This window comes from Lissotriton vulgaris, chromosome 8 (genome assembly GCF_964263255.1).
Source record: "Lissotriton vulgaris chromosome 8, aLisVul1.2, whole genome shotgun sequence".
NCBI lineage: Eukaryota > Metazoa > Chordata > Amphibia > Caudata > Salamandridae > Lissotriton > Lissotriton vulgaris.
Genome location: NC_141696.1, coordinates 22,088,019 through 22,160,107, shown reverse-complemented (window position 1 = coordinate 22,160,107; position 72,089 = coordinate 22,088,019). Strand labels below are relative to the sequence as shown.

Sequence of the window (72,089 nt, the reverse complement as noted above, 5' to 3'; positions counted from 1 at the left end):
CGGCAGGGTCGTGGACCAGGGTCGGCGGACTCGATAATTCTCACCTCAGTGCCTACTCTAACCAGGGATCACACTCGGCAACTCTGGGTATTTGCTTGCCTAATCTCTACAACGGCCCCATCAACGCAGGGGATGCCTAGTCTCACCTTGGAGATACCCAGTAGGGACCATCTCACAGGGAAAGCCAGGACGGGTTCCCCAGCGGTCTACAGCGCCACGATGCCTCAGGGCAGCAGTGCCCTTTACAAGACACATTACATTACATTACATTCTGAAAGGCTACTTTGAGCAAGAAAGTGACAAGTGATCTTTCAAAAAACGAGCCCGCTTTGCCCATAACCAGCTCACCCACAGAGCCTTCCTTCTTCCCCTCTCCTATTTATGCAGCTTTCTGGAGAGATTTGCCTTCGGTAATTGAAAGTGCAGTTAAAGGAAATGTAAATGTGTCGGGGAGAGGCTGTGGCCTTTCTTCCTAAGTTGTGCTAAGCAACCATGCAGTTAATTTTAAAATTGTTAAAAGGCACTGACCCACCTTTCTGTTAAAGGAAGATGGAAGCGAAGGTTTGTGCCACCCAGTGCTACTCAGGGATAGCATGGGAGACAGAATTTTAAATCCAAACTGTGTACATAAAGGCAAAATGAGCATGTGAAATTGGTTCACCATTGTGGCTTGACAGCCACCTGCCTTATAATGCCCTTCCTGTAAGCAACAAAGCAACCCTTTTGTGACTTTGCCTATATTTGAATGTACCTCTTTTCTGTGCCCTTACATAGAATGTGCCGCTTTTGAGGTTTTCTCTTGAGCTATGAATCAATTAGCTTTGTGCTCTGCTTACGTGTTATAAAGATCTTCTTTTGGGGTTGCCAGCATATTGTTTAGCACTCCTCTTAAGACCTGGCCAAATTTCACAACTAACCCCCAATTGTTATTTACATGGATATTGTGAGGTACTCCCTTTTGTGACGTGCCTCGATGCTACAATGCTCCTTTAGTGACTTGCTTATATATTGCACTACACCACTATTTTCTGACTTGCATGTTTATTATTATTTTTTTACAATAGGGATTCACTTCTCTGCTGTGCTTGTATGTTTGGCTTGTGTCTATACTCTGAAGCCAATATGGCTACCTGCTTAATATGGCCCTGAGGACGGCTCAAGGTACTGTAGAATGTACAGATGTCAACTGAAATGTACCCAAACTCTGCCTGCACATGTCATTAATGTTTACTAACCTCAGGTATTTATTCACGCGGGAAAAACAGGAAATGTTTATATTGAATTGTATTTATATGAGAGGCAGGTAATAAAAACAAAATACAAAGAATGTTGAAATACTGAGCCAACCAGTATTAACAAACACGTTAAACCATCCTTCTTGTAAAACGTAAATATGATTGATGAAATGTTGAGATAACCGTTACTAACTAAAACATGCTTTGCCTTCCTGGAAGATGTAGATGGACTGCTGAAATGTTGATCCCACAACGCATAACTAAAAGGACCGATCCATACTGCAAGACGAGCATAAGCAGCTGAAATGTTGAGCCAGTTTTAACCATTGAATTACGTTGCACCTCCCACAAGACGCACTAGTGCCTCAGCTGTCTTTGACTTGAGCCAGCAGCCCAAAGAAGTATCCTGGCCAGTGAGGCGATGGCTTTCTTAAATTATCTGAATAATTTAATGACCTGGTTACCTTCACATAAGGTTGCATTCCTCTGTGTAACTTGAGCCCCAGTTTCAGTAAATGCCCCAAGGGATTAACTGAACCGAAGCCATCGTGGTGAGTACGGTCCCTTTCCTAACACCAACACAAAGCCAGCAGCAGCGATTTCAAATTAATAATAATTTGAGAAATAACCTAAGAGATTAAATACTGCACAAAAACAAAAAAAGAGTAGTGAATACCATTGTTGCACCAACAAAGAAATAGAGTGGTTTTCATTTGTAACAGAGCCAGCAGTCGGGGGTTCAATTAAGTACGTTTCCTCAGATGTGAACGTTGAATACTTTTCTCCCAGCAGCGAATAGACCCCCTGGAGGGCTAAAGGCGCCTCTTATAAAAGAAACGGGGGCAGGAGAGGTGGAGAGTCAACTGCACAGCTAGAAGCACTCCAATTAAGTGACTAGATAGCAGAGCTGAATTGTGATCAAGGCGCCTGCTGAAGTTATCTGTGTGCATCCGTCCCGATTCGAGTTAGGCGAAAGCAGATTTTCTTTTGCCAAAGGTGACTAATCAGCGTAGGACGGGAGCAGGATGGTGGGTAGGAAAGCTACGGAAACTGGGAGGGGGTGGGAGCGTAGGACGGGAGCGAGATGGTGAGCAGGAAAGCTACGGACACTGGGAGGGGCGCGGGATGAGAGCAAGCATGGCCACGGGTAGCAGAAGGAGTAGGGAAGAGAGCAATGAACACCATTAACAGCGGGAGGAGGGTGAGATCATATATTGAAATTACCGATGCTAGCTTGGATGCTGTTTTGTACTGCTTTGGCTCCCCCGAGTGGCCAAGCAGTACAACAAATGTAAAAATCAGTGACACTCGGTTTAAACCAGGTCAGCTGATTTTGACTCGGTAGTGTACTTTCGGTCAGACTCAGTTTAAACGGAAATCCGGACAGCCTAAATATATTTCATTTGTGGAAACAAGGCTTATTACAAATTGCCCGATCATTGATGTGGGACATGCTATATTGGCTTGGTCTTTTCAAATATCTTTCATGTAGATAGAAGTACTAGAAGAATATATGACATAGGTAAACATTTAAGTCATAGAGAGAGAGTGTAGCTGAAATATTTGGTGACATTTTTGGAGCACTGATACCAATGGTGGGGATATCTTTTAATGCAAACAGAATTCGAAAGTAGTCAACGATATTAGATCGATTGTCAACAGATACCGCAGGAGGATTTTTAATGGTAGATACTGAATTAGTTGCTATGAGAGCAATGGTAATGAAGAATCGTTTTGCTCTTGATATAATTTTGGCAAAAGAGGGAGGAGTTTGTGGAACCTTACAAGTACAGCATTGTTGCATGTACATACCAGATAAAAGTCAAAACATTGAAAAGTATATCAAAAATGTTACAGAGTTGCATAAAGAAATTGAACCACTGGAAGTTGATAGTGTTCTTGGAAAAATAGGTAAAACTTTTATAGCAGTTAAACATTGGTTACATGAGGTAGGTAGTTCAATTATAGGTAAAATAATTTTCACAATGATAATAATAGCAGGAGTGATATTAGCATTAAGAATATGTTGCATGATTAGAAAAAGGAGACATAATAAGAGATCAATAAAGAAGATGAGAAAAGAAAGACAAGATAAAGAACAAGAAAATGAAGATGTTGAGATAGAAGCATTTCAATCAATGGCCTATAAAAGAAATAAAGAAATAGATTAAACAAATTTGTAGACTGATACTAACTGAAGAATTTGAAACATGTTTTATTAAACTTTGCAAAATTCTGGGGAAGATTTGGTGATAAAATCACCAAAGGCGGGAGTTGATGGAGCGAGGGTAGAACCCAAATGTTGTATACCACTCGTAAATTCTCTTTCCCATTACAGTAACAGGACCTAATTGAGTGGTTTGAAATACTAATCAACCCAGAGTAAAATTGCACCTACACAAGTACACGTGGGAAACTAAATTTGCTTATGTTGCAACCATAATTAACTAATAAAGTGATTTTGTCGTGTCTTAAACTAACAAGCAGCTTTAAATTAATTCAAAAGCGGCATGAATATGCTTTTTGTTTGTCCATTTGTGGCACGAAGATGGGTAAGAGAATCACTCATAATTGTGCTTTTATTTGCTAGGTAACCACTAACAGGGATACCTTAGTAAAGGGGGAGGTAAACAGAATGGGTTTTAGTTCAATAATTAATAGCTATTTGTGTTTGTTCCTATGATAGTTTCTGTATGGGCCTCTGCGGCCTGCTTAAAAATGGACGTCTGCATGAAATTGAGTTTGAGGCGTATTACGCATGCGCTGAGTCATGAATGAAAACTGCCGATGAAGCTTACAAAGCCCATAGCCGGATGAGATGGGTCAAGGACAACTCGCCTTGGAACCCTAAATGGCTGCCAATAAGAAGGAAGTCGGTAGTGAAATTATGAGAACCAAATGCAAAATTGCTAGTTGAGGACACGAATGACATGCACAATTACAAAGACAATGACCAAATTCAAAAGTGCTGAAATCGCGTAAATAGAGATGGGATTGAGCTCATCCACCCCTTGTATGAACCAATCAGAGACACTCGAGAGCCCAAATGTTTCATAAATTTAGATAGTTTAGTTAGGAAAAAGAGTATAAAAGAAGGCGTTCCGAGAAGGCAACAAATTTCTTTCCTGAATATATCCCGACGTGCAGCCGGAATGCTGATCGATTCCTGATGCGTAAGAACTTTGTTGTTTTTCTTGAGATTTTGAGCTTAGCCTGAATGGGGACAGAGTCCTTAGGTGAGGCTGACAGTTAGGGAAATAGAATGATGAACTTGGGAACTATCATGCTTTCTTTTCTAAATAACAGTGTCCTTTGAACGTAAATGAATGTCTATTTCTGAGCTAATATTTAATGAATTAAATGTTTGAGATTTATGATTAATAAATTGAATTCAGTATACTTTAATTTTTGCATTATTAAAATAAGTCGTGACAAAGAATCTTTGCTAAATAAAAATTAGATAAATGAAGAATTAAGTTGGTCTTGTTCATCCTTACTCTAATTTTTTACTAGCCAGATCCATCGAACTGATGGTGGTGTGTCTGAATAAGCTGAGTTAATACTAGAACCATGGTAAAAGAGTTTAAACTGCAGGTGTATATTATGTAAATATTTTAGTTGAATTTAGACACTCCGCTATGATCCAGCCGCCCTCCTTTGAATCACACCAATCCATGAAGTAGAGAGAAAGTGCTAAGAGTGAAATCAGTGTTATGGGCCCCACTGACGAGTAAATGTGGTAAATGTGACTTCAGGGAAAGGTGATGAGGATTTTAGAAATCATTTCCGGAGGGGAGCTGCATCAAGGGTAGGGGTCCGAGGGTGCATGAGAGTGGGTTGAGTTTACAATGGTTGTGATGTCTTGAATCCAGAGCTGTTTCCATACTGATAGCTAGTGGTGGTGGTTGAGGTTTGTTGGGGATCAAAGTTCCTGTGGATGTCAGAGAGCTTTTGATGAAATGGAGAAGAGCTCTTAGGCATGTTTAGTGCTTGCCTTGATGCGGCTGGAGAGGGCATCCTTCTTGGCCTCCCTGAGGTGGCGGTGGTGATTGTTGAGGACTGATCTAAAATAGCTTAGGTCAGAGGGGTTCTTGCTAGCTTGGGGGTACTCCAGCTAGTGTGATTTGCTGTTCCTATGCCTGTGGTGTCTTTCACTGGGGCAATGGTATCAACTGCTGTGGCGATCCACTTCAAGAAGTTCTCGGCTTTGAGTTTGAGGTTGTCAGATGGGTCAAGCCTGGTTGCTTTCAGAGCAGAGATCCAGAACGGTTCTGTGACTCCGTTCCATTTCCGGCAGGGTCGAGTGGATGGGCAGGTTGGAGATTCTGAAAGCTGGTGAGTATGAAGTGGATGATGCTGTGGTCAGGTCAGTTCTGTTCTGTGAGAGAACTTGATTCTGTTGTTGAGAAGAAGGTAGTGCCCAGTGTGTGCAATGTGATGTGTGTGGTGGCAGAGACCAGCTGTGAGAGACAGAGGTTGCTCAAGCTCTTCAGGAGAATGGTGGATTTGGTGTTGATGGGGTCTTCGAGGTAGACATTCAGGTCTCCAATTAAGATGTAGTATTTGGAGTCGATAGCCAGGGTGGGGAGATGAAGTCGAGAATCGTGTTGCGGAAGTTTGGACGGAGGCCCGATAGTCTGTAGGCAAGGGTTTTTCCGATTGCAGTCTTTGTGTCGAGTCTGATCCGAAAGTTGAGGTGTTCCATTATCAGCAAAGTGTTGTCTTCTGATGGGGTGCATTGATTGGTGACTTTGTGCATGAGGGCGATACCTCAGCCGTGTCTGCCAGTGCGGAGTAGCAGCTTGTAGCCGGAGGGCATCTGGGTGACGATGTCGGATGCCTATGCGGGGCTGAGTGAGGATTTAGTGATGAACATGACAGTGGGGGCGAGGATTGTTATGATATCCCAAACGTCCTTGGTGTGCTTGTCCAGGGAGTGCACATTGAGTAGCGTGCAGTGGAGCTTCAGGTCAGCAGGATAGGCATGACTGGAGCGTTGGTTTTGCACATAAAGCTGCAGTTCTGGCATGTGAAGGGGCCTTTTTTTGGTCCTGTGTGTTATGATGCAGCAGTTTGTGTCTCTCTTGGGGCTGAGGGACTGGAGTGGATTGGAGGTAAATTGGAGGGAGAATCAGGGGTCCTGTCGCTGGGTGCAGTTCAGGCATGGATGGGCACAGAAGGGTTTGCCTTTAGCGCGCTTGTGGTGCATCTGCTACTCGACCACATTGCAGCCTCCATTAAGTAGGTCCTGGGGTGGGAGGGGCACTGGGAGGCAGCAAATAAGGAAAGGAAAACAGTGTGAGAACCGGTGGTGAAAGGGGGCACACAAACTATGCAGGAACAACAAAGCTGACTTGCTAGGGGAAGCAGGGGGCAAACAAACTATAAAAAAAGGTCTGATTAGCAGGGAATGTGGATACACAACTTTACAAAAAGTGACTAACTAATGGGGCGATGGGGGTACACAAACTAAACAAAATAAGGTAGACTCGGGGGCACTGACACACATGCCAACATCACACAGATCAAGGCAGCAGGCAGAGAGCAACAGCGACGAGAGGGGTATCTGGCACAGTTGAAACAGAGCAAGTGATCCTCTGCAGAGGAGTTTCGGCTGTGGAATCTCTGTGTGTGGTTATCTTTGTTTTCATGTACAGGCAAAGCCATTCACGAATCCTCAGCAATCTTGGGGAGCACAGCCATGAAGGAGCAGCCTCCTCCTTCAGAGATGCTGATGGACTTCCCAGACCTGCCTCTGGGAAAGGGCTCAGGCCTCCTGCTTTCTGCAGACTCAATCTGTGCCCACCATTTGTGTCAGTAAGGAGAAAATAGTAAAATGCACCTTTCACAATTAAGTGGCAGAACATACTGACTTTGGTAGTTCACGCACTGTGATTGCTTGCCTAGTGAGTGTGTGCATGCCTTCGGTGCATGCAGCCCTGGCTACTGTGCCCAGAGAACCTTTATTGCCAGACACAAAAGAACAGATTTAGATTGAACATTGATTCTGATTCAGTGAGCAAATTACAACCACTTCTACAGGATTCATTCTTCTGCAACCCATTTAAAAAATCAAAACTCTAGAAAATGATATGTTTTAGTTTTCATTTTTCGAAATGAAATCTTTGTACATGAAGGCCCTGGCCCTTTGTCTGGTCTACCAGCAAAAACCACGTACTCTGCACTTACTCTGCACTTTGGACGAAGTGTTGTGTGTAAGCACACAGAATGTGCGGGATTGGTAAACCTGGTGTTGACACCGCTCACTTGCCTCCACAGAGTACACCCTTTCTGAGTGCTTCTGTCCTCGTGGATTACCCTCTGCTTTTCTTTCAATTTTATCTCTACAAAGTAAGCACAATTTTTTTAACCACTTATCCTTATCAGTTTTCAATGCAGCTGTCAAGGTGAAAAGAGCTGCAAATTCAGCCACTAATCTGAGTTATTTGGCCTTTCCCTGTTTTTTATCTGTAAATGGTATCAGAGTTTAGATAGTTTATTGTGACTTTGCTGTGTTATATTTTATTACACATCGAAAAGAAATTCAAAAATCAGTTGCCTAAAGTTGTGATTCAAACATACACTTGATTTGGAAAGATCAGTGGTTGGATTATGTACAGGGGGAAGCAAGTGGCCCCTTAAGTGAGACCATTGATGTCCCTGAGGACCAACCAGGGGCAAAGATGACCTTTGTCTTCTTGAGGGATACAGCAAGGAACCAACACACCTTCTTTGACATTAGGGCTGGGCGGAGTGTTTCATTTCACCCAGAGAATTGGTGGAATTGGATGACTCCGCATTAGCCGTGTAATGCAGAGTTCTGGCCCAATCGGCGCGTGGCTGAAGAGCTTTCCTCCGGGTTCGAGAATTGTGAGTGATTTTTGCAAAGCGGGCGGTCGTAAGCGGTCACGGTCAGAGGGCTGCTTCTGCAGTAGAGTTGCTGCTACTCGAGTAGATTTGCTGCTTCTGCAGTAGAGTTGCTGCTACTCGAGTAGATTTGCTGCTTCTGCAGTAGAGTTGCTGCTACTCGAGTAGATTTGCTGCTTCTGCAGTAGAGTTGCTGCTACTCGAGTAGATTTCCTGCTTCTGCAGTAGAGTTGCTGCTACTTCTGCAGTAGAGTTGCTGCTACTCGAGTAGATTTCCTGCTTCTGCAGTAGAGTTGCTGCTACTCGAGTAGATTTGCTGCTTCTGCAGTAGAGTTGCTGCTACTTCTGCAGTAGAGTTGCTGCTACTCGAGTAGATTTCCTGCTTCTGCAGTAGAGTTGCTGCTACTCGAGTAGATTTGCTGCTTCTGCAGTAGAGGTGCTGCTACTCGAGTAGATTTCCTGCTTCTGCAGTAGAGTTGCTGCTACTTCTGCAGTAGAGTTGCTGCTACTCGAGTAGATTTCCTTCTTCTGCAGTAGAGTTGCTGCTACTCGAGTAGATTTGCTGCTTCTGCAGTAGAGTTGCTGCTACTCGAGTAGATTTGCTGCTTCTGCAGTAGAGGTGCTGCTACTCGAGTAGATGTGCTGCTTCTCAAGTAGATTTGCTGCCACTGGAGTAGATTTTCTACCCGAGTGGTAGCAAAATCAAATTGAATAGCCACGTGCTCCTGTGCACTTAATGATGCCATTCACGCAGATGTTTTAACTGCTTCTCGAGCCACTGGGGCTAAATTGCAGAGTGACATGCATATTTACGCCCATGTGTGGAGTTCCAAAGAATCTTGAGAAGTTTTAATGTAACTCAACAGAGTTCCACGGAGTAAAACTTTGCAAGTTCAGCCCACTCCTATTTGGCATTAAAAAAAGATTGTTTTTAAGAAGGCCGGGTAGGAATGAGTATGGGGAAATATTCTGTACTATGGGAAACTGATGCACAATTTATGAATTTAGTATAATATGAAATATACTAATCTGGTGGTGTTTCCTTCAGCATCTATTTTTCCCAATTATTTTTGGATGCGAATGACTGACTCGAGCAGAAGATATCTCACTGAGTAAATTTTTTCCTTGCATCACTTTCAGACAGCAAGTATGCCCTCATGTGCGTCTTTCATGGGAGGTATCGGCCAATGATATTTTACACCAAGCTTTCATATATTTTGTACAAACCTTTGCAATCTTCGGAGACACTTGCACAGGATCTTACGATGTACAATGCTCAAGTTTGAGCTTCTAATTTGCACTAGTTAGTCTGGTGAAATAACCGACTTCTTAAAGCACACTATGCACCAATATCCGCATTGTACATCAAATACTAATACTTTTCACCTGCCAAATTCTGGAATATTTGACCTGCCAACATTTAATGAAAGGTGAGATATTTTACTCACCCAGTGATTACTGGGAATGTAAATAACACCCAACTTGTAATTGCTACCCCTGTGCAAAGAAACAGACTGTATCATAACTGAGTGATCTCTTGGTGTAAGGTACATCAATCACTAACATGTGAAAAAAGAAAATTGGGAGGGACTGATATCCATTTGCCAGGCCTCATGTTCTCAATATAATATGTGTCGATCTGAGGCCAGAGGGTGTCCTTAGTTATATTATTTTATAAGACTCATCACTACAGAAGAGCCTCACACAGCAGAGGGGTCACCTACACACAAGCATTGGCAAAGGGAGATATTCGATAATCTGCACTATACACTTGGACCGATTAAATTCACTGGCCTATTTCTGCCAGCCAGGGGCCCCCCTCTTTTGGTCAGGTCTTTTAGAAATGCAGCAGTTGGGACTCAACTAGCTCAACCTCAGGATTACCTTGGCAAGTATCATAAGTTGGAACATTTTAGAAAGATATGTCTACCACTGATTTGCTGCTTGGACCTTAAGTTATTAATTGTGAGTTGGAGATTTCCAAACCAATCCCCAGATCACAGGGTAACATTAGTTCCAGTTCTAAATACTAATGCAGTTATAGCATCTTTGAAGCTCTGTGGAAAAGTAACTGCTTCGGTCCTTTCTCAGTTATGACCTTGTAAACTTCCCTGGTAACAACTACATCTGTTAAGAGTTTTATGTGTTCCACAAGTATTTCACTGACAGGACTTTCCATCTTTACTGGTTCCAGTTGGTTGTCATAGTCTATCTGGACCCAAAGCATTACCCTTCCTAGAGTCCACCTTTGCTTCTCGACTGCGTTACCAGTGGAGACTCAAATGTACAAACAAGCCTTGGCAAATTATTAAGAAAAGAGTTCACACGTATGTGACACATGATTGACCTCTGGAATCTACTAGACACCATCTCTCCGGACGTCGCATTCCTGACAGAAACATGGATGAACGCCACCTCAGCCCCAGACATCACCATTGCCATCCCGGAAGACTATAAGATCATACGCAAGGACCGTACCAGCCACACAGGAGGAGGTATCGCTATCGTCCATAAGAAATCCATCCGCATCTCAACCAGCTCAGACGTCAATCTCGCCAACTCTGAACACCTTCACTTCCAGATCCACATCGACCCCAAGACCACACTCAGAGGCACCCTCCTTTACAGACCCGAAGACCAACCCTCCCAACCCCCTCCAGGACCCCCACCCCCCCTGAACATCCTCAACGACTGGAAGCCTATCTCCACTGAGGACACCATCCGTTTGATGAACTCTATCCACTCAGGATCCCCCACAAACCCATGCCCTCACCACATCTTTAACAAAGCAGACTCCATTATAGCACCGCACCTCCGAGACGTCATCAACTGCTCCCTCAACTCCGCAACCTTCCCGGAAAGCTGGAAACATGCCGAACTTAGCGCCCTTCTGAAGAAACCCACAGCTGACCCCACCGAACTCAAAAACTACCGCCCTATCTCACTCCTTCCATTCCCTGCAAAAGTCATCGAGAAAGCTGTCAACAATCAACTCGCCGCCTTCCTCGAAACCAACAAATCCCTCGACTCCTCACAGTCCGGCTTCCGAGCCAAACACAGCACTGAGACCGCTCTCATCGCTGCAACTGACGACATTCGATCTCTACTGGACAACGGAGACACAGTCGCCCTCATCCTCCTCGACCTCTCCGCAGCCTTCGACACAGTCTGTCATAGCACCCTTCTACAGCGCCTCAGAAACGTCGGAATCCAAGGAAAAGCACTGGATTGGATCACTTCGTTCCTCACCGGAAGAACCCAGAGAGTCCGCCTCCCACCATTCAAGTCAGAGGCCACTGAAGTCATTTGTGGCGTGCCACAAGGATCTTCTCTCAGCCCCACCCTCTTCAACATATACATGAGCCCCCTTGCGACCATCGTTCGCCAACACAACCTCAACATCATCTCCTACGCTGACGACACTCAACTGATCCTCTCACTCACAAAAGACCCTAACACCGCCAAAACCAACTTACACGAAGGAATGAAAGACGTAGCTGAGTGGATGAACCTCAGCCGCCTGAAACTGAACTCCGACAAAACAGAAGTCCTCATCTTAGGCACCTCCCCCTCCGCCTGGGACGACTCTTGGTGGCCAGATGCCCTTGGAAAAGCACCCATCCCAACAGACCACGCACGGAACCTGGGCGTCATACTAGACTCCTCACTCTCGATGACCAAACAAGTCAACGCCGTTTCATCATCTTGCTTCAACATTCTTCGCATGCTCAAAAAAACATTTCGCTGGATCCCCACCGAAACTCGTAAAACGGTCACCCACGCACTGGTCACTAGCCGTCTGGACTACGGAAACACCCTCTACGCCGGTACCACCGCAAAACTCCAGAAAAAACTCCAACGCATCCAGAACGCCTCTGCCAGGCTCATACTCGACATCCCGCGTAAAGAACACATCTCTGGTCATCTGAAAACCCTCCACTGGCTCCCCGTAAATAAGAGGATTACTTTCCGCCTCCTTACCCACGCACACAAAGCACTCTACGAACTTGGACCTGAATGCCTCAACACACGACTGTCCTTCTACTCCACCTCCCGTCAGCTACGATCCTCCAACCAAGCTCTTGCCACTGTACCTCGCATCAACAAATCCACCATGGGAGGCAGATCCTTCTCCTACCTGGCAGCCAAAACTTGGAACTCCCTTCCTACACACCTTCGCCTTACTCAGAACCACCTAGCATTCAGAAAGCAACTTAAAACTTGGATATTCGACAAGTAACTCCCCACCCCTCCGTAAGCGCCTTGAGACCCTATGGGTATGTAGTGCGCTATACAAATCTTTTTGACTTGACTTGACTTGACATTGGAAAACAAAAACATTAACCAAGGAAACTGCCCAGTGACCAACAGCTGCTTCAAAACCTTGAGAACAGTCCTCAAAGTTATAATACAAGTGGCCTGAGGCACAAGGCATTTTTAGGTCCTTAATGACCCAATATTATTTTTGTTATATGCAAACATGAAACTAAGAATTTACAGCATCACAATTTAGGCTTGCAATATGGTCCTTAAATGGGCTGTGTTCGGGTGCTCTATCAGTCTTCTTTTCATTGCAATTTGTATGTTTTTTGGACGGATGTGTAGAAAAATCCTTGGCTTGTGGTGGTGTGCACTTTTGTTAAGGGTTGTCTGTTAGTGTGAAGGTGGCTAGGTATCTTATAACAATGATTTAGATATTAAATGCAGTTAGTTGACTCCTTTGTTGTTTATTAGGATTCTAACTTCGCTTTGTAGCATGTCATTCATGCTACTGGATCGTTTACACCCTCTCGGGTGATTGGTGCACTATACTAATCAGCGTAACATAACTTATTTAGGTTTAATGTGGGTTACTGAGTGCCCAAATCTTAGCTGTTGGTTGCTTTGTTCTATTTCTTGGGCTTCCATGATCTTGAGGGTAAGTTAGGTTCTTCCGAGGGTGGCTGGGAAAGCATACCTCCATTCATCTAATGTGTTGTTGCTTTTGACTTCTTGAGCCATGGCGCTTTCATAGACATTCCACCATGGCATTTGGAAGTTGGGTTGGCATCTGTGTCTGGAGCGGTGCAGTCTGCCAACCCAAGATTCTGTAAATTAGTGAAATAGGGGACTTAGTTTGTGTTCTATCAGTGGACTCCGTATAAGAAAGTTGTAGTGAATAGCTACCTTTGTTTAGAGGCACATAGGCTGGTGTGATTAATTTCTTTACAAAGGCACAATGACTGTTTGTTGCATATGCTACACGTGATGCATATTGCTGGAGATGTCTCTAACCATGTGTGGGTATAGTTTAAGTATTGTTTGTACCAAAGCTTGTTCAAAGTCTAATACTATTTTGTAATATTGTGCGTGGGGAGTAGTTGTTTGTAATATGTGCCACTTTGCTTATTAGGTGGCAAGACATATATGAGGGGTATAATAGTGATTTGATATTTGCCATGCACGATATAGATCTGAGTGAATGGTTTAGAACATATTTTGAATGTTATGCCCAAAATCGATATTTTTATATTGGTCTAGGCTTAATACGATATTTGCTGTAGCAAATATAATAATGTATCTGTCATTATTTAGGTTTCTTATGTGGATTAAGGGTTAATCATTATGTATGGTTGTTAAGTGTTAAATAATTTGGATGTCATCATGTTTTTACAGGACAGCAGGAGGGTCACGGGTGCCTTTTTTAGTTATTAAGCATTTTAAAATTGATATATCTGGTATCTCTCCTGTGATTTGTACAGATACTTTAGGGATATATTTTTGGGCATATTTTTTACAATGTAGATTGTGGGCTCTTGGCAACTAGTGCTTGCCTGTTTTAAATCTTGAAACACTAACCTTACTTCAATTTGGGTGACATTTGGGGTTGGTTGTGTTCTCTCGTGCTAATACCATCCTTTTTTGTAGAGGCCCTCCCATAACATGAATTGGAATAGTATTTTGTACATTTTCAATTAATGTTCGGTGCGTGTGCTATCATGGCTATTTGTGAGCCCATTTGTTTTTGGTGTGGTAGGTGTTAAACTGTTCTGCTCCTTTTATAATATATTTTAATTAAGTTCCTATTGTTCTTGAATAATTTACTTTATGGTTGTTTTAACTGGTTAATGTTACTTTAGTTGCATTGTTTTGCATCATTTATTACTTTTTATGGTGGATGATATTTAGTGTATATGGTGCCGCTCGCAGCCGTTCTTGTGGGAGCAACTTTGCTATTAATCAGCTCTTACCTTGGAATTCTTTCCTGATCTCTGTTGGGACGCTGACCTGGAGCCGGAGCAGAGTAGCGGGGCATACTGCATGAGGCGGGACTGCAAGGACCACAAGGACAGTGCGCAAGACAACAAGACTCACCTGGCCCTCTCCACGCCCTCTTTCCGCCCACCACCTCCTCTACATAATTCCACCCTCATTCAAGGCGCGCGGGACGCGCGCGGACTTGCCCGGGCAGGACGGGGCAGGACTGGACCGGGCCACCCCTCTTGGCCCTGAGATAAACTGGCTACCTGGAAGACTCTAAGACGAATGGCGGGCCGCGAGACAAGGAGCAAAGCCACGGCTTCAAGTACAATGGTAGCAGGTACACTGGACAGCTTTCTAATTAGGGTGAATTCGATATTGTCCAACAAACGCACAGTGGTGGAGAAACGCCTTTCCCAAAGTATTGACAGTGCTAGACCATCTTCGCTGGGCCTTTTAGCTAGCACAAAACTCCAGAAAGGGAGAGGGAACCCTCCGCTGCCCTATTGGACAGCATTGATCAGACAATTGCAGCAGTCCTGCTAGACCTAGGGAGCAGCCCTGGGGTGGCCAGGGCCTCAGTCCCGGCCGTACCCGAGGTGGTAGTATTATCACCTTCTAGTGATGCTATTAGTACTAGGGTAGCAAATGGTCGGTCTGACATTACAAACAGACAGTCTCAGGGGATACAGGAAGGGGCAGTCCCAAAGAGGAAACGTGGCACACAGGCGAGGGGTGGGAAGAAGGCGAAATTAGATAAGGGTCCTGAAGAGTGTCACCCCACTTCCCAAGTTACAAATATAGATGCCCCCATTGTAACTAATGTCACCATAAACCTACTACCCCAGGTCTCTATGTTACCCCAACCTTCTACATTTAGATTTGGGGATGCAGCACAGGCAGGGAGTGAGGATTTGATTGCTGTTATGGGTACCACCTTGAAATCCTTGCTTAAACCCTTGGTGGGCAGACTTAGCTCCATTGAACGCGGGCTCCAATCCATAGAAAAAGCCACCGGGGAGATGTTGATGCACATTAAATTGGTTCCAACAGCACGGAAGGGTCAAGACACCACTGGTGGGAGGCCTTCAACTATCACAGTCACTCCCCCCAGTGGTGTCACGGCTGCCGCAACCACCCCCGCTGTGGCCCTGGCGACGGCTGGTGTGGCCAAGGCTATCCCCCCTAGAAGTAGCGGTATGGCCAGGGAGAAGTTGGAGTGGCCTACCGCTGAGGGGGGCCGTGCAAGGTGGAGCAAGGTAGTTAACCTGCCCCCTGAGGCGGCTCCTCTTGTAGTGGTACTTACTGGAGTGCCTGAGCTCAGCAGCTCAACCACAGAATCATCCTCCTCCCTAAAAAACAAAGTGGACAGTTGGTTAAATACTCATAGACCCCTCCCGCCTAGCAAGACAACTGAAATAGTTATGGTTAGAAGGGTGCCTTTGGTGGGCCAAACTACTATAAACAATAAGGGGGACTGTGTCGTGGTTAATTTCAGGAATGAGGGGTTAGTCTCCCACATCTGAAATTGGGTGGGTGGCACAGTTGGTACTACAATCCAGACCCGCCCGCTAGTTTTTTTTTATCCTCCCCCTTCAAATCCAGCTGATAGGGAGTGAGAAGATGGGTGGACAAGGGTGGGTTACTTGAGACATGCAGGAGGGCCTAGGCCTAACCGCCATGCCACCCCTATGCCTATTAACTACTTCCATGACAACAGGTTCTGCTCCTTGGATCAGGTGGATTGACTGCTAACTGGAGACTGTGTGGTGGGACAAGCTGGCCCTGTGAGCTGCATGGATCGCCAGTTCACTTTGGTTGAGGGCAATGCGCCAAATATAATTACGGGGGAATTGCATGGGGTTCTCGGGGGCCCTATTATCAATGACTCCCCTGACAGGGTGTTTACCACCTTAATCCCAGAACCCTCGCAACGTGGGGAAAAAGTATACCCCATGCCATCATCAAATCCATCCATTGACAAATTACCCCTCAAAATGTTGTCATGGAACATCCCTCGGTTAGGTAACAAACTGGCCTGCCCAGAATGGGGTTCTTTTATTGATATGAACGATATATGCCTCTTCCAGGAAAACTGGGCAAAAGAGGAGCAATTCGGGTCCAGTTATGCTACATTCTCAGTGCCCGCAACATGGGGGGGGGGGAAGGCCTACGGGGGGGCTAACAATCTGGGTGAAAACTCACCTGGGGTGTACTGTTAAGATGCTGGGAACCGCCTCGGAGGACGTACATCCTACTGGAGTTGCCCAATGCCTCTTGACTCACCCTGGTTAATGTCTAATCTAGACCAGTGAGCATAACAGCAGAGTCCAAAACAATTGATGAGCTTTCTGCATTCCTATCCAGGATACCTCAGGGGGTCACCTTTGTGGTAGGCGGTGACCTCAACTCCCATTTCGAGATATTGGTTGAACTGATGGACGGTGCAACACTGGAGGAGGACGATTACTGGAAAATAGCTCCAGTGGTGGGCTACAATCCATTGATCTTAGATTTCCTCTCCCCTGGCTCCGCTATAGCAGGTCCTGTGGGAGGAAGTGGATTAGATAACCGGGCACTCCTTTCAAGCAACAGAAGAAGAATTAGATGGGAGAAAGCTGTATCCCGCCCAGAGCTAGTGGCTGAGATCTACGCCCATGTAGTCACGGCATTGGAAGCTGCTGGTGCCTTGACCCTCGGGAATACTTCCCCTATAACCTTTGTAAAACTTGGAGCTTTGCACCAGGAACTGACTACTACCTTTGCTGGAATTTTAAATCCTTTGGGCAAAGGGAAAAACAAGGTAAAAAACCTTCCTGGTTTAATACGGCATGCAGAAAGGCGAAAAAGGACCTCCTCAATTCCCTGAAACATAACCGCGTCAGGGCACTGATCAAAGAGAAAAGGGCAGCATATAAAAGGTTAATCCATCATGCTAAACAAGAGTAGGAAGTGGACCGCTGGGCCAACTTAGTAACAACCCTAGCAGCTAGAGATGCCCGGAGTTTTTGGCAGATTGTAAACACCGGGTCGGCTGAACCTGTTGCGGCTGTGGCACCAAATATCGCCGCTGAGGTGTGGGAAGAACATTTTCTCACCTTATATCGGACGGACACCGATTGCGGTGACTCAAACTGGCAAGCTCCAGCCTCCATCACCCAGAGCGGAACAACAGGGCCCGAGTTCTCGGTAAAGGAGGTGGACACTGCCATTCAAAAACTACCAACAGGCAAAGCGCCTGTCTTAGATAAAGTGCCAGGCGACCTTCTAAAGCACGAACCTGTGGTCTGGGCTCCCTATCTAGCAGACATATTTAATGCAATCCTGGGAGGTATGGAGGTACCAAGTACTTGGATGGGGGCAGAGATTGTTCCTATCTTCAAGAAGGGTTCACTTCTGCTCCCAGCCAACTACATGCCAATTAGTCTCATAGATGTGCCCCAAAAACTCTTTTCAAGGCTGATTCTAAATAGGCTCCTAGACTGGATTGAGGAGCACTCTATCCTAAGTCCCTACAGAGCAGGGTTTAGGAAGAATGTATACACTACAGACCAGATTTTCCGCTTGTACATGCTTTTTTGGAAAACGGTCAAGGTTGGGGGCGGGTCCCTCTGCACAGTTTTTGTAGATTTACGTGCGGCCTTTGACCTGGTCCCACGTCAGAAGCTGTGGTCTGTATTAGGGGAATTAGGTATTCCACCCTCACTCTTGAATATCCTAATCCGTCTTCATGCTGAGAACTACTCACAGGTCAGGTGCCATCTTTAGTCCAGCTGATCTAACTAGCGGACAGGAGACCTAATCAGAGCGATTCACGGCTTTGCGCTGAGTGGTGGCGCCTATTTACTGAATTATTGCGGCGCTTTTAAAACTCCCAGTTTTGTATTTTATTTAAACTTATTTTTTTATCCCCTGTTTTTAAGGGCTTTCTCCACTCACTTGCACCAAAATTCTGGTATTTCCACCGCGCTTGGCGGGTCCCGGTTCCCGTGGGCTTGCAGTACCAGCAGCAGCCCTTTGTAGCGGCCATATTGGGTGAGGGGTTCACGCTCTAGCTTTTCTGACGACCGACCTCCTCTTAAGAGAGTCACGCCTACACGCAGCGGTTACGCGCAGCGGGAACACCGGATCATCGCCGGAGTCACGCCAGAGTCCAGCCCGTCTGCGCCCGTCAGCGTCTCGGAGGCGGCCGGGGCTGGACGGCTGCCTTTTAAATCCTTTCTTTTTCGACTCGGCTTGCGGTTCCTTTAAGTATGCTCTCTTACTCCTCGGCGGAGCTCCTCTCTCTTCGGGGCCCTTGCAGCGCCTGTCACGATGTCTTCCCTGGGGGTCGGGCTCTCAGAAAGGGATGTTAGGATTGTGGCTGGCGTCTCCCAGATCTAAAGGGATTCCTATCGGACACTCCACTGGTCTATTACCAGTGTCATCTCTTAAATACCAGATCACTAAGTTGTCATTCCCTCAATATTTGGAATCTGCTGTGGGAGTCTAATATATCCTGTTTATTCCTTACGGAGACTTGGCTGGGGGAAGGCTCTGCCCCTGTTTTGGCAAATGCCATCCCTCCCGAGTATAACATCTTCAGGAGGGATAGAGTGACTGGTAGAGGAGGAGGAGTAGCGTTAATTGTAGATAAACACATACCCTGTTCAACTTTTTGCGTAGATAATATTCAGGGATGTGAGGCTCTGGGTTTTACTCTCCATCTCTCCCCCTTGCAAGCTTGCACGGGGATTCTTATTTATAGAGCGCCTGGACCTCTTGGGTCTTTTTTTGATGACCTGCAAGTGGCACTTTCAGTACCATGTCTTAGATCAGAGCACTGTATTCTTTTGGGCGATCTTAATTTGCACATGGACGATAATCTGGACCCGGATGTCATAAAACTCGACGATATTACTGTCCTGCTAGGGCTTCTTCCTTATATTCAAGGCCCAACTCACAATAAAGGACACATTCTGGACCAGGTCTTTTCTACGAGACCGCTTAAGATGTCTCCACCGCAGCCTGTACTATGGTCGGACCATTTTTTAATAAATTTTGCAGTGTTCTCTACTGTGACATCTCGGACGAGACCTCAAAGAGGTACTACAAGGGCCTCTCGCCCGTTTCATTTAATCTCTGCCGAGATGATGTCCGCTGCCCTTCAAAGCTTCCCCTGCCAATTTTCTGGTAATCTGGAGGAGAATCTTTCCATCTTCCAGAATTGGCTCAAGGCCAGACTGGAGGCGCTGGCTCCTGAAAAAAAGGCTAAGTCCACTGGGAGGCGCTTATCCGCCCCGTGGTTTACTCCCCTCCTTAGAGCCGTACGTCAGGATTGTAAAAAGGCTGAAAGGGCCTGGCGGCATGCTTATGATCCAGTTGAGAAACTGAAATACAGAACGGCGATTAGCTCCTACCACAGGCAGATTTGGGGAGGGAAAAAATCTCATTTGAAACGTAGAATTGAGGAGGCTGAAAATGCCAGCAAAGAGATCTTTAGGATTGTAAAGGATTTCACCTCTCCCTCTTTAAATACCCCTCTCCACACCCATTCAGAGCTCTGGATTAACCAACTAGCTGACTTTTTTGTCAATAAAATTAATACCATCCAGGATTCCTTTCCTCCTACCTGTCTTTTGCCGGATTTCAGTGGTTTGGCTTCCTCGCCATCCCTGTAGGGTACTGGACCGCATCTGTGTGAATTTCCCCCTATGTCTCTTGACACCTCTTTGGACCTCTTATCACGGCTGAAATCCGGGTCGCCGTTGGATCCTTGTCCGGCGAAGTGTCTGGGGAAAGTGGCTTCTGCTCTTAACATCTTACTGAACCCACTCCTCAACTCCTCATTATCTACTGGTGTGGTCCCTCAGGCCTGGAAATGTGCCTTGATCCTGCCGCTGATCAAAAAGCAAATCTGGATCCCCTTATGCATGCCAACTATAGGCCGATCTCTCTCCTCCCTGCTCTGGCGAAGGTGACCGAGAAGCATGTGCATCGGTCGCTCTCCTATTTCATCGAGGAGAACGACCTTCTACACATGTCTCAATCTGGCTTCAGTGCTAATTTTAGCACGGAGACTGCCTTGCTCGTGGTCACCGACGCCATCAGGGAAGTCTTAGACTCTGGAGGCAAGGCCATGTTGGTGATGCTTGATCTGTCGGCGGCGTTCGACACCGTCCCCCACGATGGCCTCCTTTTACGACTCTGGGAAATAGGCCTACGTGGGACGGTGCTGAACTGGTTTCAATCCTTTCTTACCGGCCGCTGGCCAACGATCTGGGCGCCTCCTTTTTCCGCCGATATGTTGCCGCTAGAGGTAGGGGTCCCTCAGGGTTCCATTCTTAGCCCTACGCTCTTTAACATCTTTATGGCCCCTCTGGCGGATGTGGCGGAATCCTTCGGCGCCCAAATTACATCCTATGCTGACGACACCCAGCTTCTGTTCACGTGTGACAGAGGGGGGGTTTTCGATGGCATATGGATTAGAGACTGTCTCGATGCTGTCTTTGAGTGGTTCCGGCAGCATGGCCTAAAATGCAACTCCGATAAATCGGAGCTGCTCTTTTTCGGCTGCACACCGGATCCCAGTTGGAAGGATTGGTGGCCACTGGACATGTTCCCCCCAGACAATGTCTCTTCCAAGGCTAAAAACCTTGGAATTGTGATTGACTGCGACTTATACTTTCGTCCCCAAATCATTGGGCTTTCAGGGAAATGCTTCGGCATTTTGAGGATGCTCAGGAAGTTTCGTCCTTTATTGTCGCTTCATCACAAAAAAAACATCGTGCAGGCCCTTATAGGGTCGCGTTTGGATTACGCGAATGCCCTATATTTGGGCCTACCTAAATATCTGTTGACCCGCCTGCAGGTGGTGCAGAACTCGGCGGCTCGTGCCATCTTCGGGCTTCCGAGACGGGCCAGTGCCACGGAGTTGCTCAAAACTCTGCACTGGCTGCCCATTTCTAAGAGAATTTTATTTGAAAGTCTGACCTTAGCTTTTAAAGCCCTGCATGGCGTGGGTCCCAAATATATTGGGAAACGCCTCTCTTTTTACGTGCCCAACAGGGCTCTGTGGTCTGCTTCTCTGGCCAAATCAAGCGCTCCAGAATTGGGGGCCGATCCTTCCGTTATCTCGCCCCTAAGGGCTGGAATGAGTTACCCCTGCCTTTGAGACAGGCAAGTAGCCTTCTCGCTTTTAGGAAAGCATTAAAGACTTGGCTTTTTGTTCAATAGTAACCCTATTTTTCCTCAGTTTTTAGCTGTTGTGTTGTTTCTCTGTATCTAGTTCTCTTCGCCAAAGCGCCGGGATGCTCTTGTGAGTAGCCGTGCGCTATAGAAGAAAATAAATAACATAACATAACAGGTGTGGCAGTAATGGGACGCTGTCAGCTCGATTCCCCATTGGCAGAGGGGTATGCAGGGGTGCCTTTTGGCGCCTACCCAGTTTTGCCTCTATGTCAACGGGGTAATCTCACACCTGGAGGCGGTAGTGGATAGTGATGCCCCTAAGCTTGCAGGGGCCAGGATCCCTGTGGTTATGTTCGTGGACGATACCCTATTACTTTCTAAGACACCTATGGGTATCCAGCGGGTCTTGGATGGGTTTGTCTCCTTCTGCCGGGGCCTTACTGCATTGTGGACTGATCCGGAGCATACTTGCGCTGGAATCTCTCGGAAACAGGTGGTCCAGTTGTTCTGGGATAACAAAAGGACTCTCCTAGTGTCGAGCGCCCAATCTGGAACCCTTACAGCCACGTTTTTACTGACTAAGGACTCCTACCATTTCGAGCAGGTCTTGGATGATGTTAGCCCCGCTGTTCTGAGGAAGCTTTTTCTTCAATGGTGGCATGGCTCCCTTCCCATTAGATCACTTACGACAAAGTGGAGCCCAGCATCTTCCAAGAACTGTTCAGGGTGCACCGCAGACCTTGAAAGCGAGGTGCACGTTGTTTTCTTTTGCCCTGCCTATTCGAATCTGAGACGGAGGTGGATAATCCCATTGTGCAAAAATTTGGGGATAATCCACTGTTCGCATGCCTACAGAATCTTGAAGTTGGATCCTTCACCTGCTGTGGTCTTCGCCGTTTCCAAGTTCCTGGCAGCAATGTGGAACATTAGAAGGCCGCTGGCGGCTACTTTATAAGTTGGGACTAAGGGGGCACACCTACCTAACAAACTCGGGACTGGCCCTTAATCACAGCTCGGGTTGTGGGACTAATTGCTGTGTACGAAATCTAGATAGTGTTAAGGATTGGTTTTATCTGCTTTTAATCTTTTAATCGTTTTATTGTATTGTATTGTGAAACTGCTGATCTTTTATGACAAATGTATGTCGAAATAAAGAAATAAAGTATATGGTGAAGGCTGATTAATATTTCTGTGTTCTTGTGCTATTTTTGTTGCATTCTTTGTTTAATTCTATTTTATAATGTTTATGTTTTATATTACATTAATTGCTGAAAGCATTTTTGTTTTCTGAATATTTGGTGATTTGAAATGTAATGAAGTACATTTTTATACATATTTATAGATTATTTTATTGTTTAATTTAAATAATGAAAGTAGATGATGTATTGATTTATGTAGAATTTAATTGTATATGTTGTGTTAATAGAATAGCGTTACTATATCATTTTGTAATATTGTCTTTATTTTTTGTGCTATTAGTGTAGACAATATTGTGTGTATCGATATTTGAGATGTTTTAAATATTCATTAATAGGTAAGAATATTTTTTTAGGATATATGTGCTTTCATTATTAGTAGAAATGGAGATTTGTAGCTGCTAAATTTTATTCATTGATATATGTGTTATTGGTAATTAAGCATAGGATAGCAAGAGTTTTATAAATATTATATTTTTTCAGATCTTTTGTGAATCTATATTGTTTTCATTGATGTTGTCATTGATACCAAATTAGTCACCTACATCCTTGTAAGTTTCTAAGTAGTTCCTTATAATAGTGTGCAAGGTGCCTTAGTTCTGACAATGTCATATAATATAAACATATTCCATTGGAAATGTGCATTTATGTATTGATAGATTAGCCTGCCCTTGAAAGTAGGTTCACATTCTTCCTAAACTTTATCTGACCATGCTACTGTCAAAAGTGTGCTTGCGTCACTAACATTACTTAAAGTTACTGAGATTAGAAGTGTTGAAAATGGTCTCTTATCTGGGCTTTTGATAAGATTTTTATCTCATATCTCACTCAAACCTTCTTATCAGGCTGTGAAGGTTGTGTGAGAGGCACCCACAGCAGTATATTAGGGACCCTCTTGACTTTGCCCTTCACAGCTGAAAGCCTGCGTCTTAGAATCATTCTGATACTTTGGACAGAAGTGAGAACCATGAAGTGGCTGCTGCTCCTGGGGCTGGTGGCCCTCTCTGAGTGTGTAGTCAGGTGAGTAGTTACCAAAAAGCTTACTTTAGCAGAGGGTTCTGAAGGAGAAAGATTGAGGTATTCAGTCCCTAAGCACAGACTGACAACTGTGTCACAAAGACTGAAGGACTGACATGGAAGCCGCTCTCAGAAGTTGTTCAACTAAGGGCACATTGAAAGAGAGTGTGGCCATGGCTGTGCTGTGACATTTCTGTATTGCTGTTCAGATTTCCATGAAAAATGTAGGGTGCGAACATTTATGTTGTACACATGAGATACTTTCTGTATAGCAATTCATGACATTTCTTTTGCAACTTCTAAGCAGAGTGGGTTGCGGGTGCCACTATTTACATTTTAATTGCTGTCATATGATGCTTGATCATACTTGGAAGGATACGCGGCGTAGTTAGTCTTTTGTATTGTACACACCAGGGCTCAGATTGAATAAAAATCATGCAACATGGCATAGCAAGTAAAGTTCCTGGGCTGCATTGCATGAACATGAGAGAGCAGAGCTGTTCCATATCTACTAAGATGTGGTCCTGCTCTGACTTTGGCAGGCCCAGGGGCACTTTTAGCTGCCTCGAACAGATACAGACACCCTTGCACCATAATGCAGAGGTGCATGTGTTGTAGCATAGATTTGAACAGGAGGTCCCTTCCAGCACAAATGCAAAGAGGAAAAAACAAAGAAATATGAAAACATTTATATATTGGCACAAATCTCTGTCTACAATGCTTTGTCCATAGGGATGTATGTCAACACCCATAATTGTTTGCATGGCAAAACCCATGCACCTCCAATGGAATGCCACCTTTACTCAAAATAATTTTTAAAAAAAAGAATTGTGCAACTTTGCATCACTTTTGATTATTATCCAAAGCAAATCACAATTTGTGTTAAATTATAAATCCAACACTACACTTTGTGTCAGGTTTGTGTTTTACAAAATAGCACGACCTCAAAGCTGTGCAGTGATATAAAGTGTTGTTTGTTTGCAAAAACGCTTGACACCCAGACCTGAAAGCTGAGCTACAGGGTATGGTGATATTTCTTGTGTTCCTGTCAGGCAGCAATTCATGTCGCAAAAAATAATGAATGCAAAACGTATATGAATGAAACCTTTGCATTTCTGAAATGTGCCCTAAGTAGTGAGTTTGGGAATTGTGCTTTTTTGCACAGCTCTGAATTTGGGGTTAGCCATACTATCAAGTGATTTAGACAGCCTTTTCCAAAATGTGTTCTTTAATACACACTAACTTGCATTTGGAGGTCAAGAGCTGACAAAATCTAACTGTTAAAAAGAAATGTTTTACTATGCTATATTCCCACACTTGTCCTGATAAAAGCAGTGCTCACTTGTGTGGCTGGACCCATCACCTACAACTTGAAAAGGATGAAAAAGCAATGTGGAGACATCAGGGTTTTATTTACAAGCCCCTTGCACTGCCTAAAAGTGTTGCACCGGTGGCACAAGGGACTTGTAAATAAGCCCCAACATTGTTTGCCTTGCAAAATGACTTATTTGAGCGATGTGTGTAGCTGTGGTCGTTGGGCCTGTTTTAGACCAACACCCGGGGAAACCTACTTTCTCCTGATATTTCTGAAAACTGGTTTCCTAGGGGAGTGCAGCGTGAAGCAAACCCTCTACATTACTACCCACAAAACCCTGTAAAAGTCAAACTTTGGATACAATCCTTCTTTCACCACATTTCTGTGACACAATATTTTGAAAATGACCTCTGCACTGCTGATCTGAGCAGAGGAAGGTGCTTTGAGTGTCCAGGACCCCTGTACCCCTGCACTACTGATATGAGAGGAGGAAGGTGCTATTTGTGGCTCATAACCCCTGCACCCCTGCACTGCTGATCTGAGAAGAGGAAGGTGCTTTGTGTGGCCTTGACCCCTGTCCCCCTGCACTGCTGATCTGAGCAGAGGAAGGTGCTTTGTGAGTCCATAACCCCTGCACCCCTGCACTGCTGATCTGAGCAGAGGAAGGTGCTTTGTGAGTCCATAACCCCTGCACCCCTGCACTGCTGATCTGAGCTGAGGAAGGTGCTTTGTGTTGCTCATGACCCCTGCACCCCTGCACTGCTGATCTGAGCAGAGGAAGGTGCTTTTTGTGACACCTGCACCCCTGCACTGCTGATCTGAGCAGAGGAAGAAGCTTTTTGTGACACCTGCACCCCTGCACTGCTGATCTGAGCAGAGGAAGATGCTTTTTGTGACACCTGCACCCCTGCACTGCTGATCTGAGAAGAGGAAGGTGCTTTGTGTTGCTCATGACCCCTGCATCCCTGCACTGCTGATCTGAGCAGAGGAAGGTGCTTTGTGTGTCCACAACCCCTGTACCCCTGTACAGCTGATCTAAGCTGAGGTAGGTGCTTTGTGTGGCCCATGACCCTGCACCCCTGCACTGCTGATCAGAGCAGAGGAAGGTGCTTTGTGTGTCCTTAATCCCTGTACCCCTGCACTGCTGATCTGAGCAGAGGAAGGTGCTTTCTGTTGCTCATGACCCCTGCACCCCTGCACTGCTGATCTAAGCAGAGGTAGGTGCTTTGTGAGTCCATAACCCCTGCACCCCTGCACCCCTGCACTGCTGATCTGAGCAGAGGAAGATGCTTTTTGTGACACCTGCACCCCTGCACTGCTGATCTGAGCAGAGGAAGGTGCTTTTTGTGACACCTGCACCCCTGCACTGCTGATCTGAGCAGAGGAAGATGCTTTTTGTGACACCTGCACCCCTGCACTGCTGATCTGAGCAGAGGAAGATGCTTTTTGTGACACCTGCACCCCTGCACTGCTGATCTGAGAAGAGGAAGGTGCTTTGTGTTGCTCATGACCCCTGCATCCCTGCACTGCTGATCTGAGCAGAGGAAGGTGCTTTGTGTGTCCACAACCCCTGTACCCCTGTACAGCTGATCTAAGCTGAGGTAGGTGCTTTGTGTGGCCCATGACCCTGCACCCCTGCACTGCTGATCAGAGCAGAGGAAGGTGCTTTGTGTGTCCTTAATCCCTGTACCCCTGCACTGCTGATCTGAGCAGAGGAAGGTGCTTTCTGTTGCTCATGACCCCTGCACCCCTGCACTGCTGATCTGAGCAGAGGTAGGTGCTTTGTGAGTCCATAACCACTGCACCCCTGCACCCCTGCACTGCTGATCTGAGCAGAGGAAGATGCTTTTTGTGACACCTGCACCCCTGCACTGCTGATCTGAGCAGAGGAAGGTGCTTTTTGTGACACCTGCACCCCTGCACTGCTGATCTGAGCAGAGGAAGATGCTTTTTGTGACACCTGCACCCCTGCACTGCTGATCTGAGCAGAGGAAGATGCTTTTTGTGACACCTGCACCCCTGCACTGCTGATCTGAGAAGAGGAAGGTGCTTTGTGTTGCTCATGACCCCTGCATCCCTGCACTGCTGATCTGAGCAGAGGAAGGTGCTTTGTGTGTCCACAACCCCTGTACCCCTGTACAGCTGATCTAAGCTGAGGTAGGTGCTTTGTGTGGCCCATGACCCTGCACCCCTGCACTGCTGATCAGAGCAGAGGAAGGTGCTTTGTGTGTCCTTAATCCCTGTACCCCTGCACTGCTGATCTGAGCAGAGGAAGGTGCTTTCTGTTGCTCATGACCCCTGCACCCCTGCACTGCTGATCTGAGCAGAGGTAGGTGCTTTGTGAGTCCATAACCCCTGCACCCCTGCACCCCTGCACTGCTGATCTGAGCAGAGGTAGGTGCTTTGTGTGTCCATAACCCCTGCACCCCTGCACTGCTGATCTGAGCAGAGGAAGGTGCTTTGTGAGTCCATAACCCCTGTACCCCTGCACTGCTGATCTGAGCAGAGGTAGGTGCTTTGTGTGGCCCATGACCCTGCACCCCTGCACTGCTGATCAGAGCAGAGGAAGGTGCTTTGTGTGTCCTTAATCCCTGTACACCTGCACTGCTGATCTGAGCAGAGGAGGTTGCTTTGTGTGGCCCATACACTGCATCAAACTTTCTTTGGGTATTTGGCAATGATATGTTTTTTCCTCCTCGTGGTTCCAAGTGGCACCATCATGAACCCTCACCTCACTGTTAACACCTATCTGAAGTCCCTTGAAAACCACCTTGATGGAAAATAACCCTGTTATCAAGAGAGATCCATACACCTATATAGGCCCATCACTTCTTAAAGGGAATCCTTGATTGCGTGTGGTTCTCCTGTCCTATCTATTTCTACTTATTGTGTTTTCCTTTCCCTCAGGATCTCTCTGACGAAAGGGAAATCCCTCCGGGATCATCTGAGGGAAGAGGGGAGGCTGAGGGATTACTTAAAGACATACGAAGAAGTGACCAGTAAATTCTCACAGACCGAGGACGCTGTAGTCACCTATGAGTCAATGTGGAATTACTTGGATGTGAGTAAAATTGACCATTTCAGCCATAAAAACCCTTCCTTTAAAGGGCCCCCCGGAACCTGCCATGAATGCATGCATGCATCTTTTTCTTGTGGACCCTATGAGCTGTAGTGTCTGCCCATAGACAATGAAAGGCCCAGAGGTGTCTCAGAATTTTGGGGAAAAGATGAGGGTAGAGGTGATTTACTTGTCTGTCCATTGTACCCTTGTGTTTATAGGAGGCGGTAAAGATGATCAGAAGGAGCAGATGGGGGTGTGGTGGTGGGGGTGGGCCTGTGTGGGATAGGGGTGAGTGTGTGGTGTGGTGAGTGTGTGGTGTGGTGGTTTGTGTGGTGTGTGTGTGTGTGGTGGGTTGTCAATAAAGGTGCAGGCTACACTTATAATACATATGCATGAAAAGTGACATAACTCCATGTGTGGCTGTTCAGTGATCATTTTTAACACTTTTGTATCATAACACTCTGTACTTCCATAAATGTAGGGTACCTGTCTCGTGTTCTTGCAGACAGAAGGGCAAAGAGTCTAAAAAGTGTTTAACAGACTATATGATGCAAACCAAAGTCTGCCTAGAACTTGGATGCAGTCAAAGTCAGTAGGGACCCACATGAATGGGGAGAGCAAAATGCAGCATGTCCACCTAATGTAGAGGTGAAAATATAAAACAGTGTAGCATGCCTTGTATCCTGAAGCTTGGGTGGTATGAAACAACTTGATCGGATAGTAGTGGGTTGCTGCCACGATGAGCCACTGGCACCGCTCTCTGATGAAGAACAGCGTTTGAGGTCCCTGCTTCTGAGAACCTGCTCCAGGGAGTTCCACAAGCTGTGTATGCACAGCACTGCTCATGTGTTCCACCAGGTGTGGACAAAGATGAAGGCACACAGCACAGCTGTTTTGTTCAAACAAGTGTGCTTGCACAGCACTGCTCATATGTTCCAGCAGGTGTGTGCACACAGTCCTGCTCATGTGTTCCAACAGGTGTGGGCGCAGGTGAGGGATGCAGAGCACTGCTCATGTGTTCCACCAGGTATGTGCGCACAGCACTTTCATGTGTTCTATCAGGTGTATGCACACAGCACTGCTCATGTGCTCCACCAGGTTTGGGCACACAGCACTGCTCATGTGTTCCAGCAGGAGTGGGAGCATGTGAGGGTGCACAGCACTACTCATGTGTCCCACCAGGTGTGGGTGCAAAGCTCTGCTCATATGTTCCACCATGTGTGGGCACATGGCACTGCTTTTGTTTTCCACCCGGTGTGGGCACACATTACTGTTCACGTGTTCAACCAGGTGTGGGGGCAAAGCACTGCTCATGTGTTCCACCACGTGTGGGCAGACAGCAATACTCATGTGTTCTATAAGGTGAGGGAACATAGCACTGCTAATGTGTACCCACCAGTTATGGGCACAGAGCACTGCTCATGAGTTCCACTAGGTGTGGGTGCACGACACTGCTCATGTGTGCCACCAGGAGAGGGCACATGGCACTGTTCATGAGTTCCACCAGGTGTGGGCACAAAGCACTGCTTATGTGTTCCCCCAGGTGTGGGGAAGCAGCACTGCTCATGTGTTCTAACAGGTGTGGGCACGCAGCACTGCTTATGAGTTCCAGAAGGTGTGGGCGCATGGCACTATTCATGAATTCCACCAGTTGTGGGCACAAAGCACGGCTCATGTGTTCCCCCAGGTGTGGGGAAGCCGCACTGCTCATGTGTTCCAACAGGTGTGGGCACGCAGCACTGCTTATGAGTTCCATAAGGTGTGGGCGCACAGGACTGTTCATGAGTTCCACCAGGCATGGGCACACAGCACAGCTCATGTTTTTCACAAAGTGTGGTCGCACAGCACTGCTCATGTGTTCCATCAGGTGTGGGCACACAGCACTGCTCATGTGTTCCATCAGGTGTGAGCACACAGCACTGTCCAGTCACCAGAATCTCCTTTTACAGAGTCCCTGTTTGGGAGCGCTGCTTCTGTGTTGACATGTTGCATTCTAAGAATGTGGTAGTTCCTCTTTCTTATGGGTAGCATTGTTCAAGTTCCCTCCTCCTCTTTACTTATTGTGTCTTGCATTGGCACCAAACTCTGAAATAGGCTTCATGGAAGAGCGTGTGCATGGTATGTTATTTTCTCAAAGAGCATACCATGCTGCCATAGGCGGTCGGTGGTGTCTTCAGGCTTCAGTATACTCCATACAAGGATTTAGGGGCTCAATTGTGGGAATGTCACACAGTGAATGACAGCAATTGACCTTTCAGCAGCGTCTGACAGGGAGAGGAGAGGAATGTGCCATATTTAAGGCAATGCTGACACATTCATGTCCTATCCCTTGTGCTTGCACCCTTTTGGCAGCCTTGTGGTAATGCAGGATTGTTTTGGGGCAGGAAGGGACACTTTTCTTCTTAAAAACAATCATTGGAGGCATATTCCCTTTTCTATGTGTGCTGCAGAATGCAGCCAGCATAGAAAGAGGGAGAAACAAGGAGCAATAGATATGTTTCTCCTTGTCATGGCTCCCCTGGAAAGATTTGAGATGTTGGCACATCCCAAGGTTTACAAGTTCTTGGAAATCCACGGAAGCATGGGGACAAGCGCAACACTCATGGAATGCCTCCCCAAGGCAGAGTCATTCAATGCAGTGATTTGTGCTGTGTTGCATTACTCCAGATTTTTGGAGCCACTCAGAGCCACACATGCCTTCAGAAATCTGTCTTAAAATTTGCTTCGCTCTTGCACCAGGTTACATGGGCCAGAGTGATGCAAGCAGTTTCATAAATAGGCCTGGTGTATTAATTTTATTTGGTGTTTTTGGAAGGAGCGACCCCTCCGCCTCAATTTGTATGGACACTTTACATTTGTGTCCTTCCTCCATGTGTCTCTTCTCCAATAGTGGCTGCCTCTCATAAAGGGTTGTAGGGCGGGAAGGCAGCACGCTGGGGGAGGGCAGGAGGGGATGATGGGTTACTAACCATTTTTAAAACGTATCTGACGCCGCAGGCCACCTTTGTCGCCGCTCCTGCAGGCCTTTTCCTGGATCCCAGCAGCCCCTGGGACGGATACCGAGCCAATCCTTGAGGTGCAGCGCATCACAGGGTTTGGTCTGAGCGGGCTGAAAATATGTCTTGCTCAGACCAGGGAGAATGTGGGGATTTCTCCAGTCCGGCTGCTGAATGCAGCCATGCTGGAGAAACCTAAGTGTGCATGTTTGTTTTTGTTGGCCTGAGACAGCTGCCCACACACAAATGAGCACTTTGGGAGTGTTGAAGATCTCCTTCTTCACACTCCCATGCCCCGCCCCTCCATGCACAAGCTAGCAAACTAAAAATAAAGCCATGCTTGAGCATTGTTTTATCTTTCATTTGCTGGCTCTGGGCCAGACAGTTGGGCTACCCTTCTCCGCCATTGCAGAGGAGCCGCCACTGCTCTTCTCTGCAGTAACCCTCCCTAGCGATCCTTCGAAAATCTGTATTGAGTATAATTCTCTTTGTGATGGGGCTATTACTCAAAGATGTATTTAAACATAATTTAAGCCTGAGTAATGACATCACCTCTACTTACAGTTCAGCACGACTGACGTTAAGATTAAAAACCCTGGCAACTGTTCCCACCTTTTTTCTTTACAAGAATTTGAAAATAAGCAAAATATAATATCCTTTGTTTGGAAAGAGCACATTCTAAATGACAGACTCAGATCTGTGCATACGTCAGCTTGCGCAGGGCACTTGCCTCAATGCTACATCTTGCAATATTAGGGTGGGGTTCAGAGTGAGGACACAGATGTTCCAAAGAGAAGAGCGACCTGGGCCATCAGGACATTAGTAAACCCCCTGGCATTGGTCACTCTCAGGGGGTGCAGGCAGGTACAGAGTGCCTCCACCAGGAAGAACAGCATCTCTGAGAAGAAGCAGTTTGATGCACTAATACCTGTTTGCGCTGACCTTACACCTGCGCATTGTCCATCGTGGAATATGAGGCACAGGAACATCCGCCGAAAATGCACTATTTGCCAGAATTATGTGAATAATGATGTGGGATGTTGTGAACCTCAGAATGTTGTGACTTTACTTAAAGATAGATGGAAACCTCATTGAGCCTATTTACAAGTTTTAGAACAAAGGGGCACATGCATCATTTTAAATACCGATCGCAAAGGGGCAGATTCACTGAATCTGCCCCTTTGCGACCGGTGTTTTTGCATTTGGGATGCATCAACCCAAATGCAAATTCGCAATTTAAGTAATCACAAAATTTGCGATTACCTAAATTGCAAATGCATTTAGGGAATCGCAAATTGAGATTCCCTAAATGCAATGCATCATGCAATGTTAAATCGCGATTTCGCAATTAGGGGCCACTCATGACCATCAGTTTGAAGTTGATGGTAATTTGCGAAAACTTTGAAAAATGCACTGAAGGTCAATTTTCAAGGTTCCATGTTACACACACACATGCCCTTGGGAAATGTGTGTGCGCGAAACATGTGATCACATGGCAATTTCAGGGGTGCATCAGGGCGTCCTTTTGGCACCCTTCCACTCTTGAAATTTCATGCGCAATTTAGAAGTACCTATTTGGTGCACATGCAATTCCCATTTATTCCTATGGGTATCTAGGGCCATAGGAATGAATGGGAAGCTATTCCCTAAATTTGATTCGCAATTTGCGAGTTGCAATTAAAGAATGTGCTGGAATCACAATTTTTGTTTGCGATTCCTACATCCATAGGAATTGTGAATCCTTAAAAATCGAAAATTAGGAATTGCAATTCCTCACTTTGATGCATGTCAATCAATCAATCAATCATGGAATTTATATTGTGCACTACTCACCCGGAAGGGTCTCAAGGCGCTAGGGGGAGGGGGTCTGCTACTGCTCGAACAGCCAGGTCTTGAGCTGTTTCCTGAAGGCGAGGTGGTCCTGGGTTAGCCGCAGGCGGACGGGCAGGGAGTTCCATGTCTTAGCCGCCAGGTAGGAGAAGGATCTTCCTCCGGCGGTGGCTCTCTGGATGCGAGGGACGACGGCGAGGGTGAGGTTCGCAGATCGTAGCAGGCGGGTGGGGGTGTAGAAGGTCAGGCGGTCGTTGAGGTACTTTGGGCCTAGGTCGTGGAGGGATTTGTGTGCGTGGGTGAGGAGTCTGAACGTGATCCTCCTGTTGACAGGGAGCCAGTGCAGGTCTCTCAGGTGGCTCGAGATGTGGCTGCGACGGGGGACATCCAGGATGAGTCGGGCGGAGGCGTTCTGGATACGCTGAAGTCTTTTCTGTAGCTTGGCTGTTGTACCGGCGCAGAGGGTGTTTCCGTAGTCTAGTCTGCTGGTGACGAGGGCCTGGGTGACAGTCTTCCTGGTCTCGGTCGGGATCCATCGGAAGATCTTGCGGAGCATGCGGAGGCTGTGGAAGCAGGATGAGGAGACGGCGTTGACTTGTCTAGTCATCGAAAGGGAGGAGTCCAGGATGACGCCCAAGTTGTGTGCGTGGTACGTTGGCTTGGGTGCGGTGCCTAGGGCCGGGGGCCACCAGGAGTCATCCCATGCAGAGGGCGACGGTCCCAGGATGAGGACTTCTGTCTTGTCCGTGTTCAACTTCAGGCGGCTGATGTTCATCCACTCGGCGACGTCTTGTGGCCCTAAGTGTGTGCATTGCGGGTGTGAGAGTAGAATATAAACACATGAAAGAGTCGCAATTCTGCAAATTGTAATTTATTTTCCCTTAATTCTCCTTCAGGTGGTCTATTATGGCACAATCTCAATTGGAACTCCACCTCAGGCCTTTAGGGTGATGTTTGACACGGGCTCCTCCAATCTCTGGGTACCGTCCACAGACTGCAAGAGTCCTGCCTGCAGTAAGTATGTGAATGAACATTGAATTGGCAATGGTGAGCTGCAACATCTCTCACAAAGCCTGCTGTACTGTGAATCCCTCACTTTATGTCACTCTTTATCATTGCGACTCCTTGAAAATGCAGATACAATCACACAAACATGCACGCACATACCCACATACACAAATACCCATACCCACACATGCACACCCACACAAGCACACACACAAACACGCACACACACACACACACATACAAGTGCACACATACACACACACACACACACACCGAAGCACAGACACATGCACACACCCACACATGCACATTCACTCATATAAGCACACACATGTGTGCACACACTCACACATGCATGCACACACACAAGTTCACACACACACATGCACACCCATGCATGGACACACACATGCACAAACATGTGCACACACACTCACATATGCATGCACACACACACAAGTTCACACACACATGCACACCCTTGCATGCACATGCACAAATGCACACCGACACATGCACACTCACACATATAAGCACACACACTCACGCAGACACACACACAGACACACGAGCACACACATGCACACACCCACACATGCACACTCACACATATAAGCACACACACCCACGCAGACACACACACAGGCACACAAGCACACACATACACACACACATGCACACATGCACACACATGCACATACATGCACGCATACACTTACACATGCATGCACACACACACACAAGTTCACACATACACATGCACACGCATGCATGCACACACACACACCTGCACACCCACACACACACACATGTACATACACACATGCACATACATCTCCTGTAGAGGAATTAGAAACAATTTAAGTTGTGCTGCGTGCTGTCTTCTACCTGGCAGCTGGTCCAACAATGAAACACAAACACACATACATGCATGCACACATGTATACACAAACAAACACACACATGCATTCCATATAATGAAATGAAATACAATTTAAGATTTGTTGTGTGCTTTCTTCTACCAAGCCCCTGGCTTAACAATAGGATACTACACACACATCTGTACACAGGCACACATACACACAATCACACACTCATGCAGACATTCTATGTAACATAATTAAAATCAATTCACACTAGCAGATGAATGGGGTGGATAAATAACATTTAGCCCCAACACGAGGATTGCTGTTCAGAAGTGTCCACTAGAAGGTACTTATGCATCAACAAGATTCACTTGAAGGCCTTGGAGTGAAGAGTGCTCTCGGAGGCCAGTGGCGATAAAGGGATGTCTTTTACCTTGAAGGGTGAATACTGGTCACCCCTAACATGTTCCTGTTACATTAGCAATTCTAGCTAGCTGGTGTATTACAAGAATGTTCACACAAACAAAATGTGGGTACATAACTCACATTCAAAGAGTTTTCAAAGGAATTGGGGAGAGGAGTTGACCTAATGGCTAGGGCGTTCGACCTCGAATCTGGGGAACTTGGTTCGAGTCTCGGCAATGACGCTGAACATCCTGTGATTTTGGGCAAATCAATTAATCTTTCCGTGCCTATCCAAAACGAATGTGTCCTCATGTAATGCAACTGGTGCTATGTAATAACGCTCTGATACCCGATTCGAGTCAAGTTCGCGCAACACAACCTGTATTTAGGACTGTACATTAATAACTTAGTAGTCACTTTAGAAGAACCACCATCCTTAGGATTGCTACTAGAGAATGCAATGATTAGGTACTTGCTCTACGCAGATGGCCTTGCCTGCTCAGTTAAAGCTCTAAAAAAGAGATTTCTGTTGCACGGCACTGCAGCATAAAGTGCCTGAAAATAAGTAAAACTACCACCAATCCAAGGCAATGGTCGTCAGAACAATCATAGGTGAAATAATAACAAAAAACAGTATCTGGTAAAGGAGGACATCTAATTACTTACACCTCGGGCCAAATTTATCAAGGTTTTGCATTGAACTAGTGCCATGCAGGGGGGCGCAAGGGCAACACAAATCCTAAGTGAGATGTGTCATGCCTGCATTGCTTGATACATCTGGAGTAACACAACATACATCTCTGCATTGCGTTACTCTGCCCCAGGGAGACACTCCATGGGAAGAGCGTGGGTGTTCACACACCTCCACCCTTGGATTTTGCTGCATTTCCAGATTTACAATCAGTGGTAGACCTGGGAATGCTTCCACATTTTATACCTCCCCTGTTAAGGCATAACAGGGAGAAATATATTTATTTCTCCTTATGTCTTCCTCTTTCTACCTGTGCTTCCTTCTGCAGTACATATCAAAAGAGGAAAATGCTTGTGCGGATTATTTTTGTGTAGAAAGATGTTAACCGTTGTACCATGACGCCATTTTGTCTGCATTCACGATAAGCAGGAAAAAGTGAGCCAGCGCTAGGAAAGGACAGGAATGGGCATTATAATGTTAAATATGGTGCATTCCTGCAAAGGGAGAGGGGGATCAGCGAGGGAGACAGAGACAAATAGAGGCATAGAAAGAGTAGGCTTGAGAAAGAAAAAGATAAAAAAGACGTAGTGAGAGTAAGAGGTAGGTAAAAAAGTGTGACGGCCACAAACAAGCACCTAAGTTCAAGAGAATCCTAAATGTATGACTTTGTTTGAATGGTAACATTATGACCACGCCTCCCCTCAGTACTTTGTGACTGTGTCATCCAGCTTGGTGCACAGTTTCTTGACTCAGTGGCCTGATTACATTCTTGGCGGATGGGTTACTGCATCACAACGGCGATGGATAGCCAAGCTGACGGGATTTATATTTTGCCGTTTGGAATATCAGTTACCGTTGTGACAGAGTAACCCATCCTTCAGGATTGTAATCAGGCCCTCAGTGGTGCAAACTTTCAACACTCCTGACTCCCTTCTTTCTCCTGCTCCACACAGTTATCAGCATTTGCACCATCCTTGCACCCTGAATCCTATTACAGTACATTAGGGATCGCATATGCTTGGGCAGCCCCTTCTGTAACGCAGGTCATTTAGTGCAAACTTAGCACCGGTGCGACCTACATGGAGCCGATAGGGGTCTACTCACAGATACAGGTGTCAAGATTCACCTATATAGAATGATCTCAAGGGGGAGTAAATGAGAGAATCTTTCTCTTTTCCAATGTTTCCATATTACAGATGCAGATGTAGAGGCAAAGGGGCCAATGAGAGGCCAACTGGCTACAGGTTCTACAGAGTCAGTTCAGCCATGACTGCAACACTTATAAGTGCAAAATAAGGCCCTGGCCTTTCAAGGCATTGCCCTGCAGGCAAATGCAGTCAATCAATACACCAACCTCCAGGGGGCTCTGACCCCCTTTGAAAGCCTGGCCCCTTTACTCCTGGAAAGGAAAAGGCAGACCAGAGGCTTCAAATAGCCAGCCTACCCTAAAATAAAGCCCCATCCCATGTCTACACTGAAACAATGCATGTTCTGTGATACAACACTTTCCCCAGATGTTCATCTGATGCACAGACTTAAGTCTTCTCTGCACCACATAGTGGGACACAGCACCCTACACATCCTCTGGCCCCAGACCTCTTGGCAATTTGGGCTCCAGCAATATCCTCAGTACTCCTTCCTCATCCAAAAATTCTATTAAGGAAAAACACAGGGGCTCCAATAAACAAACCAGACTTACGTAAAACTTTCTGGTAGACTCTGGCTATAGAGCACTAAATGGGGGGTTGGCAGAAGATCAGCCCACTGCACCAATGTATCAGGGAGCTGTGGCCTCCACCATCATAGACTACACTTATGTGCATTACTCATACTTCAATCTTTGCATAACATACGCCAGCATTCAGAGGCCTGACAATGACCATGATCCTCACAGGTTAGTAGTGAACATTAAATATGATCAGTGGAAGGCCCGGGCAGTGGCAAACTGTGACCGAATGATTGCTGTCAATGGCAAGAGGCTCATCTGGAACAGCATGCTTAAAGAGAAAGCCTCAAATCTGGGCAGAGCCTTTGCATCATATATTAAAAGAGATTTTGCTCAATTGAAGACAGGTGGCGACCGGACGAACACCTGGCAAATCATATTAGAGTGCATATTGTTAGTTGTGATGACAAAGTTACAAAATCCAGGACCAAACACCTTTTCTCATCTAATGGTCAGCAATTAAATGAGTCAAAGAGAATGTATTAAGTTGGTGCGGCATACCCTAAAATGTTTGTGTCTAAGGATCGTGACTTCAGATTTCAAATACCAAAGAGGTAATTCAAGATTAGAAACACACTGATAAAACGGGACGGTGAAGATAATGCCTATGCAAAATAGTTCCATGCCATTTCATCACGAATGGAACAAGCATTTTGGTCTTTGGTGGGATATGACACAAGCTCGTATAAGCAGGCAGATGATCTGTTGGTTTCAAGTAAGAAATGGGAAACTCACATAAAGTCCCTGTACAAATCAGTAATCACTTGCTCCTTCAAACCACAGATAGAACTTGGAACATATCCGGATATTACGAAGGGGGAGATATCAAAGCTAATAACACGTTCTCGCTCGTCCAACGCAGTTGGACCAAATGGTTTACCTATGGATCTGGTAAAGTTAGATATTACTTTTTAGAGCACACTGCTAGAACATCCATTCTCACATGTTACTAAGGCTGGAAAGTTGCATGTTCTTGAAAAGGGGCGATTGCTCATCTGATATATAAATGAGGTGCAAAACAAGATTCAACCAGCTACAGATGAATACTATTCCTAGATTTTGAAGGCAAGATGTTTGATAAGCACCTTCAAAATATGGCTTTGGGCAGCAGAAAAAACATTAATTCCATCAACACATATAGGATTCTGCGTAGGCTCTTCAACAGTTGATAATATCACAACACTGGCTCTAATTGGGAAAAAATCCTATATACTGAAAACAACGCTATTCACCTCTTTAGAGGACTATTCCACGGCTTTCGACAAAGTAAACCAGCAATGGATGTGGGACAAGCCTATAAAGTGAGAAATAGATCCTAACTTTCTGCACTTTATGATTGAATTGCATACGGAAACATGCCTACAGGTAAAGCTATCAACTGACAATACCCTGTCTTCTAAATTTTGCACTGAGAACGGTCTTAGACAAGGATGTGTCCTTGCCCCTCTATTATTCTCCTTGTACATAGCTAACTTAATCGAGTCATTAAAGTCAGATCAGGGTATTCCCCCAAAAATAGGAGGTATAAAAATAACACATTTGGCGTACTCCGATTATCTGTTGATCCTGTCACAGACGCCAAAAAGACTACAGTATCAACTAAACCAGTTAAAGAGCTACTGCTTGGAGAATGGATTAATTGCAAATCTGTCCAAAACTAAAATCATGACCTTTCGGCAGCAAACTAAAGCCATGGGGTGGCTTCTAGAAGACACTTAAATTGAAATGCTATTCAATATGACTATCTCAAAGTGACTTTCGACAGCAAGCTATCATATGGTCAAACCATTTGGCCACTAGGTAAACAAAGATTACCAGATGGCTTCTAAGACTCAAAAACATGTTTGACAGAAAAACTATTAGGCCAACACTTAAAGCCTTAAACATGAAATTGGTTCCATATCTACTGTAAGCATCTCCTGCACTGAATCACAGGGTCATTTCCAGTCTTGATAAACTTTTTATGCATCGTGAACGCAATTTATGACATCTATGAACAGCAACTCCCCACTGTGTTATAAGACTAGTTTTTGGTGTAAAATCTTTAAAATCACTCCACTATAGAAGCACAATAAATTACATCTGCGAATGTACAAAAGCAGCCCCAACTTCACTAAAACTTGTAACATACCAAGAACTGGGTACATCTATATACAAGTATATGGATTTGCACATGTTACTGGTGAGTTTAGAATCTGATGACCTACTTGAAATACAGACACTAGGGCAAATGAATCGATCGGTTTGGTAAATCCCCCTCAGTGATACCTTTACTTCTAAACAGCCAAATCATACAAGCATGTGGACCTAGTTTCCAATATGTACTCTATTAAGAGGCAGGAATATTTAGGATTGGTAAGGATTTTGTTCCGGATGAAGGTCCTGTTGGTGTTGTTCTGTCATAGTGTTCTTGTAAGTGGTGAGGTCTTCCATGGTTTTGTTGTTTCTCCATTGTTTCTCGAAACGTCTGTAGGAGCGTCTGGCTTCTTGGAGGTCGGTGGTTGACCAGGTGGCCTTAGGGGGGCGTTGACTGAATCCCTTTTGCATATCAAATGTATCTGTCCTAAATTGATGTTGTTATGGAAAAAATACTTTTATGCATTTTAGAAATTGTATTGAAGAAACAACACTTTTTAATGGAAATTTTAAGATCAGATGCACTAATTAAGTATGTCCTAAAGATAAACCGCATTCTTGAAATTGTGGTCTCAGAGTTAAGATGCATTGAAATTGGCTGCCTGCATGTAACAGTTTAGAATCCTATCACTTTAGAAGCTTATTTACACTATGTGTAATGTTTTATATCAATTATTGTAATATTCGGATGATAGTGTTTGGCTATGACCCAGACCTTGTTCATTCAGACAAGATGATCAAACTTAAATGTTTATATTGTCTATCTTTTTTTGATTTTAGTATTTAATGTTCTCAGGCTAATCAGTGCTATTTAACAATTCTGTATTATTTGACATATTTAAGGAATTTTATGGATGTATGTATGGATAAAAAAACTTTTTGTTATATGGATTTCAATAAAATAAAATATATTGTAATATTTGATTAATTCTATAAACTCTACTTACTACTACACTGTGGTTAGTGCAAAATCAGGAGACTGGCTTCCACAGCTATGGTGAACAAGCTCTGTACAAGGTTGTAGGCACAGCTAGGAAAAAGGCATTACCCATATTGGTTATTTTAAGCACCATTTGGTGTCTTTCTCAAAGCTGTCCGTTACCCCATGTCCCATCCCCAAAGTTTGGAGGGGGTTAGTTTATGGCTGCAAAGCTCTTTTGCCACTTTCTGGTGCATTCAAGATATCTTGTGGCTTCAATTCCTTCTACATCAAACACACCTTTATTTGTCAGTAGAGACAGAGAGATGCTTCCTCATAGGCTTAGAGCCTGTGTTCACAGCTGGAGTTCAAGAGATGGCGGATGCATTGTATGTATCTATATAATATTTGCAATGCGCAACTATCACTCCAAGGGAGCATCATGGCGGTAAGCAGGATACTATAGAATGCTCAGAAAGATAATGCAGAGCTCAGATAAGTGAAAGGCACAGGGAGTCTGTGGGGCCACAACTCCATGTTTTAAGAATTTCCTGATGTTTAGTTCTGAATAAATGAATTGGGGCTGGCCAGGGAGTAGATTTCAGGTTTTGGTCCCTAGAATGGCTATCGATTCCTCCCTTTGTATTGCATCTGGAAGGTGGAGGCTTAAGAAGATTTTCTGATGAGGATCTGAGGAGGCGTGTTGTCACATAAGCCATAAACTTAGCCATTAGGTATTTAGGTCCTGATGCTCTATATTACCAAGATCTTCAATAGCACTTGTTTATGAATGGGTAACCAGTGAAGTAACTTTAGAGCTACTGAGGCAGAGGAGCGGCTTGGTAAGGCATGCTGCTGTATGTTCGACTGTCTAAAGTTTTTTTTAGGATGGACTTGTTTGTGTCTACAGGCTATTACAGTAGTCCAGTCTAGAAGTAATTAGGGCCACTGCCCCAGTCTTTCTCGCCATACACATGAGCAAGAAAAATAACTTCTTCCTAGGTTCTTGAATACATCCATCGTGTTAGAGGGGGGAGGAGTATCCTTGGGCCACCATAAGCTAAGAATTAAAATGTTGGACTTTCCTCGTAGCATGATCTCAGTGTTTGGGTATTACATCTCAGGTGATTACATTGCATCAAGCGAAAGACTTCTGTGAGACATAGTTGGAAATTCCCTTCTACATTGGTAGAGAGTTTGTATAACACTAGAAATAATTGAGTATTATCAGCATGAGAGATGTTTTCAATATTAAAAGATGATATAGATTCTATAAGGGGAGCCAAGTATACTTAAACTGCCCTGGGCATAGGGTAGGAATCCTGCAGGACACCAGAATGCAAACGTTTCTCTGTTGACTGGTAGTGTCCCAGAGTGACTACTTGCCTCTGGTTGGTAAGGAATGACTTCAGCCAGGCTAGGGCCAGGTGGAAAATGCAGCAGGTCTACAGAAGGCGCACCAGCATGTCATGGGAGACGGTATGAAATGCGGATAATAAACCTAATAGAATCAGCACTGCATTTTTTCCTTATCCAAGGCAAATTTGATGGTCTCCATAGTGTGTAATAGTGCATATTCCATAGAATGTTTGGGCCTAAAAGCCAATTGGCTCAGATGCAGAATATTAGCCTCTTCTAAGAAAGAAGTCAGTTGATTATCGACTAATTTCTCAGTCACTTTACTGAGGCAAGGAAGTAGGAAAATGGGCTGGATTGGTAACTTGTTTTTTTTAAGGTGGTTTGATTGCCGCGATTTTCCAGTCCAATGGTACTTCCGCAAAGGAGAGTGAGGAATTCATTATTTGGTTAATGACTGAGTTGATGATCTCTATAATAGTGCGCAGTACCTCCAAGGGGCAGGGGTCAAAAGGGGAATCCTGACTTGCAAGCGAGAAATGCTTGGCATGAGTGTTCCATGCTAATGGTGTAAACTGATTGAAGAATTGGTCTATCATTCTGGGATTCTGAAGGGGATATCATCTTAAAATCAGTTTTTATATTTTCTATTTTCTTTGAAAAAAAATTAGCAATTTGATTACAGAGGGTCTGCGATGGGGGATGTCACGTTCAAGTATTTTAGGGTGGGTAACTAATTTCACAATTTTCAAAATAGTTTTTGAGTTTGAGTCAGCAAGCGTAAGTAGTTAGTATAGTGGACTTTCTTTAATTTGTTGATGGTAGGCTTTGAGAGCCATTCTTCATTGTATTAGCTCCTCTAATTTACAACCTCTTCGCCATATACACTCTAGCTGTCCACAATGTAGACGTAACTCTGTCAGCTTTTGTGTATACAAAGGAGCTGAGACTTTGGTAGGTAATTTCTGTTTTGAAGGGACTGGAGGGACAAAGGTATGATTATGCGTAGATATCCAGGAGTTAAAGTGCTGGGTGTCTAATGTTGGAGTCCTTGATAGGATGGGCCTTGAATCAGGTGCATCAGTGCTGAGGTCCTGATCAGCTTGCATTTCATTCAATTCATGCACAGTTTTGGGGATGACCGAATTGGGTCACAAATGGGTATTGGTGCTCTGACGTCTAATCCCAGAGGGGATATAATTGTGGTTTGGCCATGATAAGGTAACTGGAGAGTTAACCTTAAGAGTACCAAGGTTTAAGAAAATCCCATTGAGCGTTTGTCCAGCACAAGGTGTGGAGGGAGATACCCACGGATCTAGGCCCAGGGTCTCTAAGGTATCTAAGAAATGTATAACTCCGCGTTCATTACTACAGTCTAAATGAAGGGTAAGAACCCCGAGTAGGGTGAAGTTCAAATATCTAAGAGTGAGAGGGCTTAGGTGTCTAAGAAGCGTAGATTTGGAACTGGTGGGCGATAGATCAAAGATCCAGAGAAGGAGGCTGAACATTCAACTTGGGAGCAGAAGCCAAGACTTTCCGCACCTTTAGGACATGTACGTTTGAATGTAGAGCATTTGAGTGTAATGTTATATATTATAGTGACCCTTCTCCCGTGATTCAAGTCTATCTTGTCTATGTAATAGATATCCAGGGAGGAGGGCACGGACGATGCCCAGACGGCTTCTTAAGCCATGTTTCCATGACAAAAAGGCAGTCTAGGTTGAGACCTAAGACCATATCATAGATGTTTTGGATGTACTTACACGAAGACTTTCAGGTGATCAATATTGATAAAAACAAATGGTGTTTCTTTGTAGATTCCATCATTTCTAATGTTTGCCAATCTACTCTCTTGTTACCAGCACAGTTTCCCTACGGGTAAGGGTTGAGCTTTTCACAATGGCGCACTAGAGCTGGAGAACAAAAACAGATCTCAGCCATCGGTTCAAAGCAGGGACTCTGTCAAGGTTTCACAAAAGACAAAGAAGACCACCAATGGGAGGCATGAGCTGGAGTGAGAGCCCCAGCACCTTTCCATTGAAAGAGAGCGGCAAATGGTCAATTGTGGTATAATTCAAATGTTCTTAGCTGATATGTGATATTATCTTCCATTTCTTTAAGCATTAAACACTTCTATATCCTCAGACAATCACTGGCGTTTCGATTCAGCCAGTTCTTCAACATTCAAGTCCAACAATATCCAGAGTGTCCTTCCTTATGGCATGGGAACCGTGTCCGGAGTCCTGGCCAATGACACTGTCCAGGTAAGTGGACTGGAGAATGTGCATGAGTTTTGCAGAATATGACCATGTCTGAGATACACGTGAGACAGAGAACAGAAACCAGGATATCACTAGGGCTGATTGTTTTTTAATAAGGAAGGTGTCCCTTCCTACACAAAAACAATCATCCTTGCAACGCAGGCACACTTGCACCATGGTGCAAAGGTGTCTGGGTTGGCGCATGGCATCCAATTGAGCGCCAGCGCAGGGGAGAGCTCAGAGATATGTCAAATAAATGTACATATGAGCATCCCTGTGCTTTGGAAGTAACACAGAACAGCACAGCCAAATAGCTTGCGGCACAGTGCTGTGTTACTTCCTTGTAAATATGGCACCTAGTCCCTGCTTTACAAGGTCAGTAAACTAACTGCTATTGCCTGATAAATCGATATGATCTACTTGATGATAGCGGCTACTTTGAAAAAATGTCCACCAGGAAGATGAAAGCCAGGGTACCCTGACTCTTTTCCCTGTCATATTTGGTAACTCTCCTGCTACAGTGCTTCAGAGTCCAATGTGAAGACAAAGGGATGCACCGATGGGCATATTATCAAGGAATGGTGTTAAAATTGGGCTTGATAATACATCCTTGTTAATTCCCATAGAAGCCTATGTTCTGATACTAACACGGGCTTCTATGGGAATTACCAAGGGCGTATTATCAAGCCCATTATCTCTGTTTTATCGGCCGTTTCCTGCAGATAAAACAGCAATATTCTTAACACCGGTCCTTGATAATATGCCCCCTCATTTGGCTCTTCAAAGGGCCACCTTCAAAATGAACCTTTAAGCTGATTGGAGAGGTGATTGAAAGCCATCAGGGTAATCTTAGAGTGCCCGATTCACAGAACTAACTTAAGACAAAATCCTAAACTTACTACTTTTGGTATTCACAGAAGTTAGGATTTTGTCAGGATGGCGCAGGGAAAGTGACGCATCTCTATAGATGCGTTACTTTCTTGTAAATCTGCCCCTCAATATTGGGGAATATTTACAAACCCCTTGCGCCACCTGTATGTCACTTTTCCAGTGTTAACAATGAGACAAAAGTGGCGCAAGAGGCTTGTATATCAGCCTCATTGTGTTTAATAAAAAGCATATACCATATTTACCTATATTAAAATTAGAAGCAGGCTTTGGTGCCTGCTTAGGGTTTTTGTGCCCCCAAGCGGCAGAGGTATTGAAATTGAGGCAGAATTTACATGAGTGTAGAAGTCTGCAGCAGCTAATCACAGCCCATGAAAAAAGTGCTGGGATCACTCCTCAACCAGGACACACTGGGACATCATCACTAGAACCCCCAGAGGGGGATTTGAAGTACTAGCAAATCATGATACACTTTAGTTTTATAATTTATCAGTTCTATTGAGACTGAATTCCTAATTTCTACTGAATTGTTGCAATCCTATGTTGTAATCCATAATAACTGCCTCCATTGCATCTTCATTTTTATTGTAAGTTGATGCTTCAACAAGATTCTTTCTGCTGATGTCAGAGTAGAGAAGTTCCTTCCTTTGCAAATTAATTATCTCCAACATAGATTTCTCACCTCAGGTGTTTGAAGATGGGTGTAATACCTGTAATGCCTTCACTTGTCCTCCCCTCTGTAATTTATGAAACCAATCCTAACCATTGTCTATTACATGCAGATTACCTCTCAAAAGAGACCTGGGTCATTCAGGAGTCACCCACCGCTGTTTCCTTCCTTTGTCCTCATGAATTCTTAGCAAACTTTCTTGAAAAAATGTAAATCCTGAATAAAACAATAGACAATGGAGAACTCACTGAGAATAGGTTTACCCTTTAATGTTCTAGAAGGAGACTCCTAATCTCAAAACAACCTGACCCTTGGCATCATCTACCTTTCTGCCTTCTTATGCCTGACCCAAGTTAGCGAAGGGGGTGGGATCAAGGATTCCTGATTTCAATGACTGAATGCCTCAAGGCTGGTGGTTTCATCAACCACTCAAACAAGGGGGCCCCTGAGGCAGATATGAGGCAGAGAGAGCAGGGGAACAACAAAGAGCAATCAAAAGAGACACTCTGCTGAATCATTATGAAGAGAGATGCATAACGCTGAACAAAGTTCTAAGCGATAAGCGGCATAAAGGTATGTCCAATGCAAATATGCTTTAATACTTGAGAGGTGGATCGGACGCTTAAAAAAACATCCAAGCAGGATCGCGGCTTGTAAACATCCGAGAAGCCAAGCACTTTCCCGTAATGCCTCATATCGCTTAGAATTTTGTTCTGCATTATGCATTTCTCTTTCTGAAGATTCAGTTGTGCCCATTATCCTCTGGACAGTCACATGCTGACCTTATTTTGGAGCCCTTCTTGCATTATGTATTAATTTGCGTAATCACTCTTTCTGCCCTTCAAAGACTTGGGTAGTCGCTCTGGAAATCTAACCCAGGTGCTTCATATTTCCTTTGCTTGCACTCGAACCTTGTGCCCTGAAGAAGGTTTGACCCAAATGTGGGTCTGACACCGAAACGAGCATTGGCGCTGGAGCTCTTGTTCCTCCCTTGTTGGCATCACCCCCATGGAGAAAAGAAAACAGACTATGGACTGTATCAGTGCTTTACAGAGACATCCAACTGATCTTGGGTTTTCCTTATCACCCTATACTATCTGAATTTTCTATTGTTGTAAACCTTTTCTTGGATTAATTGATTGTGTTAGGCACCATTTATTGCTTTGTTATCTGATGGAATGTTTGAGTAAGTTTGAGTCAGTGTTTGACTGTTTTTTGAAAGATTGTGTGTGTGTGGCTTAGGATGGTTGTAGAGTTTGTGGAAATGTATTGTCTTTTATGTTTTTCTTACTATGTTGACCAAAATATCTAAATAAATATGATATCCCCAACTCACAAGTATTCCTTATTATAATTAAGACGGGTACCCTGTTCAGGACTCTTTTTGTCTATATCATTGACGTACAGCACTTCATAAAGAATTTTCAGGCAGAGTGTCTCTTTTGATTGCTCTTTGGGGGTTTGTCAAGCGGTGTGTTAGAAGGGATGTCCTGTCTTACTCACTAGGTTACATTTCATGTACCTGCTTTTTCTTTTCTTTAATGAAGGTATTCACATATTAAATTACAAAGATAAGTCTGAACATTTTCTGATTTCTTTCTCCTTTGAGGTTGGAAGTCTTGTGGTCACCAACCAGGCCTTTACTTTGACCTCTGCTGAAGACAACGCCTTTGCCAATTTTCCTTTTGATGGCATCCTGGGACTGTCATATCCCGATATGTTTGGTGATGGAACGACCACAGTATACGACAACATGTGGAAGCAGGGTTTAATCCCAGATAACCTTTTCTCTATCTACCTGAGCAGGTAGGTGACGTTTCCTATGGTAATAAGAAAAGGTTGAACAGAGTAAGATGTCAATCAAAAAGAAGGATTCCCATTTAGAAGGTGAGAACATAGTGAAGTTTAAAAAAATTAATACCTTCTAAAAATTAATAATAAATATATTATAATTAAATTACTTCCCAACCTATTCCCCTTCAAACCCACAGCCCACAATGAAGACAGAGTTTCCTCCCCACCAACATAGTGGTCTGTCCACCCGACTTAGATGTGGTCAGACCACAGTAAGGGCCATCAGAGAATTGGCTATATGCCCATCTGCAATATTAGGATTGGCGGAAATATAACTGTATAACATCAAGTGAACCTCTACTGATTTATTGATTGAATGTTTATGGTCACTAACTCTGATTTTACCAGAAACACTTGGTTTTCTGATATCAAAAGCCTTGTCTTGATGTCTGAAATAAAAATGTTATGTCATTAAAGTATTTCGACCTTACAAGGTAACTTTTACGACTCAGGGGCCAATTCCGATCCCGGGCTCTGAGCCACAGAGTATGAAGCACTGCAGAGCTGACGGACTCAGGTCGCTTGGAGCCCCATTGAAGTCAATAGGAGCCTGTTGTGCGTCGTGCACATAGGCTTCCATTGTGAAAAATGTACATCTTGGAAAAGGGGGCCACCTGTTGCATGTTTGCGTTGGTGCCCCCGAAAAAGTACATGCATGGGTCCCGCCGTCCAAGTCATATGGCCCCGGGTGAAGGTGGGTCAGGCGCAGACCCCCAAAGAGCGCTTCCGGGAGCTTTTTTGAGCCAGAGGCTCTGACTCACACCGGCAGCCCGCAACTCGCATCGTACTTGGCCACCCGGAAACCGTACACATTGCACTGTATGCGACAGACAGATTTAAGTTGCTCAGCAGGCATCGCTGATGGGTACAAGTCGGTCATGGCATGAGGCTTGAAGCGCATCATACTTGCTCGGTCATACAGCTGTACGAGTCGCACAGAAATCTCGAGAACAACTCGGACTCGCTACTGACGGATGCCGCTAAGAGCCCTTCCGAGCGAGATCAGAATTGGCCCCTCGATCTAAATTGTAAAGAGGAGGGTGCTTAAAAAGGAAGTCCCGTCCCCCCCTCTTTCGGTAGCCAAAATGTAATGTATTGATGATTTGGAAGAGCAATTGTGTACACAAATTATCAATCAGTTCAAGGCGCCCGACTCAGTATGGAAAATGACTCACAGTGGGGAAGCTGTTCCTCTAGGCCCGCATCCACTTCGAATCATGACAAGTGGCCTCAATGTATCTTGACAATGGCGTAGGGGACCTCTGCATAATCGCTGATGTCGTTTGTTCCAAGTGAAATTTTGCTTCCTAAAATTAGTCAATGTTTCTATAATTGAAAAAGTGTTTTTTTTACAAAAAATGTGTTTACTTGGAATGAATGCGAATGCAAGGATAGGAGGTCTGCTGTTCTTCTCAGGCCTCCACTACTGTGTTCTCGGGCATTTGCAGAGGTTTATAAAATTCCTCTTTCCTCATTTTTATTCATGAGGCAGGAGGTTGGCGACCTCCTATGAATGTCACTTATGTGCAATTAATACACTAGTCACATTGTAAAGTGCATGCCTATTTTCAAATCTGTTGGTGTCATTTGTACGTATTGGTTTACAAATGGGGCTTAGTGCATGCACCTCACTTTTATTTCAGTCACACTGACAAATTAGCAGGAGGTGTTTGTGAAACACTGTAATTGACTCTCCGTAGAATACCCTGGTCCGATTCAGAAGGGTAAACTTAGACTTCAGGCTTAAACTTAGACTTCAGACCAAGATTTATCTTAGGTAATTGGGCCCTTATGTCTGCCTTTTTTACAAATGGTTGCAATTTGTATGCAACTATCCTATTGAACACGTTAACTGAAGAAAACACCTCAAAAAGTCAGCAGGCACACCCATCTTTACAGAATGCCAACTACACATCTTGAGTATTCACAAAGGCAAATTTACACTTTTGTGCAACTTTACTACTTTTCCGTATTCACAAAGGTAAACTGAGACCAAAAACCTCAATTTACCACTTTTCGGTAGCCATAAAGGTAAACTTAGACCAAAAATGTATCTTTCCTAGTAGTAACTTGCCTTTGTGAACTAGTAAAGTGGAGTGTGAGGAGTGTCCTCCGCTGTTGGGGCTGTTGACTCTGCAGATCAGTGTGGTACTTGCAAGGGAGAGGGTGACTGATGGAGACTGTCTGGTCACAATACTAACCACACTCTATGGTATTCCACTCTATGCCACTGTACGTCAGCACACTGTATGCTATTTCAGTGTACGCCACTCCACTGTACGCTACTCCATGCTCCGCTGTTATGCCATACAGACAGACACCACAAATTAATTGTACCAATGAATAATTCTAGAAAAGAAAATATGCAGTTTTTAAATTACAACTTTGCATTTATTTATGCAATGGTTTACTTGCGTATTTTTTCAACATATTGAGTCATATATATTCAACATTGTTATGTAATTGTAAAATCATTACATTTCAAGTGCTGTCAGTGAGGAAGGGAAGGGAAGTGTGAGAGTTGTGAGGGACTGGGTAAAGGTGGTGTGACTGTTTAAGAACATCGCGTTATAATCAAAAAACGCCTTTACAATCGAAGTAGTATGAGAGTTCCCAAGTTACATCACACATAGGTTGAAACAATTCTTTTCTTTGAATCCTATGGTGTGTTAGGTTGGCATAGTCTACGTCTCGACCCCCATGTACGCTAAAGGGTTATTGATGCCTCATGTTGGGGTCTTCGTCAGGACAGTGAAAGTAGAGAGCCTATAAGATAATGCGGAGGCTATGACTAGATCACTGTGTGGTGAGCTGTCTTTAAAACAGAGAAAAGATCGAAAATTACATACATCAAAGGACAGTAGACATCGGTGCCATCCTTGAAAGGGCCTGTGCGCGCTCCTGGAAGTTCTGGAATACAAAATATAAGGAAAAAGTCTCATGGGACTAAATTTGGCTCGGGCGCCAAGTTTTGTGGACTAAAAAAAAGAAGAACTGGGGAAGACTTACTTGGACAGAATTCCTCATTGGAAAATAGACATCACCATGTCAAGTGTGGTTTCAAAAGATCATTCCTTGGGTTCAATGCGCAGTGTGCGCCGTTCTGGGGAATTAACAAGATTGGGCAACTTAGTTGTAAAAGAGGATTGCATACTGGTTGATGGCTACAACTATTGTGAGGTCAAAAATAACTGGTAAGTGTAAACCGGTATACCGACATTTAAAATGGCAAACCACGAGACTGAGAGAAAAGTTCACTCTTGTAAGTTATGGTAACATTTGAAATATGGGGATCGAGTATATCTATAGTGTGTTTGGTTATCCATATTGGTGTGGCATTACCGGGCCTGCCTAGCATGCAGGGATATCCTGGTTAATCTTACCTCTTCGGCGTACAAACGCCGCCGTCTGTGCTCGCAGCTACCTCGATGCATCTGCGGATGCTCGCGGTGCCGCCGCTGGATACTGACGGTGGAAAGGAGGCTCGCCTGCTCTAAGCCAATCACGGCCGGCTATTGCCGAACGCCCTGTCACCGCGCAGTGAGTGAGCAAGGGAGCGCCTGTAAAGGTGCCCAGAGGAGTTTAGTTAGGCAGCGAGGGATTGGGTTAAAGAGTAGTTGCTTAAGGAAGGGAATTGTCGGTCGATTGAAGAATAAAGCAGTGTTTATATCGAGATTGTGTTCTGACTTGGCAAGGATAATGGCACATAAAGCAGTCTTTACAAACGCCGAATAGTACAATGTATAGATTCAGGGAAATAAGCATACTCAGTAGGGATCACGGTTAAAATACATGGATCATATCACAAAATGTACATTGTAATTCAATAGTGATATTAATATCCGACAGTGCATAGTTTGAGAGAAATATACATATTTAGTAGGAATCACGGTTAAAAGACCTGGATTGCATTGCATGGTATATAGTATAATACAATGGTGATGTTAGTCTCAGACAGCTAGTATGATGTATTAAACCACAAAATGTAGAACATATAGGTGGTTAACTCCCAATGGGTAGCAAGACACTTAGTGAAAATGATAATCATAACGTACGTTGTAGTTGCAGATGTCAGACATCTATTGGGACTAAGGCAATAGCGGAACTAAGGCCATTTGTAAACCTTATGATATGAGTACTCAGGTTTTATTGGATAAGCCTGAGGGACATAGTGTTTATTCTGGGTTTAGACCTGCCATTTGGGCATTCTTAGCATCTAGTTCATTGAGCCCTCTGTTGATAGTGTTCGATTTCTGCATCCATTTGCATTCTCTGATGTTCAGGATGGAGTTCAGATCACCTCCTCATGGTCCCAGGGAGATCTTTTCCAGTACCACCCATCTGATTGATTCTGAGGTGTGGTTTTTTCCCCTGAAATGATCCGCAAGTGGTGCCCCAGTCGTTGAGCAACGAATCCTGCTGCAGTGTTGGAATATTCGGTTTTTCACCTTTTGCTGGGTTTGACCAACATACATCAAATCGCACGGGCATAGAATTGCGTAGATCACTCCACTTGTGTTGCAGTTTGTGAAAGACTTCTGATCTATCGTAAGGTTGTTGTAAGTTATTTGCTTGGTTTCCCAGCATGTTGGACATACTTTGCACGTAGTGCATCTGAAATGCCCTTTAACTTCTGGTAGATTCCATAGTCTTTGGATAGTACTACACTCCACTCTATAGCACTACACTCTGCACAACTCCACTGGTTTCCACTCCACTGTAACACACTCAACTCTACTCCACTCTACTCCACTTCACTGTAATTCACTTTACGACAGTACACTGTACAACAGTACACTGCATGACTCTCTCCTCCACTTTACTGTTCCACACTCCATTTAATGACAGTCCACTCGATTAAACCCCTGTTATAGTTAGGAAAACTTTACTTTCTAAACAAATAAAACTAAAAATATGCAAACATTTAAATTTGAAAGTTATAGTTATACCTTAAATTTATACATCACACAGCACCTTTATATTAGTATAGCTTTATTGATTCTTTAACTCCAAACTAAACTTAAACTACACACAAAAAATGCAATTTACAACCTTATCTGTATTACTGTAATTTATAGTTTACGCAACACCTTCAAACTAATATAGCTCCTGCACCTCATGCACTGTGCATTTAACTCAGTAGCCCACTACATTAACTAAAACTTGCACCTTCTCCATGCACAGCTTAAACCGTTTTCTATTATATCACTTCTACCATTTAAAATAATAGTTATTATACTAATAGTTATGACACCGCAAACAACATATCTTGAGAGTAGACAGTGCATTGTACAATCGTGAGATATAGTTAATGTACTGTGGCTACTGAGCTTCGGCGATTTATGTTTTGGTGGATGTAAGCTCTGTCTGCAGTTGGGGAGCTGCTTGTCCACTGGAGGGTTCTCTCAAGTCAGTTAGAACTGGTTTAAATGCCAATCACAAGTCTGCGGTGGGGGTGGTTTCAACCAAAAATCTGCATATGTACTCTTGCTACTCAAATGACTTGTTCTTGTTTTATGTAGGATAAATAAATATACTAGGCCTGGGCGGTAAAATCCGCTCCGGTGGTGGAAATTGTGGAATTTTGGCAATTCAGCAATCTTTGGAGAACGCCGAATTGCTTAAAATTCCGCGATCTGCGGCGTAGCAGTTTTTTCCTTGTTCGTGCTTTCAAAATGTATGTTCGTGCATGAGGTAGCGACTCATGCGTGAAGAGTTTTCCTATCCGTTCGCGTGCGCCATGAGATTTTGGTAGCTGGCTGCACGATCCCGCAAAAGTGTGCGATCGTGAACACAGCATTTTGATGCGCCATCGGACATCTCCGTTCGCGAACAGTAAACACGCATCGCAAACGGGTGAGACAAGTGAAACAATATGGCTGTGCCAATTGGGGACCACATGGGCAAGTTCACCAGATATTTCCCCCCTAGCACGCAATTAGTGTCCCCGAACAGGAAAACCGCATCGATAACAGGCAGAACAATGGCACGTGCTCACAGAGATATTTTAGATCTTTGCGGAACTTTGCGGAACACGACTACGCAAATTCCACCCATGCCTAAAATATACCATAGCTGGTTTATAGTGAGGAATGAACATTTATATTTATAATAAATGTCTATTTTTGGGAAGTAATTTTAGGTGTATCTGTTGAAGTGCAAGGGCAAACACAGTCACTTAAAGTGAAAACATCCCCCTGCTGGAGAGGACTGGTCTTTTGATTTATATCCTCTGCTTGGGTGGGAGGGAGTGTAATGTGAGTGATAAGACAACAGAATAATGGTGAAAGAGTATTGATTGGGAACCCCTTTATATGTAGGCATATATTGTTTCATGTGTTTTTAGAAAACATGAGGCTGGCAAAACAGTTAAAACTGCCTTTAGGCCAGCCTTAGAAATAGGGAGGCAGGTCCATCTGAGTTGAGGGTCCAAAACCCTGGCACTCACAGAGCCTGGTCTTGTGTTCAGAGCTTGATGAAGCTGCTGACATCTATTTAGAAGAGGCGTAGACCATGCCACAGGAATGTTGGCATTGTGTGAGAAATAGCTGATGGAGGCCTTGCCTTTTAGATGATAAGTCTCCTGGTATTGCACAATGCTGGAGCACTCTGAAGTATCCGTGAGGTGATGTGCAGCACGGTATAAAACATGGTTTAGTAGCAGAGGGGGCTGATAGTAATGGCAGACTTGCGCAGCATAGTGAGATGTCTCCTATGCGTTGCATAAGTAGCTGATATATGAATTGTGTTTATCAAAGATGCTGCTGATGTGCTTACAGGGGTGATATTTCTGAGATGAATCATGCCCCAAGTTTTGAGTGTTGATTTGGTCTCTTTGAAGGAATAGTGGGACCGGAGGTGCAGTTGTGATGTTTTTCGGTTCTTCCCGTGGTGGTGTGGATGTGCACATGTGAGCTACATGAAATCACCATATCTACATGAAAGGTCACTCTAGAAACGTCATCAGTTGATTGTCTTATTGAGAAATGTTCTCTAATTTATCTTCACAGCTATGGAGAAAGTGGAAGTATGCTGACCTTTGGTGCAATTGACCCCTCATATTACCTTGGAAATATCTACTGGGTGCCAGTCTCCAAGGAGCGATACTGGCAGATTAATATGGACAGGTACTCAAATGAAAGCATGAATGAATGAATGGATGCTTTATCCTGCTGTTAGTTATAAATACAAAATAAATCAAATTGCAAAAAAGTTAATATTTTAAATTAGGAAATACAAACAGCGGGATCTCAAGAAAATTTTAACTCAGGGCCCGATTCACACAACTAACTTAAGACAAAATCCTAAACTTACTACTTTTGGTATTCACAGAAGGCATTTACTAGTCTTAAATTAGGATTTTGTCTTAAGTTAGGATTTTGTCCTAAATTAGGATTTTGTCTTTGTCTTAAGTTAGGATTTTGTCCTAAATTAGGATATAGTCCTAAATTAGGATTTTGTCTTCAGTTAGGATTTTGTCCTAAATTAGGATTTTGTCTTACATTAGGATCTTGTCCTAAGTTAGGATTGTGTCTTAAATTAGGATTTTTTGTTCTAGATTAGGATTTTGTCTTAAGTTAGGATTTTGCCTTCAGTTAAACTGAAGTTTAATTTAAGACGAAATCCTCCTAATTTAGGACAAAGGCCTAACTTAAGACAAAATCCGAATTTAGGACAAAATTTTAATTTCAGACAAAATCCTAATTTAGGACAAAATCATAATTTAGGACAAAATCCTAACCTGAGACAAAATCCTAACTTAAGACAAAATCGCATAAAAACTTTGGAGGAAAATAGTAATATGCTTGGGCCAGCATATTACCAGCCTCACACGGCTGCAGTAGCAGTGGTTCTGTGGCAGTCTGACTGCCTTATTCAGAATAAGCAGGTGGACAGTGCCCATAAGTACGGTGGGCCAATGGACAGCCGTAGTCATAATAAGGCCCAATATATTTTTTTAAAGTAGACCAAATCTTCAATTCAGCAAGGGGTCATTTGTGTAGATCCTGGAAGATTTTCTCAAAGGAACTACATGTTGAAATAAAAGAATAATGAAAATGAGTGGGAAAAAACAGCTATATGTGACTGCATTTCCATCTGTAAGTTCTTGTCACAATGGCCTATTTTCAAAAACAATTTACAGTTATGTCCATCAGACACTTCTGGACTCAGCGATATATAGGCTTTGTAGGTTACCCAAAAACCCTACAATGCTTTTTCATTGTGTACCGACTATAAAAAGAATGAACATTGAGTGTTGTAAGAAAGTCGATTATTAGTTGTGGTGTTTGAGAAACCTCACCAAGGAATAAATTCACTATCTTGTTTCAGGTTTAGTTAGGTTACTTTAATTTAAAATGTAGCTCTGTCCTGAGTAGCTGCGGCACTGAGCAGTCAGCCTTAATTGAAAGGACATCCGAGTAAACAGTTATCAGCACTTAAATGGTAATAAGTAAGAGACACAGCACAATAAACATCCCACTCCAAATTCATAAAACTAGTATAAATTTTTATCTTTAAACAGACATCAAAAAGATGAACCTCAATTGAAGGGAGCCAGAGTTAAGATTTTTTAAAACTGTTTATAAAACACTGTCAAAGTTCATGCTGACTCTCACAATTAGAAACTTTTCTGGTTCTTTTCCTTGTCTATGGATTAGTTGACTGAGTCATCTGCAACTTCAGTGTGCATTTTGAAGTAGGTGAATGAGTGAAGTCCAGTGGAATGGTACCAACCTTTGGTCTTGCCAGAACTGAAGGCTATTGACAAACCTGCAACACTCTGCAGTGATAGCAATCTGAAGTCTGTGTCCCGGGGCTTTGACAATGATAGTGTGCTGATTGGCAGTAGCATATGAACATCTGGTTCTTTAAAAAAAACATTATCCTTGAGCTCTAGACACAAAGGTTGCAATTCCTACAGGAGGTAGAGTAAATTATAACACCAGCCATGGGTCCTGGAACTTTTAGGCACCTTGCGGGGACTAAAACTCTATCACCAAGAGCACACGAGTGTGGTCTTGGGCAATTCCAGTTTTTTACAGGTCAGCTGGGCTCTGCCGATGCAGGACTTCTTAAGCATTGTAGGTCCTGGAACTTTAAGAGAAGGCTAGTCAATGAGCCCTTGGAGTCCATTTTCTGGTCATTGGCATAAGTGAAAAAAGATTCAGCCCTTGAGGTCTCTCAACAAAGTCAACAGCAGGATAACAAACCTTTCCCTCTGAAGTTCTGTCTTTGGTTCAGCAGATGCAGCCTTCTTTTCTGAGGAAGACAGGTTCAACAGGAGCAGCCATTCTTCTTTCCTTATTAGGTCCAGAAGTGCTCAGAGGAAAGGATCCAGGATTGACACCTTTATACCTATCTCAGGTTTGTGAATTGGAAGAACTCCCTAACCAATCGGGCCAAAATTCCTAAGGGCAGCCCTAACCATTGTTACATCACTTCCTTGTGGAATGGCATGAAACAATCGCACAGTGCGTATCTCTGCCCAAATCCAAAATATCAGAACCCGTCTTCCCTGGGACGGAGCTATTGCTAACCCCTTGTGGTGCGTTTCCAGTTTTATTGTCATATTCCTCCTGGAAAAACAGTTCTAATAGTGGTTTTCTCTCTCCAGTTATCAAAGCCAATCTATCTACCTTGTCAAAGGAAAGGGCAGGCTACAATGCGACTCACATTTGTCAATCAAAGACAGCTGCCATTTTGAAGTTGGGGCATCTCTGGCAATATTTGATAGTTTGTTGTTCACCCAAGCTCGGGGCATGTGCTGTCAGCTCATCTAACTTTGTTGAGAGATCTGCAATATACAAGAGGCATTCTAACACACAGTATCCATACAGCTAACTGCAGAATTTTGGCCCTAACTCAGCCACCACCTGGGAAAACCTACTAAACTCAGACATTTCTGGAATTTAGATACAAGGGGTTGTCCGGTATGGTTCTCATGTGGTGTTCCTACCCACACGAGCTTGAAAACATCAAATCTTGGCTAAAAACACACATTTTCCTCAACATTTCTGGGAGGGAATATTCTGGCATCTGAAGGAATCCACAGATTTCTTACATTTATCATTCCTCCAAGTCTCCCAATTCAAATCATACCTCCTTGTGTGGCTAGGCTTAGTGCTCACGGCAGGATACTACCCAAAATGGCCACTTCCAATTCTCCAGTGAAAAGTAAAACCAACCCATTTTATTTTACAATTTGGGTGGGTGTAGGTTTTTGGCCCTAGCTCAGCCGGCACCTAGTGAAACCAGCCGAAGCAGTCTGGAAACAAGACACCCATGGAAGTCCACCTTGGCATGACTTGCGTGGCTCGCCCCAGGTTTTCCTACCCAGAAGCATTTTGGCTAAAAATAAATATTTTCCCCAAATTTCTGTAACCGAAACTACAGAATGTGCAGGGATTCAAAGATTATGCTCCCATCCGGTGTCCCCCCACATCACCCAATACAAAATGTACCTCACTTCTATGGGTGGGTCTAGCGCCCACATTAGGAAAGGGCCCAAAGCACAATTTGGACACCACTTTTTTCAATGAAAACCAACCAACCCTCTTTTGCAATCTGGGCAGCTGTCGATTCTGGGAAGTAGGAGTTTGTCTCTGCATCCAATTAGTAGGGAATGCAGTGTAGGGAAAGGGTTAACATTCTCAAATATGAATTGCAGGTTTTAGCCCTGTTCATCAGATCTCTATTTCTACAGAAGATTACATGTTTGAGGTTAGGATATACAACACTTCTGGAGATAGTCTAAGGCAGAATGAATTCATAACAAAGTAATACAACTAGAAAACAAAAAAGGATATATCAGGTTCTGCCTGGGCATGTGTTCCTGGATGAGTTGTCGATATATATGATACTGTTTGAAATGTGTATGTACATGAGATGTTTTATTATGTGACTTTTTTCTCCAATGAGGTGCCCAGATCAGGTGATGGTACTTCCCTTACCAGGATGAGAAACTCTAAAGATGCTAGATCTATTTCTCAGAATTGAGGATATTAAGGACTTACTTAATTTTTTATTTGCCTCTTGAGAGCTTCCATTGATATTAGTATCTTCCTTCCAAACTCAGCGTCTCCATGAATGGAAACATTATCGCCTGCGACGGAGGATGTCAAGCTATTGTGGACTCGGGAACAACTATGATTTCTGGTCCCAAATCTGGAATTGCAAATATCCTCAGTGTTATTGGAGCAACTCTGGACTCTAATCTGGAGGTAAGTGTCTATAGCTTCCCATTTCTGGTGTGTGATAGTAGAATTAACAGACATTTCAGCTGGAAGCAATTGCTTTCTGTAAATGCCGACAGTTTAACAATCCATTGGTCAATGAAAAATGATTATTTCGATCAGAAAGCATCACTATAACATTGATTGTTCAATACATTTAAACTGACAGTTACAAACCATATTCCATCTATATATGCAGCGTTTATTTCTCCTAGATAGCAAAGCTAATCTAGTGATTTATTGTTCAACTATATTGTAGTGATATAGTCCCTAATGTCCATAATACATGACATTTGTATCAATCAGGCTGCACAGGTATAATAGTTCTCAATCTGTTTGTTACTCTATAATGCGCAACCTTTTGTGACCCCACCGCTTAGAAGTCACAATAAAAAGAAATGATTTTTCCAAAGAATCAACCAATGAAAAAGAGCATACCATTATACACAATTAGTTTGTGAAATAAATCAATATCTCAAAATCCACAAAATCTAAAAAATATTGAACATGGAGTCTCGAAGTGTCTTTTTTTCAATATTCTTTATTTGCAGTCTTATGCGATATGCATACATCAGCCCAGCCAACGTGTTTCTTCCAACATGGACTTACTCAGGGTTGTGTATACATGTCAAAAATAGCTGAAACGATCTCCTTTATATTCCGATGTTAACATACGCTGGGATTACCCGTGGCGTCTAGTTTATCATAGGTTTAAAGGATAATTGCCTTCAAATCCAATCTGCTGTGTTGTTTGTTCAAGTTCGAATGCTGTCTCAGACTTCTTTATGGTTTAAAACCTTCATCCTTTCAAAAATCATTGTAATATATCCTGAACTGACCTCCATTGTACAGATAGGTCTGTCTCTAAACCTTCCCTGCTGCACCCAAACACCTGCTACCAGCACAGTGCTGTTAAAAGCACTTGTTGCATTTTTTTGGCCATGCCAGCATAACACAATACAATGCCACACTCACTATGCAGTGCACTTCTGCACCTCACAAAGTGCAGGAAAAGTGAAAGATAACAAAGGTAGCTTTACAACACTGTCTTTTTGGTTACTCTGCTGTCTTTTCTTGTTTCTTGACACATTGCCAGCTACCTTGGCTTTTTTAATCTTTCCAGTTCATCCCTGTTTTTTTCCAAACGTATTTATTAATACATAGTTAAATAAATTCCAATTGTACTTAAGTTGAATTTAATTGAATTGAATTGAAGGTAAATTTGTAGAGCGCGAATTGCTGCCAAAGGGCGTCCAAGCGCCGTCCAAGTTGAAAATCACAAATTAAACTACACTGGGGGGCTAACAATCCCCTCGCGCTGCAGGCGTGTCACTTATTCCCATGTTAAAAGTGAAGCGCCGGCAGCGAGAGAGGCTTGTAATTAAGCCTTTGGATCTGTTCTATTCACTGAATAGTAAATCCTCAGCCAACTAAAAATGGCATTGTTTAGCATCAACTGCGGGCTGTGGTTCAAAGCATTTCGAATTATGAGCACCATGATGTCATGATGATTTTGGCATTCCTCCGAGACTATTGCAAAGGGTTAATCTGCCACAGTAACATCCGCTTTGACATGCCTGATACCTGCAGAAGAGGCAAAGTGTATCTGACAGCAGAAGGGAATGTTTTTTTTAACAGATTAAAGGAATTGTGGTGTCTGTGTATTATATGTTGGTGCACTGTTATTATATACTTATGTTGGAATCTTAATTTGTACTTGGGCAACTATTCCGTGTATTACATGCAACAGAATGTTTGCGCAATGGCTTGGAACACTCCTGCAGTCAGTTGGAGTGACCATCCTGAGTCCTCAATTCATGTATTCCTGTTTCTCCTGTTATCATAATAAATCTGATGAAAGACTGAAGATTGAGGGTCCTCTGTGTTACTCTCTACATCTAGACGATTGCACACTTCAGGAATGTATCCTGTTCTACCAATTAGTGTGAACAATGCACTATGAACAAAAAGGCTCTTCCCAGAGCCATCTTAGTCTCAGAAGTATACATCTTATTTTTATTCAAAATTGTTCCACAAAGATTTTTGGGTATTGCATTACTCTCATAGTACTGTTAAAGTACCCATTTGCCTTATTCTTTGTGATAGTACTATAACTGGTACTGCCAGGGTGGCAAAAACCCTAAGTACAACCCTGCCCCTGCTTGAGCACCATCTCTTGCTGTGCATAGTGTGGGGGTTGACCCAGGGCCTCACCTACAACCAGACTATATTCCCAATCCCCGAGTGACACCCTGGCAGAGTTTCTTTGGCTGTGCACAGCTGGGGTGCTGACCTCAGGGCCTGCCCAACCCAGTCATGAGTGCCCAACACATTAGCAACTGGATACCCATGCACACAATAAATAAAAATTCAAGAGGGATGTGGGTATTGACACATGTACATTCCAACACAAAGCCTAAATGAATAAAAAACAAATTGTGTCTTGTACAGTCCGTCAGTGTTTCGTTTTTTTAATGCTTTCATAGACAAACCAGCCGACACGTGTTTCGTCACATGTGGGATAGTATTCCTGCGACTCATCAGGGCTAAAATGGAGTAGGCGTATTTAGGGTAGTCGCTCCGCCAGTTACAATTCCGACCTGGGTTATAGGGCTTATCCACTCACCCTTTTGCACCACATCCAAACCATTCCGGCCCTAATTAATAGCGTCCACATTTGGCAGAGCACCCTTTTCTATTCCCTGAACCTAAAATCCCTTCTGTTAATACTACATGAGTGCCCAACACCCAACTGTGCATAAGGGGAGTACTTATAAAAGAGATCCCAATCCAGCTTTCTTAATTTTGACACAATCTGACAGCATGTCAGCACAGAAGATGTAACCAACTGGCTGTCACTGGTACAGATCCTATTTATGTCTAACAGTTTCCCACTGGTACAGATTGATGAATTCAGAAACCACTACTTTTCACTCAAGCCAGACAGAGCTCCATGTGTTTTCACCAGTGTGAGCCTACTCCCAGGGCCCCCAGGGCCCGATGGAACCACCAGGTCACTATAGCAACTGAATTTGAATCTAGAATTTAAAAGCAAAGAGGCTATCATACTAGAAACCACCCCTTGTTTCGTGATGGCCAGCGGCTGGGCTCTGCAGGGGTCATTTGCCACACATTTCCCAATTCCATGTTTGATACCAGCAGTGCTATACATTGTTTGAGCGTCTGACTTGCCATTTCTAAACAACTTCAAATTATTAACATTACCTTTCTGTTGCCAGAAGATATCTATGATATTTCCATCTTACTTATGATAAAATGTTCTCTCTTCTTCTTAAACTTTAGTATAGTGTTGACTGTTACACTATTAGTGATTTACCGGACTTGTATTTCACTTTCAACGGGAAGGCGTTCAACGTGCCTGCCACAGCCTACATCAACCCGGTAGGTGATAGTCAAGCTCTTTCCATCCTTTCAATCTCCTTACACCACTCTTCTCTCAGAAGGGTGATCCACAGCTCACATAACATGGCTGCTTGAGCTGGAGTTTTCTCTAACTTTACCCCAAATCTATCCAACGTTGTTACCATCTTTGTCCCCTTCCATTGCTCTTTGGTTAATCCCCTCACACATTCCTGTTCTTTCTCCTGCTTGCTATTTTCTGTTTCTCCTTTTTCACATATCCTTCGATCTGTGGGGTCTCACCTTACCGCTCTGTTCTGTATAGTAAATCTGTGTTCTATGTCGTCTTACAACTGTGCTGCGTCTCCTACATCTCTTTCCATTCTGCCCTTTCCCACTCCTTTGTTCTCTGTTAATTCTCCTATCTCACTCTTCTGTTTTGGTTTTTCCCATGTCTTTCTGTGCTGTCCCCTCCAATCTCTGTTTGTGTCTCTCCTTCCTCCTTCTATCTTAATGCTCTATTTTTCACATATCTATATTCCTCCTCCTTAAGTTTCAGTTTTTCATCTCATCCCTCTATTCTTTCAACTCTTTCTCTCTTTTCTGCTCTTCCTATATCTTTTTTGTCTGTTTCCTTCCATATCTCTGTTCTTCCACTATTCTCAGTGGTTCATTACTGAAATTTCTCTGTATCTGCACCCCAGTCTCCTATCTCTCTGGTCTGTCTCAACAAATATTCCTGTTTTCTCTGCTATATCTCTCTGTTGACGTCATCCTGTGTTCAATATCATCCTATCTCTGTGTTCATTTAGTTACCATCTCTGCACTGTCATCTTCCATTGCTCTCTGGTTTGCCCCATCCTACATCTTAGTTCTTTCTTCTCTTTCATGTCTTCTGTACCATTGTATATCTCTGTTCTATCTCGACACTCTGTTTTGTCTCCTCTCATAACTGTGCTGCCTCCCGCCGTTGTCCTCTGTTCTGTATGTTTTTATCTTTATCGTTTGATCAAGCTTGCTCCAAGGCCCGGCAAAATCTGCATAGGCCGGCTAGGAAGGATAGGGAAAAGGCGCTAAGAGAAGAGGCATGGCATAACTTAGAGTTAGCAGCAGCCTCCAAGAATTGTCAACATTTATGGAAAGTGATTAACGCTCCTCATTTTAAAAGTATGACAGATCCTTCTCTAGATTCTCACGTTAGTGAGGATCAATGTGTAGGCCATTTCGAACACATTTTTGACTAAAATATTATCTCAGGAACTGAATGCCCAATTGAAGAATCCCCTCCGAGGGAGCCCTTGACTTTTTCAATCCAGGAGGTTAGTAGGGATTGGCAAAGGGCTCCAATAGAAAGGCACCGGGACCTGATGTGGCCCCCATTGTTATTATCTTTGGGTACCAAGACTTATGGATCCCATTACTAACTAATATTTGTAATGAAATTGTAGAATCTAACCCACTGACCTCATGGAGAACTAGGATTATTGTTCCCATATTCAAAAAGGGTGACAAAGAAAAGTCCCAAAACTATAGACCAATTTCATTGCTGGATACCACGGCAAAACTAATGGGCCGCCTACTTCTAAATAGCCTGGAAGAATGGGAACAAGGAAAAAGGTATTCTGATGCAGGCCCAATATGGAGTCCAGAGTGGGAGAGGCAACACAGATCAGGGTTGATCTAACCATGATGATTGATAAATATACTAGAGCCAGAACAGGTCAGGGTCTTTCATGCTATCATGGATCTCAGAGCAGCATTTGACTGGCAGATCCACTCCCAACTCTGAACACCAATGGCTGAATTGGGGGTGGAGCCTTTAATCATTAGTTTTATCCGGCAACTCTTTCTGATGCCACTTGGAGAGTAAGATTTGGGAAACAGGGGGAATGCACTCCCCCATTTAAGATCTGAAGGGGTGTCAGACAAGGGTTTGTCCTTGCCTCATTCTTATTTTCTTTATATACGAATGGTATCAAAGCCGCACTCTGAGGAGCAACAAGAGATGTTCCCATATTTGACTCCCTAACGGTACCTATTCTCGCATATGCTGATGATGTGGTGTTAATTGCATGGACAGGGGTGGTCTACAGCGATTAACAAATGCCTTTGTATCCTTCATGACATCCTTGGGCTTAAGGGTCAATGAAGACAAGTCTTTTGTAGTAGGGAGGCCTGTGGTAAAGAGAGCATATAAGTTTATGATAGGCGAAAGGGAAACTAGAGGTGGTAGATTCCTTCTCGTACCTAAGGGTTCCTTCGACAACAAACAGAACTGGGAAAATATGGTGAAGAATAGAGCACTGATGATGGAGAGGAGTTTGGGAGCTATAATGGGTTTCACAAAAAGGCCGTGTTCAAAACCACTTCATCCTACAAATAAGATCTATCGGGCAAAGTCACTTTCATTTGATACTTAGCTCTCTCTTTCTTTCTCTCTCGCTCTCTCTCTCTCTCGCTCTTTCTCTCTCGCTTTCTCTCTTTTTCTCTTGCTCTCTCTTTCTTTCTCTCTCGCTCTCTTTCTCTCTTGCTCTCTCTTTCTCTCTCTCTTTTTCTCTCGCTCTCTCTCTCTTTCGCTCTCACTCTCTCTTCCCCTTTCTCTCTCTCTCTCTCTTCCTCTCTCGCTCTCTCTCTCTCTTTCTCTCTCTCTCTTTTTCTCTCTTTTCCCTCTCACTTTCGCTTTCGCTCTCTCTCTTTTCTCTCTCTTTCTCATCCTCTCTTGCTCTCTCTCTCTCTCTCTCTTTCTCTCTCTCTTTTTTCTCTCTCTTTCTCGTCCTCTCTCGCTCTCTCTCTCTCTTTCTCTCGCTCTCTCTCTTTTTCTCTCGCTCTCTCTTTCTTTCTCTTTCGCTCTCTTTCTCTATCGCTCTCTCTCTCTTTCTCTCTCTCTTTTTCTCTCGCACTCTCTCTCTTTATCTCTATCTCTTCCCCTTTCGTTTCTCTCTCTCTTCCTCTCTCGCTCTCTCTCTCTTTCTCTTTCTCTCTTTTCTCTCTCTCACTTTTGCTCTCGTTCTTTCTCTCTCTTTCTCTCGCTCTCTCTTTTTCTCTCGCTCTCTCTCTCGCTCTCTCTCACGTTTCTCTCTTTCTCTTCCTCTCTCGCTCTCTCTCTCTTTCTCTCTTTCTCTTTCTCTCTTTTCTCTCTCTTTCTATTTCTCTCTCGCTCTCTCTCTCTCTTCCACAGTCTGAACCAAACGGGCATTAGAGAGACAATTTTGCAGCTTTTCTTGGGCAATGGTCGCTATATCTTGGCAATATTGTGTACAGAGCACCCTGCTTGAATCAATGTGAAATTGCCCACTTAAGGAGCTCTAAACAAATGCTTGACTCCACACTAACCCATTCATGAAAAGACACAGTGCATGTGGATGGAAAAGCACATTTCATTTTATATCCTGCAGGGCAGCAACACACATGACAAGGAGTAAATCAGTTGTACATAATCAATTGATCGAATCATGAAGTCGATCTTACTAATAGATTATGTTATTTCTGTCCTTCGATAGAACACCTGCACCGCCAAATTCATATTGTCCCCTTCCAACCTGCCGGATACCTGGATCCTTGGAGATGTCTTCATGAGGGGGTACTACACCGTCTTCGACAGAGCTAACAACAATGTTGGCTTTGCCACCGCCGCCTGAATATAGCACCTTGGCACGCCTGAGACTATGGAGTAGGCAACATTGTTATTTTAAAAAGTGTGACTGTGTATACTCAATATGGTCTCAAGTGAATAAACAGCCATTCTGAAGCATAAGTTCCTTCTTCTGTTGTTGTGTCTGTCGAAAGATGGTGGTTGAACTTAACCCAGAAATGCAGAAAGATCCAGCAATGAAACCCCAGTCTCTACAGTGCTTAAGATGCCCACAATATGACATGTTTGATCATCATCAGGTCAGGCCAGCATCATGTTGCAACTGCCTGCAGTATGACAAACATGTACATGGATTTGCTGCAGACATCCACTGTATGACTACAGATGTCGACAGTATGACTACAGATTACTACAGACATTCACAGTATGATTACAGATGTCAGAAGTATGACTACAGATTATTACAGACATTCACAGTATGACTACAGATGTCAACAGTATCACTACAGAGTGCACAGTATCACTACAGATGTTGACAGTATGACTTCAGATTAATAAAGACGGTCGCAGTATGACTAAAGATGTCGACAGTAGAACTACAGATGACTGCAGATGTCCAGAGTATCACTACATATTTCTACAAACGTCCAATGTATGATTACAGATGTCCACAGTATGACTAAAGATGAGTACAGACATCCACAGTCTGACAACAGACATCCACAGCATTACTACAGATGTCCAGAGTATGACTACAGATGTCCATAGTATGACTTCATATTTCTACAGCTGTTTACAGTATGTCCCTACAGATGTCCAGAGTATGGCTACAGACCTCCAGTGTGTGACTACAGACGTCCACAGTATGAATACAAATGTCCACAGTGAGACTACACATGCCCATAGTATGACTACAGATCAAATCACTACATATGTCCACAGTATGACTTCAGAATTCTAGAGTGGTCCATAGTGTGTATGACTACAGATGTCCATAATATGAATAGAGATCACTACATGTGTCCACAGTATGACAACAGACATCCACAGTGTGAGTACAGACATCCACAGTATGACTACAGATGTCAACAGTGTGAGTACAGATGACCACATTATGAGTTCAGATGGCCACAGTATGACTACAGACGTCCACAGTATGACTACTGGTGCCCACAGTATTAGTACAGCTTTCTACAAATGTTCATGGTAAGATTACAGATGTCCAGAGTATGAGTACAGATTACTACTGATGTCTTGATACGGCCACAGCATTACTACAGATATCCACAGTATGAGTACAGACGTCCACAGTATGACAACAGATGACTACAGATATATCAACACTATTACTACAGATGTCCACAGTATGACTACAGATGTCCACAGTATCACTACAGAAATCCAAACCATGACTACAGATGTCCGCAATATTACTACAGTGGACTACAGATGTCCACAGTATGAGTGCAGATATCTTTGGTATGACTACTGACATCCACAGTATGACTACAGATGTTCAGAGTAGGACCACAGATTTCTACAGACGCCCACAGTATGACTACAGATGTCCACATTATGACTACAGATTACTTCAGGAATCACTGACAGAATATCGAGGAGCTAAATATTGACCTACAAAAATATCGGTGACAAAATATCGACTACCAGAATATCTAATTCCTATCTACAAACAGATAAGTACAACAATATCGATTCCTCAATCTCGTTGTAAATAATATAGTTTGCTAAAATATCAATTTTTTTTAAATGTCTTAAAAATATTGTAAAATTAATGTAATAATACATATAATTAAGTAAAACGTACTTAAAAATACTTAAATAACCTTAACATTAATAAATACAAATTGTAAGTTAATAAAAAAATGAACATGAATTTTTATTTTCACTACTTATATATTAACTAAATAATATTATAAAAAACAATATTTTTAATAATTAAATGTTAAAAACACATTTTTAAATATAATTATATATATATATACATATATATATATAAATCTATACTATAAATATAAAAATACATTATATATAATACGTTTTTTTTAGAATATTTGACACTACATTAAATATAACAATACTTAAAAGATTGCATAGCGTAAAAGATAAAATTACTATTTCCACTCCAACAAGTGGTACATTAGTGAACATGTTGGATAGCGTGTGGGTAAAAATTACTATTCCCACTCCAGTGAGTGCAACAGTAGAGAAACCGTTGGATAGAGGATGGTTAAAGATTACTATTCCCACTCCAGTGAGAGGAACAGTATGGAAAGTGTTGGATAGCGTAAGGGAATCATTTAATATACCCACTCCTGCAATATACCTAAAATTAATCAACAATTAATAACTTTTTTAAATGAATTTACCTCCCACCATTTTCCCCTATAAACATTGTCTACAATATTGTAACATATTAATACATTAACATAATTAACAATTAATGAATTAACTTATTACAATTAACAACAATCAAATCTAAATTAGTTCACACAATTAACACTATAAAATAACTTAAACAAATTATAATGTAACAAATAATAAAAATTAGATAAAAATAAAGTACTTCCTACCCCACTCCCCTATCAACCCTCAACCCACTGATAAAAAAAGTACACAATTAACATATTCACTAACTAATTGTTAATAATTAATATCTAATGAATTACTTATTATTAAACAAAAAAATACACAATTCACATAATTACCAATCAATTATTAATTGTTATCAATCAACTTATAATTAATCAGTAATACATTAATAAACTTAAAAACATACATTATTAAATATTAAATTATTAAGTAATACAATAATACATGAATTAATGTCAAATACATTACTTCCCACCATATTTCCCTATAAACCCACAAACCGCTACAGACTTAAATTACGCAAAAAAGTATTTAACATATAATTAATTCTGAATAATGCTAAAAAATATATATTATAAATAAATTACTTCCCACCCTATTCCCCTATAAACCTGCAACCGGCTACAGAATTAAATTACACAAGCATTTATTAACATAAACTTCATTACTTTTACAAAATTCAAACATACCTGACAAAAATAAAACATACGTTTAACACATATACTAACACTTAAAATACAAAAAAATCGATATTACTAACTTTGATATTATGGAAACCGATATTTTTTACGTGCATTTTGATATTCTGCAGCACTATATTTTTGCAATTCGATATTCTGTCCATTCTATATTAAAAAACTCAATATTCTCTCCAGTCAATTTTTTTTTGTCGATATTGGGACTAGTTACCTTGCTACAGATATCCACAGTATGACTATAGATGTCCACAGTATGACAGCATATTCATACAGCTGTTCACAGTATGTCCCGACAGATGTCCACATTATGACACAGACATCCACTGTGCGACTAAAGATGTCCACATTATGACTACAGATTACTACAGACGTCCACAGTATGACTACACATGCCCACAGTATGACTGCACATGCCCACAGTATGACTGCACATGCCCACAGTATGACGCAAGATCACTAAAGACGCACACAATATGACTATACAAGTCCAATGTATGACTACAGATGTCCACAGTATGCCTAAAGATGACTACAGATATCAACAATGTGATTAGAGAGATCCACAGCATTACTGCAAGTTTCCAGAGAATTTGTACATGTGTCATAGTATCACTACAGACATCCACAGTATGAGTACGGATGTCCATAATATGACCAGAGATCACGAGAGATGTCCACAGTATGACTACAGACATCCACAGCATTACTTCTAATGTCCAAAGTATGACTACATATGTCCACAGTATGAGTACAGATCACTACAGATGCTCACAGTATGGCCACAGATGCCCACAGTATGGCTACAGGAGTCCACAGTATGACTACAGATTTCTACAAACGTGATTACAGATGTCCAGAGTATGACTACAGATCACTACAGATGTCCACGGTATGACTTGATATGTCCACAGCATTACTACAGATGTCCACATTATGACTACAGATGACTACAGATATGTCAACATTATTACTACAGATGTCCACAGTATGATTACAGATGTCCACTGTATCATACAAACATCCACAGTATTAGTACAGACGTTCCCAGTATCACTAAGGATGTCCACAGTATCACTACAGACATCCAAACCATGACTACAGACCTCCACAGTATGGCTACAGGTGTCCACAGTATGACTACAGATTACTACATATGTCCACGCTATGACTTGATATGTCCACAGCATTACTACAGATGGCCACAGTATCACTATAGACATCCACAATATGAGTATAAATGTCCACAGCATGACTACAGAAGACTACAGATATATCAACATTATTACTACAGATGTCCACAATATTAATAAGGATGTCCACAGATTCACTACAGACATCAAAACCATGATACAGATTTCCACAGTATGACTAAAGTGGACTAAACATGTCCACAGTATGAGTACAGATGTCTTCAGTAGGGCTACTGACATCCATAGTATGTCTATAGAGGAGAGGATGTGGCCTTGCGGCTAGAGTGGTTCAACCTCAATGCTGGGAAACCACGTGAGTCTCGGCAGGGATGCTCAACATCTTGTGATGTGGACAAATCACTTAATCTTCCCAAGCCTAACAAAAAAAAGTGTCCATCTGTAACACAACAGGTACTCATGTAAAGCACTTTGATACCTTCGGGTCATGTTTGCGCTATATAAAACTCAGAGAAAAAAAGAAATGTCCAGAGTATGACCAGAGATATCTACAGATGTCCATAGTATGACAGCAGAAGTCCACAGTGTGACTACAGATGTCCACAGTATGAGTAGAGACTAGTACGGATGTTCACAGTATGAATACAAATGCCCACAGTATGACTACAGATGTCCACAGTATGACTACAGATGTCCACAGTATGACTACAGATGTCCACAGTGTAAATACAGATCTCTACAGACACCCACAGTATGACTATAGAAGTCCACAGTATGACTTTAGATGTCCACAGTATGACTTTAGATGTCCACAGTATGACTACAGATGTCCACAGTATGACTACAGATGTCCACAGTATGACTACAGATGTCCACAGAATGACTACAGATGTCCACAGTATGACTACAGATGTCCACAGTATGACTACAGAAGTCCACAGTGTGAATACAGATCTCTACAGACACCCACAGTATGACTTTAGAAGTCCACAGTATGACTTTAGATGTCCACAGTATGCCAGAAATGTCACTACTGTGCCAGGTTGACCCGCATCATATCAAGGAATCCTACAAAATGTCAAAAGTGACCACCTTATGCCACAGCCTACATTTTGCAGAGTGGGCACCATTATGCTTCTTAAAAATGTTGTGACATGTAATTTGGCCCCTCTGTTTCTGACTTTCCATATCATCTCTTAAGCCACTGGACCCTCTTGCTGGCTGACCATGGGCTTGACAATGTGTGCAAACTGCCCTCCAATTCATATCTTCAGCCACCAAAGCTTTGAATCGACGCCTAGTTATTTCCACATTGATAGGAGATGTGTGTTGAAAACCATTTGTAGAGGTGAGAAACAGACCAAACAGATATGTAATTTGCCCAAAATTCTTCGATATCTTAAGTATTGCATGCACGGAAGTATCACAGATAATAGTTCAACCAGATCTGTGCTCGTTAGGTTTGGGTCCAGGAGATATACTAGTAAATGTCTGATTCTCGATAACGTTGGACTTAAATCTGGACCACAAACCCAACAGCAGACCAGTCACAGATTGAAGCAAGACCAAGAACCCTCTGGGATTCACAACAATTGCTTTTAACTCTGTACAGTTTGTGTGACATAGCCTTGACTTATCTCATAAGACAGAACATGCAGCAACAACAGACCTACCATACTGTTCTCTGTCTCTCTACATCTCAAAATCTATGGTATGTCATCATAGAAAAGTTGAGCAAAGACATACCCTTTTTTGCCAACTCAGAGAACTTAACTAGGTAAAACTTCACTTTCATAACATAACAGGAGAAGAGACCCTATCCTCAGCACTTCTTAGCTTTGACATGCATTCCACGTCACATCTACGAGACCAGAATAAGGCATATTTGCTCATGTATGCAGACAATATGCAAAAATATGACCTCTTGGGAAAAGTCACAGAATCTTGTAAAAAAAATAC

General features: G+C 43.4%; 1 protein-coding gene across 1 annotated transcript; it reads left to right on the top strand.

Moving 5' to 3' along the window:
- The first annotated feature begins 23,601 nt into the window (after positions 1 to 23,601).
- On the top strand, positions 23,602 to 66,055 carry LOC147693265 (pepsin A-like). The gene is made up of 9 exons (XM_086933659.1): positions 23,602 to 23,728; positions 27,948 to 28,101; positions 33,824 to 33,941; positions 44,180 to 44,298; positions 47,463 to 47,659; positions 54,718 to 54,834; positions 58,785 to 58,929; positions 62,245 to 62,343; positions 65,802 to 66,055. The coding sequence occupies exons 1-9, from the start codon at positions 23,676 to 23,678 to the stop codon at positions 65,937 to 65,939; spliced, it is 1,140 nt and encodes a 379-aa protein (XP_086789785.1). The 5' UTR covers positions 23,602 to 23,675; the 3' UTR covers positions 65,940 to 66,055.
- Positions 66,056 to 72,089: the final 6,034 nt, after the last annotated feature.

What these genes read in the sequence shown, in the direction of transcription:
- LOC147693265 (XM_086933659.1), top strand. Translation starts at nt 23,676, where the DNA reads ATGAAGTGGCTGCTGCTCCTGGGGCTGGTGGCCCTCTCTGAGTGTGTA. An exon ending in TGGCAGATTAATATGGACAG is followed by an intron (nt 54,835 to 58,784) that starts GTACTCAAATGA and finishes TTCCAAACTCAG; the next exon opens with CGTCTCCATGAATGGAAACA. An exon ending in CCACAGCCTACATCAACCCG is followed by an intron (nt 62,344 to 65,801) that starts GTAGGTGATAGT and finishes GTCCTTCGATAG; the next exon opens with AACACCTGCACCGCCAAATT.